This window comes from Capsicum annuum, chromosome 11 (assembly GCF_002878395.1).
Source record: "Capsicum annuum cultivar UCD-10X-F1 chromosome 11, UCD10Xv1.1, whole genome shotgun sequence".
NCBI classification, from domain to species: Eukaryota; Viridiplantae; Streptophyta; class Magnoliopsida; order Solanales; family Solanaceae; genus Capsicum; species Capsicum annuum.
Genome location: NC_061121.1, coordinates 232838570 through 232898905, shown reverse-complemented (window position 1 = coordinate 232898905; position 60336 = coordinate 232838570). Strand labels below are relative to the sequence as shown.

Below are 60336 nucleotides of genomic sequence, written 5' to 3'. Positions count from 1 at the left end.
TTGTAACAATTCAATTCACCTATGGGGGTGTCTTTTTGTCAGACCCTGATTTAAGGTATGCAAATGGAATTCGTATTCTTGATAAAATTAGAGTAGATGTTGATGAGCTTCATGTTATGTTGTTTCATAACTTAGCAGTAGATTTAGATGTGGAAAAAATTGAAACCTTTTGGTGTAAAGTAAACAAAATAAAGCTATTATTACAAGTTAGAAAATGATGTTGATGTTTTAAGCCTTATCAGTAGTTTAAAAAATGGAGATTTGGTTGATGTATATGTGGTTCACCAAATTAGTGAACCTATACTTGTTAATGATGATGTGGCAGCCACTCCACCATTATTAGTACTTAGTAATGGTGATGTGGCAGCCCCTTTTAAACCTGATAGGGCTGATGTGTCTTCATCTCATCCATTGAATATAAATGAAGATGAATATATAAATGAAAATCAGTCTCCTATAGCAGAAAAAGGAAAAGCTAAGGTTTCTTGTGAAGACTTAGATAAAAGTCAATTTAATGATTTCTCCACATACCATCTCCAAATATTTGATTCTGAATTAGATTTTGATTGGACTGTTTCTGATGGTGATTCACTTTATGATGTTGATGAAAACATTGAAGAGTTGAGTGATTTTGATGAAGAGTTGCTTCAAGTTAGGAAGGCTAACATTGAAAAACAAGCAAAAGAAAGAGTTGATGGGGTAAATCTAGATGAGATACCATCTGGACCAGTAGGTATATATGCTGGTTTTGAGGATATTTATAAGAACAATGGGGTTAGATATGAAGGTAAACTGGATAGGGATGACCCTTATTTTAATAGTTCAGATTCGGGTAGTGACATTAGTGATAAAGAAGAAGTTGATCATGTTGATGATGATGAAGTGGTAGATTCACTACCTAGAACTTCTTCTAGTAAGATCTACTTTGATAAAACTGCAAAGAAGGTATGTTTTCAGTTGTATATGATTTTTTTGAATGCTATTGAGTTTAGAGAGGCACTGCAGAGTTACTCTATTAAAAAAGGTGTGAACCTTAAGTTGAAACCTAATGAGAAGGAAAGTATAAGGGCTAAGTGTAAGCATAAGGGTTGTCCTTGGGTTATTCTTGGAAGTGTTGATAACACAGGATTTTTTACTATGAAAACTTACTTCCCTGTACACAAGTGTTGTAAAAGGACAAAAAATAAGATATGCAGCCCTTTGTGGATTAGTAAGCATTACAAGGATAGGATCATGAGAGATCCATCAATAAAATTGCATCAAATTCAAGCACTTTTAAGAAAGGACTATGGGTTGTATGTTAGTAAAACAGCCTTAAGGAAAAAATCAGAATTATGAATGAACATTTTGGTGATTTTGTTGAAGAGTTCTTTAGGTTGTATGATTATGCTGAACAGTTGAGGACCACCAATCCTGGTACGACTGTATCTATTAGGACATCCAAAAATGCAATTTCAGGAAAATAGGTGTTTATAGGCATTTACATTTATCTTGGGGTCTTAAAAAGTGGATGGAAATAGGGTTGCAGAAGAATAATTGGTTTAGATGGTGCCTTTCTTAAGGGTGTATGTAAAGGTATCTTGTTGTCTTGCATTTCCAAAGATAGAAATAATCAAATGTACCCTGTAGCATGGCCTGTGGTTGATAAAGAAACCAAGAACACATGGTCATGGTTTCTTAGGTGCATCAGCCATGATTTGGAACTTGAAGAAAATGGGGGTGAAGACTTGACAGTAATATCTGATATGCAGAAGGTATGACTCTTCATATGTTCATATTTTTCAGTTATTTATTAGTTTGCTGCAATGATGTCTTTAATGTTTAACTACTGTTTTACATGTTTTGATAGGGTCTTCATTTGACACTTACTAATATACTGCCAAATGCTGAGCATAGATGGTGTGCTAGACATATATGGGCCAACTGGAAGCAGGTTTGGAGTGGTGAGGAAAGGAGAAAAAAACTCTGACAGGTTGCAAGGGCCCCATTTGAACTGTACTTGCAAAAGAAACTTAATGAACTAAGTGAGTTGGGTGTTGGAATTGTGGAAGATTTGCTCAAGTACAATAAAGAGGCATAGTGTAGGGCCTTTTTTAAGGAACATAGCAGGTCTGATGTGGTTGAGAACAACATGTGTGAGACTTTCAATAGTTGGATTTTAGCTGCTACGTTCAAGACAATTATCACCATGTTGGAGGAAATAAGATGCAAAGTCATGGAAAAAATAAATCAAATGAGAGATTTTCCTGAAAAATGGATCACTGATGTATCACCAATGGCTATGGAAGTTCTTACAAAGAATGGTGAATATGCAGCCAACTGTGAGGTGAGGTTTAATGGTGATATGGGTTTTGAGATTGGTGATCCACCTTATACATATATTATTAATGTGAAGAGGAAGCAATGTAGTTGTAGGTCATGACAACTAAAGGAAATTTCTTGTGTACATGTAATTGCTGCAATACATTACAAAGGATGGAATGTGGAGTCATTTGTTCATTACGGGTATCAAAGGGAAACATACCTGAAGGCATATGATAAGTATATTCAACCAATAGCAAATATTAACATGTGGCCAAGAAGCACAGGACCACCAATTGAGCCACCTGAGATTACTCCCATGCCACAAAGGCCAGGTAAAAATAGAAAGAAAGATAAGGATGAAGCTGTTAAGAAGAAGTTTGGAAAGGCTACAAGAAAGGGAAGAAAGATGACATGTTCTGTGTGCAAGTGTATTGGACACAACAAGAAAGGATGTCCAACTTTGGTAAGCTAAATCTTTTCTTATTGATGAATTTTACTATTTTTGAATGTGTTTTGACCTTTTCATATTTTTTTTGTAGAAAAAAAATTTCAGTAATAGCTGTGGCAGTCAACCAAGTGTGCAAGCCAGCATTAGTACTGCAGCTGCTGAAGCTGTGAGAGATGCAAATGCTTCAACAGCTGCTGAAGAGATGCATGTAAATGCTAAATCAAGAAACAGAAGGCCTGCAGGAAGGCCTTCAAATGCTCACAGTGCACCAAGATGTTCAGGAAGGCCTGCAAATGCTCACAGTGCACCAATAACAGTGGGTGCTACTGCTACACATTCTACAACTCAGCAGTCTACTAGTGGTATTGGTACCCAAAAAAGGAAGACTAGTACAGCTTTGAGAGGTGGTGCAAATCTGACATATAAAAGACCAAGGCAAAAGAAGCAAGTTTTGGTGTGCTGTTTGGACCAAGTGACAGTGTGGTAGAGAGGGTAAGTTTCATATAATGTAGTTTACATTTAACTAATTTTAATTAGTGCATGAATAACTGATTTTTTTTTATTTTTACAATCAGGAAATACTGATAGAGTATTGCATAGTCCAACACTTTTTAGTTCAGTTCCAACCAATATTGACTTGGATTTCAAACCAAATGGACTAAGGTGAAAAAGTGGAGCTACAGTAACTCAAAGACAGCTACAATAACAGAGTAACAAAAGATCAAAGGCAAAATCATCTACAACCACTCAAGCCACATCAAGCACTCAAGCCAGCAAGAATCAGTCCACAACAAGCACTTAAGGAACACATTAGTGTAATTCTCTTTCTGTATTGATCCCAAGTGTTGTTAAGACAATTTTTTAAGACATGGTTCATTTCTCATTTAAGATGTTGTTAAGACAAGCATTTTTATGTCAACTCTTGTTAAGACATTATATATTGCACATTTCTATGTTGGCAATGGTGTTTGTTATTAAATTTTAATTTCATTGTACATACCAACTACATAGATCAAGCCATCTTAAATAATACAACAGATAGAAACCATATGACAATGATATCAATGCTAATGCTTGGTTTTTCAAGTCTTCCGTGCCTTCCATATCTTCCCAGTCCTTGTTGTCTTTGTTTCCTTCGATGTCTACCTTTATATTGTTCATTTTCATCGGCCCATCGAAAGAATCCACAACCAGTACCAACCTGATATTTTTGACAGTCCCAAAACATTCTTTCAGAATTGGTTGGTGTTCTTGACATCTTAAGTTTCGCGTAAAGTCCACAGTAACAAATTCGAATTGTCATGGTGTTGCAAAAAATTACATAAAAAATTAAATTTTCAATATTACAAGCATAGAAGGAAAAAAAAAAATTAAAGCACAATAACTTGGAGAGAGAAAAAATGTAGAAGATGGGATGAAAATAAAGTTGTTGGAAGAAATGAGGAAGGAGTATTTAGGTAGCATTTATAGTGCACTTTTTGACCGTTGGGGCCCTTTATTAATTGGCTGACGCGTGGCTGGAGTGTAAAACACACGCTTCTATGTAGTTCCAGCCACATAGGATGCCACATCAGAAATTATGTTTAAAAAATTACTTTTTAATGGGTTCAGGGGTTCATATGACAAACATGTAAGTAGAAGTGTTCAACTTACAAAATTGATATAATATAGGGGTCCAGAAGAGCATTTTGTCAATATTTTAGAAGCAAATTTGATTGTTTATTTTAGATAGTATTTAAAGATCCTCGGCTCAAGCAAAATAAAGTAGTAATTAAAAAAAGAGATTAACATTCGGTATCTTTCGAATTATGGCCAAATTTGCTATGACACACTCCAACTTTACAAACTATGGCTAAAGCTGTTACGACACACTTCAACTTCACAGGGTCCTATTACCCCTGAACGCAATTTTAGCATATTCCTATCACCCTTTTGTGCTGACATGACACCTTTATTATACAAAATGAAGTCCACGATAAAGGTGCCACATCAGCTAAAAATAATGACAAATATATGCTAAAATTTAGTTTGGAGGTAAAAGGATCTTCGTGAAGTTGAGGTATGTCGTAGCAAATTTGATCATAGTTTAGGAGTAACAGATGCTTTGCTCTTAAGAAAATAAATGGTACTATTGAAGAGGTAGTAGTAAGATCTTAGTACACTTTATCTTCATCAAACCCAATTTTGTGTGATTTCACAAAATATATTATTATTTATAATAAAATTTTAAAAAATAAAATTATACACAATAAAATTCACGCGAAATGAAAATCAAGATTGAAAAAATATCGCTACAGAGTTACCATAAACAACTGCAATGTTCGATCCACGAGCTTTTCATCGGGCAAAATACGAAGAAGTAAACGCAATAAGTCAAAAAGGTTCAAACATTTATTATATATACATAAAATCTTATTGGCTCTTCCCCCAACCCCACGCTCACTCCCAACCCCCACACCCACCCAACCCAATGTGTTACCAAAGGCTTGGATGCATATTCAATGGCTTTTTGCCTATTGATGGCTGTACTGAGAACTGTAACCAAACCAAAGTTGAGATAAAAGACTTGAACACAAACATAAAACAGACAAAAGTTGGAGGGCTTTAGATGAATCGCAGCACCACAACAAAAGTAGTTCAATTACTGCCTCTTTTCAACTGTCTAATTCAACCTTGTAGAGGTGCACTTTTTTGGTACTGTTATGTTTATATACCACTGCAAATTTTCACTTATTTGTTTCAAGAAAATTTTACTACTTTATTTTCCCTTTTAAGGGGTGTGCTTGGTAGAAATAAAAAATGCATTCTTGGAAAAAAATAAATAGAAAATATTATGGTGAAATAGTATGAAGATGAGCTGGATACAGGTTGGGGGTGGGGTGGGGGGCTATGAGGGGGTGGGGAGTCTGTGTTTGGTATGAATAAAAATGCTTTCTTGGAAGTTTTTTTTTGTGTTTGTTAGTCCCCCCCCCCTCCCCCCCCCCCCCCCCAACCATTTCTTCTTCTCTATAGTACTGCAATTTCACTTATATGTTCCTTTAGGGTGTGTTTGGTAGGAATAAAAATTGTTTCTTGGAAAAAAAGATGTTATTTTTGACTTATTTTCTGGTGAGTATGAAGATGAGCTGGATGCAGTTGTGGGGGTGGTGGGATGGGGGCTATGAGAGGATGGTGGAGAGACTGTGTTTGGTATGAATAAAAATACTTTCTTGAAAAAAAAAAGTTAACTTTTTACTTATTTTCTTGAAAATATATTGTACAATATAATCTAGTCAAATACTGTGATGATGAGCTGTAGAGGAGTGGGGTGGTGGGGATGGGGTCTATGAAAGGCCGGGCCGAAGCCAACGCTAAAAATTATACTTTTTATACATGGTTAATATTAATTTTTAAAGCCCCTTTAGCTTCTGTGTTTATACTTTTCATATTTTGAACCTTCGAGTACCGGGGTCTATCGGAAACAAGCTATCTAATTCATCTGAGGTAGTGGTATGGACTGCGTACACTTTATCCCCCAGACCCCACTTTGTGGGAATACATTGGGTATGTTGTTGTTGTATTTTGAATTGCCAAGTAAAAATTCTAGCTCCGCCACGGAAAGAGGATGCTGGGGGTGGAGTATGGTGAGAAAATTGGAGTTTTGTTTTCTTATAGAAAATGTTCTCCGAATATTTTGAGCAACCAAGCATGAGAAAATTGGAAAACACTTCCTCCCTACGATAGGGGTCGTTCGATACGTTGAATAAGGATAATAATAATTCCAAGATAAATTTTGGGATTAACTTTACCCCATGTTTGGTGTGTGGTATTAGCTAATCCCAAAACTATTTTATTCTAACATATGTACTAAAGTGGTGGGATTACTATCCCATCCCGTGTACCAAACGACCCCTTAGTCTTTCTTATAATTTCTGTTTCCAGTTTTGCTTAGACACTAGAAAGATTAAAACTTTTCGGTTTCTTGTTTTTGTTTTGTTGGCAGGTGTGAGAAAGATTGGATTTTTGAACTTGTGGGCAGGAAGGAGGAGGGATTTTAGTGCAGTTCGTGTGACGAAAATGGCTTGGAGTTTGGAGAACTCTGATGGGAATGTGGAGACCCAGAAGGCTACTGTGTCTCCTGCCGCAGAAGATTATGCTCAAGAGGCAATTGAAGCTATCAGGACAGGGAAAGTCATAGCTGTGCCCACCGACACACTATATGGCTTTGCTTGTGATGCTTGGTATGCCTCTACTATGCTCAAAACATGTCATGTCAGATACGTAGTTATGTAATTTTATGAGCGTGCGTGGTACAAATAAACTGTCCGTACTCGTGGGTTTTGGTCTATATTGTAGTAGATTGGAGATAGTGTTGTCAAAGGCGCACTTAAAGAGTGCGGAAGCCCTCAAAACATGTTGAGCGCTTTGCCTCACTTAGCGGACGCTTCAGCGTCATCATCAAGGCAGGCATACTTTTCCTTGCCAATGAGCCCAATCCGGAAGATGCGACTCCTAACAATTGACATTTCAGTTTATCATAAATATTTCAAAATTTCTTTGTCCATATACTTGTATTCATGCTTATAGTTATTAGTCTTTGACTACACATACATATTTGTAGTTTTTCCACTTGTGCCTTTCTTTATTAAAGTCCAAAAATAAGGTTTTCTACTTAAAGCTCCAAAAACCTTAGAGCTAGTTTGCGCTTGTTTGCCTTGGATAACACTGACGTCAAAAGGGTAGACTGGAATTAAACATTAGGCTTGGACAGTAAACATAGGAATTGTGTCGCAAAGTACTATAAAGTTGATATTGTTGCCTTAGATTCATGAAAAGATTAGCCGTTGATTTCCCTGCCTTCACTTTGATAAGCTAGTGAAAGAACCAGGTGGGAGAAGTAGGAGGTCAAGGCATGACATTTCTAACAATAGTAAACAATTGTTTACTTTTTCTAGCCGGTATGCTTAAATTATTATATTATATACAGCGGCTGGCTATTTTTAGTTTAAGTAATTGGGTACACGGCTATTTCGTTTGGTTCTTCAATAAAAAGAGGCCTCGGCTATATTTATTTAGAACAGCTGTCCAAATCCCAAGTTGAAGAGAGCTAGCATGAAGTAATGTTTTATGGAGCGTTGGAGCCGAAGTTTGATATTTACTTTTCTTATGAGAACAAAGAGACTATCGCAGAAATTGTGAGAAAATGATTTAGATTCCTCTTAGGATAGTTCTATGCAATAAAGACATGTAAACATGAAATATATGCTATAGTTATTTTATTTTCAATCTAGAGGTGATATTCATCTCAAATTGATTTGCTACACATAACGTATTATATATATATATATAACCTTTTGTTTCCTTACTGGTCGCAAGTTCTTGCACCTTTTGTGCTTATTACTTTTCTGTTATGTAGCAAATATTTTGGTTTTTCGCATATGCAAATCCAAGATATATGGCATTTCTCTTAGTGCTAGTGAGTTCATAAAATCGTCCGTATGACCAACAAAGAAAGGAAAAGGCTTTTCTTTTTGCGTGAAATTTGTAAATGGAGACCATCCATTTTCATTGTTTTTCAGCCAAAGAGACAATTACGTGACTTCATACACATTTAGAAAAGCCTATGCTTCATAGGCTATTGCATTAACTTCTTGAATGAACAGGGTGTCTGCAACATTATTGTTCTTTCATTGTTCGTTTGACCTAGAAATTCATCAAAAGGACAATTTACTTTGTTGTTTATTTCTCTAAGCCGTATTTATGGAAAGTCTGATTTAATTTTATATATGGTGAATTGCTGTAGTTCTGCAGAGGCAGTGAATCGTATTTATGAGATCAAAGGACGTAAGCATACAAGTCCTCTGGCTATTTGTGTAGGCGATGTTCATGACATACAACGTTATGCTGTGACAGATCATCTGCCTAATGGCTTGCTTGACTGCCTGCTTCCTGGACCCGTGACTTTGGTCTTAAGGCGAGGTTAGTAGTTGATGTCAACAAATGATGCCGGCACGAGTATCCTTCAAAAGTTACATATCTCAAGTTAATACTACTTTATCGTAACATACTAACTTTAAGTAACTTCTTAACACACTTGATTCAAGGAGCGAAAAGAGTCACTAGCCCATTTTAATTGTTCCAGACGAAGTTGCTCGGACTCTCCAAAAATGGTGCCGCACCCGTGTTGGATCCTTCAAAAATACACTATTTTTGGAGGATCCAACATGCACCCGTCGACATTTTGGAAGAGTCCGAGCAACATAGGTTTCAGAAGCTTTTATCTTTCTGTTATGAATCTTCCGTGATTGATACTGAATTCAGATATTCTGCAGGTGAGTCAAGTATCCTTGAGAAGTCGTTAAACCCTGGATTAGAGAGCATAGGGGTTCGAGTGCCAGACTGTAACTTCATCAGGGTGATTGCCCGTGGTTCTAGGAGTGCCCTAGCACTTACTAGCGCAAACCTCAGCGGACAACCTAGTAGCATAGACATCAAAGATTTTGAGAATCTTTGGGAGCACTGTGCATCTGTCTATGATGGTGGAATTCTCCCAGCTGGACGAGCTGGATCGACAGTGGTGGATCTTACTGAGCTGGGGAAGTACAAGATTCTAAGACCTGGGAGGTAAGCTTCCAAGCTAATGTCGAGATGAACTGATATCTTTCCGAGAATGCTTCAGAAGAGTTCACCTCTTAAATGAATGAGTTGAACCAGAAAACACTTGAGTTGATGCTTATTAATTTAGAAAAGTAGAAATTAGGTATAAAGAACCAGATTTTTAAGCATGCTTAAACTTTGCATTCATATAACGGTCAGTCTTAATTATGCATTGCGAAGGGCAAGGAAATCATATTTCAGCCTTTCTTTGATGCATGCCAGAAACTGCTCTTACTTCTTCAGTTGTTTTATCACTTTTCTGTTACCAATGGCAAATCGGCAATATACTTGGGCATGAAAGACTCATGTATTGTTGAAAAAAGAGGAAGGGGAAGGGGAGGAGAAGAAGAAGAGATTTATACAGAAATAGAAACTGATATCCCGAAGTACATAAACTGAAGTACTGTTTGGAAGACAAGTTTTTGAAAGGATTAATGGAGGAAGAAGCTCGATAATTGTTAAAGTTGATAACATGTCTCATAAGCATCAGACTGATGAGAATTAATTAACAAGTCACACACTCATCGAGTAAAACATCCAGAAGCAAAGAGATTATGATTCTAAGTCCCTGGAATCACTCCTGCAAGTTCAATAACTCATAAACATAGTAACAGTAAGAACATGGCAAAATGAAACCAGTTCGGTGAACTCCCAAGATATTGCAGAAACAATAGTTAACTTGCGCCAAAAAGAAAGCTTTGCTCATATTTACCGTGGGGTGATTAAGAAAGGGTGCAGAAACCACAAATCAAGAAAACTCTCTGCAGTATAATACAACTCAAATGTTGTGTATTTTATATGCTGTCCGATTATCAAGATTTGGAAATGCTTCAATCGGTGCCTAAAAGGCTTCTAACTTTATACGTCAGATTTTCCTTTGCTTTCTGACATTCCTTCAGACCAAAATGGACTTTATTTTTTCATCTTTTTGTTTATGTGATCTTGTTTGTACATTGTTGATTGTAGCCATGTCATCTGCCCTTTTTATGCTTTTGCAAATTACTTCTTGTTTGAGCCTTTCGAGGGACAAACGGATCTTCATGTAACTATATTTCTGTCTGGTATAATTCCTCTAGATAATGTCTGTCATGCATATGTCGTATACAACTATGAGTGTGTTGCTGAACAACTACTCTTCTTGTTTTACCGTTTGGACTAGAAAGTCGTTCTACAACTGTTATGCTTAAATTTGATGAATTACTGCCCTTATGACAGCGCTAAGGAGGAGACCGTTGCTATCCTTGAAAGACACTCGCTACTGGAAGATGGAACTGGAGATTAGCAAGCTGCCGCTCAAGTTGAAGCTGTTCAGCAAAATGAGCCTCGTGCACCTGAGTTTGTATGGTACGACTCATAGAACCATGGCTCGATGCAGTTGTACTTCCTTGGCTGTCTTTGGAAAGCTTTCGAGCTTCTATTTGGAGTCCAAATCACTTCGAGTAGAGGAGAGCCACACGCGCGTGTTCATGTTTTGTTTAGTTTGTTAATGGAAATCGGTAATCACTTAATACTAGGATTCAAAGTGTGTTTACTGTTTCACATTTGAGAACATTTATAATGTAATGAACATTGCTAATGTTTTACTTGGTACAATGTTACCAGGCTTTTCACACTCTTTTAACACCTTGGAAGTTTTTGTTCAGCCCAAATATCAACTTTTGCAAAAACATGTTTGGCTTGCGGGCCGAGGGTCTATCGGAAACGACCTCTCTACTTCTTCGGAGGTAGTGGTATGGACTGCGTACATTTTACCCTCCCCAGATCAGACCTCACTTTGTGGGAATATACTGGGTCTGTTGTTGTTGTTGTTGTTGTATGTTTGGCTTGCGGTTTGATTTTGTTCGGCCCATATATTTTATCGCAAGGTTAATCGTAAATATCTCACCTTATCTTTTGTACTAACCGACTACCTTCCATTACATATTTGGCTCACTTGACCCTATAGCTCAACTACCTTATTTTGAATAGTGCAATGCAACCATAAGGGTTGGTGTGGTGGTTCAGCACCTCATCCCTTAAGCAAGAGGTTAGGAGTTCAATCTCTACGTCTGGTGAATGGAAAAAACTCTGTGGCCAGTTCTCTATCGCTTAATGCGCTGGACTAGTCTCACGGCTGTCGGATCTGGGATACCTTGGGAAACCAAAGAAATAAAAATAGTGCAAGGCAAAAATAAGCTCATTTTTCTAGAGCAACCATTAGTAAGAAAAATATATTTCAGCTATTTGGGTAGTTGGCAATTTTGATAATCTAATAAGGGTATTGTTGAGTCAAAAATATAACGATAGGAGTATTTTTGGATTAAAAACATAACAAAAAATCAAATCGACCCATTTTAAATATTTCGTGATTATATTCAGTAGTATAAGGTGTATAATTCAAGGTGAGATAAAAATAACATTATAATCCCCCGATAACTAATCTCATGATGAATTATCCCATGCATTTTTTTCCAATCAACATGAAATAAGTTCGTCCTAAAATTAATTCCGAGATCGGTTATCCCTTATCCCTTATAACAAATGAGCCCTTAGAGATCGTTTGGTAGGAGGGATAAGGATAATTAATTCCGGTATTAATTTAGAAGATGAACTTATTTTATGTTTGGTTGGGACAAAATACCTGAGATAACTCATCCCAGAATTAGTTATCTCGGAATTATAGTGTTTTTTTAGCTCTCTATGAAGGTGGGATAACTAATTCCGGAATAACTTATTTTTTCAACCAAACGCCCCCTTAATACATACAAACAAACAAACAAAAACCAATAGCGAACTAGCCAAAAAGGATTGGGGTGGCACTTTTATTGGAACTAAAGGGGTTTATTTGAAATAATCGAAAGAACATGGGCTTTTATGGCATTGTAATTTTCTCTCCAAAACCTCACTGTGGCCTCCATAATAGAGAAGCTTTGAAGCTTGCTGTTGAACCCCAGAACACAATAAAGAAAATAGGAAGAAGGGCAAAATAGGCACATAAAAAGATATGAAGATAGAAGAAGTACAATCAACAACAAAGAATATAAGAATTGCTACTCATACTCACATTAAAGGCCTTGGTCTTGAGGTAATTTCTTGATTTATCTCAAACCCCTTTTTGTCTATGTTTACTATTTTTGAGATTTTAGGAATTATTTTGGGTTTAAATTGTTTTAATTTGGTGTTTGGGCTTGTGGGGTTTTGAGTTTTGATGTTAAATTTGCTTAAAGTTGCTATCTTGTACTGGTTTAAATCAACCAACTAATTGCCTATATTTACTATTTTTGAGCTATTAGGAAAAAGGATTGTGTTAAGTAGTTTTCATTTGGTGTTTGGCTGTGTGGGGTTTTGAGTTTTGATGTTAAATTTGCATAAAGGTGCTATCTTGTACTGGTTTAAATTAACCACCTATTTGCCTTTATTTACTATTTTTGAGCCATTAGGAAACAAAGATTGGGTTAAGTAGGCATCCAAGGGTGTGACCTAGTGGTTCAATGAAGTTGGGTTGAACACCATGAGGTATCAGGTTCAATGCCCAATAGAGACAAACATTAGGTGATTTCTTTCCATCCGTTCTAGCCTTGGTGGACAGTGTTACCTGGTACCTGTTGCTGGTGGGAGGTGGCGGGGTATCCCGTGAAATTAGTCGGGGTGCGCGCAAGCTGGCTTGGACACCACGGTTATCAAAAAAAAAGATTGGGTTAAGTAGTTTTTATTTGGTGTTTTTGAGATTTTGTGTTAAATTTGGATAAAGTTGTTATCTTGTGCTGGTTGAACTCAACCACCTATTTGCCTCTGTTTACTATTTTTGACCTTTTTGGAAAAAAGAGTTTGGGTTAAATTGTTTTTGTTTGGTTTTTGTGAATATGGGTTTTGAGTTTTTTAGTTTTGGTGTTAACCTTTGCATAAAGGTGATATCTTGTGCTGGTTCTACCCAAGCCCCACTTCTCCTCAGTGTACTATTGTGAGCTTTTAGGGGGGAATTGGGTTAAATTGTTTTTGTTTGGTATTTGGGTTTATGGGTTTTTGGGATTGTGTGTTAAAATAAGAAAAAAAAAAGGCTTAAAAAAGAGACATAAAGAGGAAAAAGGTATGAAGATAGTAGAGGTACTATCAACAACCAAGAATCAAAGAATTGCTACTCATATTCACATTAAAGGCCTTGGTCTCTTGAGGTAACTTTTTCCTTACCCCAAACCCCTTTTCGCCTTCGTTTACTATTTTTGATCTTTTAGGGGAAAATTGGATTAAATTGCTCTTAATGGGTTCTTGAGTTTTGGTGTTAAATTTTGCATAAAGCTGGTATCTTGTGCTGGTTGTACTCAAATCCTTTTCGCGTGTGCATAGTTTTTGACCTGTTAGGAATTTTCTTGGGTTGGTTTGCTCTTATTTGGTGGTTGTGTACCGATTTGCTAATAAGTGGGTGATTAAATGTGACTATGTTGTGTTATATGATAGCCCAATGGGAGACCAATACGATTGGCAGCTGGGTTTGTGGGTCAGGCAGCAGCCAGAGAAGCTTCAGGACTTATAGTTGATATGATACGCCAAAAGAAGTTGGCTGGTAAGGCTGTTCTGCTAGCTGGTCCGCCTGGTACAGGGAAGACAGCTCTTGCACTTGCTATATCACAAGAACTTGGAAGCAAGGTGAATTCTTTACACTCTTTTGGTTCTGGATTTAATGCTTCTATTTTGTCATACTTATAATGATTGAACTTTATTTTACCAGTATTGGAATGAATGAGCTCGAATACAGTGGAATTCATATAAAGGATTCAGTGATTCAAATAGCCAAGCCCAACTTGTTTAATGTTTGAGCTGATTGGGCATCGTAAATGTTCATTATTTATTGATAGGAAGCTTCTTATAGCTAATTTATCCAAGATTTTAGGAATCCAAAAGTGTTTATTTAAGAAGTTGACGTGTTTGGCCAGAGTTTTAGAAAAAAAAAGTGCTTTTGAGTATTAGCAGAAACTAAAAATAATTGGTTTCCCTAGAAGCAATTTTTGAACCTGAACGAAGCGTAAATGGTTGCTCTAATGTATTTTTCAAAATAATTATCCAAACACAAACTGCTACTCAGAAGTGTTTTTTCCGAAAAGCAATTCTGGCAAACATCACTTATCAAAATAAGCAGAGTTTGGATGCAAGGCGAAACAGGCCGTTATTGTTTTTTATTGGGTCAGCAGTTCAAGATATAGTCTGTATAATAACTGGTGGCATTGACTTCAATCTTGCAGGTTCCATTTTGCCCAATGGTTGGATCCGAAGTGTATTCATCAGAAGTGAAAAAAACTGAGGTCTTAATGGAAAATTTCCGCCGAGCTATTGGTCTCCGTATCAAGGAAAATAAGGAAGTTTATGAAGGAGAGGCAAGTCCACAGTCTATCCCATTTCTCAATTATTTATGTCTGTTCTTTGACACTAACTCTGGCGGTGATTAGTTTTGATGTGCTGCGAAGTTGATCTTATTTTTTAAAAACTCTTAATGTAGGTGACTGAACTATCTCCAGAAGAGGGTGAGAGCGTGACTGGTGGATATGGTAAAAGCATTAGCTTTGTTATAATTGGGTTGAAAACTGTCAAAGGTACCAAACAGTTGAAGCTCGACCCCACGATATATGATGCCTTAATTAAAGAGAAGGTAAGTTCTGCAACATATATGTTAAAGAAGTATCAATTTATTTTGTATGTTTGATAAATAGGATAATGAGAATGTATAGTATTTCCCTCTTTCTTAACATCCAACATTTGAAATCTGGATCGAAGCATTTTTTTCTCTTGAGTGATAAAACATTCAGTGACCTTCATGTCGTTCTTTTTAATCATGAGTCGCTGGAGAAACTGCATTTAGTCTTTAATTTACTTCAGTCGCATATATGCTTATTCTGCTAGGGCCTAATTCTCTTCTGTTGATATCTGCCGCTTCCATTATATATGTGCAGGTAGCTGTTGGTGATGTCATTTACATTGAATCAAACAGTGGAGCAGTTAAAAGGGTGGGGAGGAGTGATGCTTTCGCCACGGAATTTGATCTTGAGGCAGAGGAGTATGTTCCACTTCCTAAAGGAGAGGTTCACAAGAAGAAGGAAATAGTCCAGGTTCGTCTCAATTTTCTTGTTTTGCTGTGAGACAAATAAAGATTACCCTGGCATGTATACATGTAGCTGTTTTGCGCTCAAATGATCAATTTGTTCTATGGCTTAGCCATGAAATAATTTAATTTGGGGTGCTTTAAAGATCATAGTTCGTCTTCACGAGCTCCTTTGAACATTAGAAAGGTGTGAAATTCTGTATATTATTTGGAGTGATGAGGAGACAGATTCCTTAGCTAGATTCTGTGACGACCGGGAATTCAGGCTCCTAGATTCTGTGACGACCAGGAATTCAGGCTCCTCGATTTTAAGGATGTGACTGAAAGAAGTATCATAGTCCATGGAATTAACAAGTTAACATAGTGGTATGTTTATAAGCAGCCAAGTTCCCGCTTTTGGCACAAAAATCTTTTTATGAGGAAATCAACCATCTCCTAATTGCAGCAATATTTATTTAGGTAGTTTTTGTACATCAAATCTTCGATGGATCCATATCTGCCGTGCTTGCTTGCTTGTGAGATTTTGATCAAACTAATATGCAATTCCAAGTATCTGCATTTTTTGTAACAAATGATATCGCTAATTTAATGGCTTTTTTTGAGGGAAATCAATTGCAAGAACATGAAAACAAAGATTTCTGGATTAACTGCATGTGGTGTGGTATTGTTTTCGGTCAGGATGTTACATTGCATGACCTTGATGCTGCAAATGCACGGCCACAAGGAGGACAAGATATATTGTCACTTATGGGTCAAATGATGAAACCTAGGAAAACCGAGATTACTGACAAGTTGCGGCAAGAGATAAACAAGGTAATTCTAATGAATACAAATTCATGCATGTTGATTACTGTCCAATTGGCTGCTCGGATATCTTAATGAAGTGTCTTATGAGACTTTGAATTTAGTATTTAGCGTAGTGGGTCATTGTGGTCTTATTTTGCTGCAGGTTGTCAATCGTTACGTTGACGAAGGTGTTGCAGAACTTGTTCCCGGTGTCTTATTTATTGATGAGGTTCGTTTTTCATTCAGACAACACCGTGTTTGATAATTCATTTAACCCCATCCTCTCCCCTTCCATCCGGTAACTAATTGGAGAAAATATCTTTGGCCAGGTTCATATGCTTGATATGGAATGCTTTTCCTACTTGAATCGTGCCTTGGAGAGTTCAGTGTCTCCAATCGTGATTTTTGCCACTAACAGAGGCATTTGTACTGTCAGGTATGAGTGTCCATGCAAAACCAAGCTTCAAAAATTCATCGAGTTGGAAAGTTTCGATTATATTTATTTCTTTATCCTGGGGCTTTTTAATCTTTGCTTTCTGGCTGCATTCTATCATGCATTAAACCATTGCATGTTGTATGAAGTGCTTAGAAATACCGGTCGAGTTGTCACTTTTCTGTATAAAAATGTGCTTACACGGGCCATGTAATTGTCGATTTTAAACTGCAAGAACATGAGAAGTATGAAAATCTGAACATACTTGCTCCCTCCGTTTCAATTTGTTTGGTTGGTTTTGACTTGACATGGAGTTTAAGAAGTGAAGAAGACTTTAATCTTGTGGTCTTAAAGTAAAGATTTGTTGAATGTACCAAAATGCCTTTTAATCTCGTGGTCTTAAACATGTTATGTGGAAAGTTAGAATTAAAGAGTTGCCTGGCGTTCTTTTTTAAGTGGACTAAAAAGGAAAGTAAGACAGCAAATTGAAATGGACGGACTACTAATTATATTCAGTTACTTAAGTACATGCATTTGGTTTTGTCGACACCTTAGATATATGTACTGATACATGTAATGTCTGAGATAAATCAGTTGTCGTTAACAAAATGTATCTCTTTGCAGAGGAACAGATATGACTAGTCCACATGGCATTCCAGTTGACTTGTTAGATCGATTGGTGATTGTCAGAACTGAAACTTATGGTCCAGCGGAAATGATACAGGTTCGGGCTAGTTTGTTCAACATTTATCTGTATGACTTATTGATCTCAACCTGAGAATGCGCAACGTCATTGCATTTTCTTAACGGATGTTTTCTTGAGTATCTGGCCAGATATTAGCCATACGTGCTCAGGTCGAGGGACTAGAAATAGATGAAGAGAGCCTTGCTTACTTGGGAGAGATTGGACAACGAGCTTCCTTAAGGTATATAGCCTCAGATGTCAATTCATTTTAACTTAGAAGTAGCCGATTCTCAACACTTCCCGTTGTCAGGCATGCTGTTCAACTGCTATCGCCAGCTAGTGTGGTCGCCAAAATGAATGGTCGTGACAAAATCTGCAAGGTACTTGTCCCGTCAAATTCCTTATCATTTTGCCTTTGTGAAACTCTACAACAACAACATACCCAGTGTAATCCCACCTCGTGGGGTCTGGGGAGGGTATAATGTACGCAATCCATACCACTACCTCCAAAGAAGTAGAGAGGCTGTTTCCGATAGACCCCCCCGGCTCATGACAAAAAGACAGTAAATAAAGTCGTAACTTTGTGAAACTCTGAAAGATATATTTACCTAGCCATTCATTTTTCAGGTGGATCTCGACGAAGTGAACTCGTTGTACCTGGATGCAAAGTCTTCCGCGAGACTTCTTCAGGAGCAGCAGGATCGATACATCTCTTGATGAATTCTGGAGTAGTAATATATCCAACAGAGTATGAACCTGCTATAAATGCACATATGCTGCAGCATTCTTGCACTAATGGTTACATCGAAAGGACAACTTAGTGCACAAAGCATCCTGCGTTCCCGCTGGGTTCATCGGAACGGCACATTCCAAGGGTGTGTAATTGTAGACAGTCTAATCTAATGCAAGCATTTCATTTTTGTTATTAATATTACCATCACTATTATGGCAGGTAAAATTTGTTATCAAGTGCAACATTTGTTCTTTTCTACAACAGTCTAAATGCATACAGCTATTGTTCGTCTTTATTTTTTTTCGATTTGCCACCCAGTGTTTGGTACCCGCATTGGAGTCTCGACTAATTTGGATTGCGCATTGCAGGGCTCATTCCGGGGATGACGCTCCCAGAATCGTGAATGGGAGCCTTGAATATTTGTTAAATTAGTAGTAGTATGAATAGAAAAAGAAGTCACATATAAAGTGGGCCATATTTTTTGTTTGATGTCTCATCATTAATCAGTACTAACATTGGGTTTCGACTAATTTGAATTTGTGTCACGTTAAGATTTATTGGAGTGAGAAGAGCGCGTATAATAGTATTTCCTTCATATCTAAGACTCGAATTTTGAAACTCTACTTAAGAACCCATGGTGTTAAGTATGAAGTGGTGCAAATTGTTTCAAAACGGATAATATCAGATCATATTAAAGAGCGTCTGTAGACTAATATGAAGAATGAGAACCGACGATTAACAAAATAAATCTTTTTCTTAATCACGTTTGTTGTTACTTTTTTTTTCAAATGTTATGTAATGTTTTCGTTTCATTCATCCCCTTATATACTATTCTTTATCTTGAGTCGGGGGTCTATCGGAAGCAGTCTTTCTACTTCTTCGGAGGTAGCGGTATGGACTGCATACATTTTACCCTTCCTAGATTCTGCTTTGTGAAAATGTACTGAGTTTGTTGTTGTTGTATGTAATGTTTTCGTTATTATTTGTTGTGTTGATTTTGCATCTGTGTGAGCTACTTGAGGTCGAGGATCTTTCAAAACAATTTCTCTACGTCCGCGAATAATTTAGAAAGTCTTGTGATATGGGAATATGACAAAAGTTATTATACTCCATATGTAAAAGGTGTTTAATTTTTTCACATGTTACACGCTACAACCAATGAGAAGATGACATGTGGCACTGTCCTGTGTCCTTCTCTTTTGCCACAGTGTGTGGACATTTTGAGTTTTGTCCAAACTTTAGGTAGTATAGTTATTTGCATCTCAATCCTTGTACTTTTGAAAAAACTAAATTTCAATCCACAACTTTTCTTTAATTTTGCAAATTCTATTGAGTGGCAGTCCGCCCGGCCGTGCTGTATGGAGCGGAGTGTTGTTCAGTTAAAAACATTCACATAAAAAAAGTTGCAGGTAGTGGAGATAAGGATATTGCGTTGAATGTGTGGACTTACTAGAAGGAGTTAGGGTTAGGAGTGGCTTCGGTGAAAGATAAAATGCGAAAAGTGAGGTTGAGATGGTTTGGCCATGTGGTAGGGAGGGGCACAGATGCTCCGGTTCGTAAGTGTGAGAGGTTGGCTATGGATGATTTCAGACGAGGTAGAGGTAGGTCGAAGAAATACTGAAGGGAGGTGATCAGACATGACATAAAACAGTTACAACTTATCGAGGACATGACCCTAGATAGAAATGTATGAAAGACGCGAATTAGGTTAAAGGGGATAGTTCGGGGAAGTGAGTTATAGCTAGTAGATAGGATTGCTTTGGTGTAGTCGTGCTAGTAGTCATATGGCTATGCTCGTAGGTTGGAGTTTCTTGTTCGGAGAGTTCGGGTAAGGTGTGTGCTTCGAGTAAATAGTGTGTAGTACTACTCTATAGGTGTCTTATTTATGCTATTTCATCTTGTTTTATGTTTCATTACGACTTTGTTTACTATCCTGAGTCGGGGGTCTATTCTAAACAGCCTCTCTACTTCTTCGGAGACAGTGGTATGAACTGCGTATTCTTTACCTTCCCCAGACCCTACTATGTAGGAATACACTGGGTATGTTGTTGTTGTAACTTCCCGTTAATAGTAAAACGCATTGATTTTCTTTTATTATTTGTTTTTACCCCTATATTTTCTCCATTTTCATTAACAAATTCCGCTGCAACAACAACAACAAAATCATTAAGAAAAGATGTTTATAGGTATCAGAGAGACTCGGTCAAAGAAATTTAGAACGCCTACATATTGGTAAACGAAAACCATCTCTACCGAATCAGAGTAAATGATAACGTCGAATTAGGCTGTCCCCTGCCTTGAAAGAATTCACACGCGACCACCAACTTTCCCAATATAATATCTAAATGTTGTTCAAAAAGTGAAATGCATAATTGTTTTCTTATTTTACATTTTTAAAGAGGTTGATGTTGATAAAAAATTTAGATAGTATTTTCTTAAAATAATTATTTTGCACATCCTTTCCATTCAATTTCATTTTATACATTTAATATTTTTAATTCTTCTTTTTCCATATCTAGTTTGATTTGTAAAGAGGGAGTATTTCATTTTATTTTATTTTATTTTATTTTTGATATGGTATAATTACTATTTCAATGATAGAAAATGACATCTTGATGTTGATTATTGATTAATTTTAGACCTTAATTATTTTAGTTTTTCCCATTTCATTTCCATTCTATATTAATAGGTATTTGGTGAATATATATATATATATATATATATATATATAATTTTATTTTTTTAAATATGGTCAAAGTAGACTAAACATGCTATGTGTGTTACATGTGTTTCAACATTAGACTTCAATTAATATCTCTCTATCAATTGTCAATTTTTATCAAATAATACATTGATAACATCCTTTAAGTTGGTTGTTCCCATTTTTTTTCCTTCTATAAAACTTAGTGGAAAATATACGATAACAACGATAATATATTCAATGTAATTCAAAAAAGTAATGTATAAAGAAAATAACGTGTTCACAACGCTATACCACTAACTTGAACTCTACTTTCCTTCGCTCTTTTGCCTGTGATATTATGATTTTATCTCATAATAATAATAAATTCTCTCACATTTAATTTATTAATTATCCCATAAATCATAAACACAAATATATGAAAGTATAAATTAGTAAAATTAACTATCCTATTTATGATTTCGTAAGTATCGCGTAAAATGAAAAGCGACCAACTAAAACGGAGCGGAGGGAGTATATTCCAGGAGTGCAAATTCACCATTTTGGTGGACCAAAACAACAATAACACAAACATAAGGGGTATAAATGTAAAACATTTCATCATTTTTTTTTCCATTTACAAGTTTTTTATAATTAAATATGACCACTAAATTTTCACTTAAATGTGCTAAAGTGTATGGCCACAATTAATATACCAGTATAGTACAAAAAACATGCTGTACAAGTCTTTCTTTGTCTTTTTTTGTAGTTGCCTAATCTGTTAAAGAGGAGTATTGTATTACAAATACGAGTGAATTTTCAGTTCACTAACGCATAATTCTTTGAGGTTTTCTCTCAATTCTTGTTCTATTTTTGTCGAGTATAATTATCAAGATTAGTCTTGGTTTTTTGGTTCTTGATTTGGTGAGTAGTGTTATCTTTTGCTTTAACTTCTCTTTTGTTGAACGCCCTTTTGGAATTTGAGCAAATTCTTCAAGAAAGTTTCAGTCTTTTTAGTTAAATTGATTTACTTGATGAGATATCAACAGGGTGGGTGGGGTGGTGGGGTGTTGGTTTGGGGGGGTCAACTGAATGTTGGTGGATATTGAGAATTGATAGCCAGTCTCAACTAGTTGTAGTTATGAGTTTTTGTTTGGGTTTGGAGTGTGGATGGTGAGTGGGGTGGGGTGTGTGTGTTGGGGGGGGGGGGGGGTCTGGGGCTAACTGAATTTTGGTGGATATTGAGAGTTGATAGCCAGTCTCAGCTAGTTGTAGTTATGAGTTTTTGTTCGGGTTTGGAGTGGGGGTTCTTCAGCTGTCTATAACTGAATTTTGCTTGTACTCTTGTCTTTTTGGTTTTTTGATTCTTGATTTGGTGAGTAGTGTTATCTTTTGCTCTAACTTTTCTTTTGTTGAATACCCTTTGGAATTTGAGGTAAGTCTTCAAGAAAATTTCAATTTTTTCATTTTGTTGAATTGATTTATATGATCATTTTTAAAGTTAGCTGTTATAGTTTTGTGTTTTCAGCTTCCGTTTGATATTGCCTGTTCAAATCTTGGTGTGTTTCTTTTTTCCGTTACAGTAATAGTTCAAATACTTCAGTTTTATTCCAATAGTAAAAGATATCAACTGGTGGGGGAGTTCAAAAGGATTTGAAAAAGATACCCTTTTTTTTGGACTTGGGGGTGGGTGGGGGAGGGGGTGGGAGTGGCTGGCTAACTGAGTTTTGGTGACTATTGAGAATTTATAAATTCTTGGTTGTTCTACTCTTTTGTTGGGTATAATAATCAAGACTAGTGTCCTGAGCCGGGGGTTTATCGAAAACAACCTCTCTACTTCATCTGAGATAGTGGTATGGTCTGCGTACACTTTATCCTCCCTAGACCCCACTATGTGGGAATACGCCGGGTATGTTGTTGTTGTTAATAATCAAGACTAGTCTTGGTTTTTGATTCTTGATTTGGTGAGTAGTGTTATCGTTTGCTCTAATTTTTCTGTTGTTGAAGACCCTTTTGGAATTTGAGGAAAGTATTGAAGAAAGTTTCAATCTTTTTTGTTAAATTGATTGATTTTTTTGTGATCATTTTCTTAGTATGTTGTTGTGGTTTTGTGTTTTCAGCTGAATTTTTTTAGTTTGATATCAACTAGGTAGAAAAGGGATTCATAGTTGTTTGGTGAACAAAAATATGCTGTACAAGTCTCTCTTTGTCTGTATTCATAGTTGCCTAATCTGTTAAGAGGAGTAATACAAATACAAGTAAAATCTCAATTCTCTTACTCTTTTTGTGGGGTATAATAATCAAGATTAGACTTGGGATTTTGATTCTTGATTTGGTGAGTAGTGTTATCTTTTACTTTTGTTGAAGACCCTTTTGGAATTTTGAGGCACTTGTGAGACTATACTGGGTATGTTGTTGTTGTTTGTTAAATTGATTTATGTGATCATGTTGATAGTGAGTTGTTGTAGTTTTGTGTGTTCAGCTAAGGTTTTTTGTTTGTTTGATATCAACTAGGTACAAAAGGGATTGGAAAAAGTTCCTTTTTTTTTTGGCTTGGGGTGGGTGACGTGGAGGTGGGGGATGAGGTTGTGGGGGAGTGTCTGGGTAACTGAATTTTGGTGAATATTGAGAATTTATAGCCAGCCTCAAGTCCCAACTAGCTAGTGGTTGAGCTATAGTAGTTGTAGTTATGAATTTTTTGGGGTTTGGGGGTGAGGGGGCAGCTGGCTAACTGAATTTTGGTGAATATTGAGAAATTTATGAATTCTTGATTCTTGTACTCTTTCGTTGGGTATAATCAAAACTAGTCTTGGTCTGTTTTGATTCTTGATTTGGTGAGTAGTGCAATCTTTTGCTCGAACTTTCCTTCTTTTTTTGAAGACCCTTTTGGATTAGAGGAAATTCTTTAAGAAAGTTTCACTTTTTTTGTGTTAACTTGTCCACATGTTGGGTATAATCAAAATTAGTATGTTGTTTTGGTTTGTGAAATTGATTTATTTGATCATATTCATAGTAAGTTGTTGTAGTTTTATGTTTTCAGCTGAGTTTCTTGTTTGATATCAACTGGGCACTTAAGGGATTTGAAAAAGATCTTTTTTTTAGGCTTGGGATCGAGTTGTAGTTATGGATTTTTTGTTTTGTGATATTTAATGTATATTTTGCTTGTCTTATGTATCAGGAGTTTGAATATAGGGAGTTAGGTGACTGATAAAAATGGCGGCAGGGGCTGTTCCAGCTTCATTTACAGGCTTGAAGAGCAACGAAAACGGTTTGGGATTTGCAAAAAGTACGAGTTTTGTAAGAGTTTCTGACTTACAGAGGGTTAAGTTTAGGCGAACAAAGGTTTCTGTGATAAGAAATGCAATTCCTGATCAAGAGACCATGGAACTTCAGCCTGCGTCTGAAGGGAGTCCACTACTAGGTAGGCATTACGGCGCTTCTAGTACTTTAAACAGTGTGGAATATGGTCTATACTAAGTTTTAGCTTTCAATGATTTTCATCTGTTATATGAAGCTGCAAAGCTAGTGGAAGAAAACAGCGGATACAAAAACGAGAGGTTATTTACGTTGTAGGGATCTTTTAGTGAACTTGCCATAAAAGCTTATTCGGAACAAGTTTGCATCAACTTCTCTTAGACGTTCATGGATGAACTTATAGGAATTTTAAAATTGGCATTTTGACGTCATCTTCTCTTTATGTAGTTATCCTGCGAAAAATCTTCATTTTATATTTTGGAAGTGAAGCAACACATTTGTTGTATTCACTCTCTGATGACTGATGAACTTTTCTTGATACAGTTCCCAGGCAAAAATATTGTGAATCCATACATAAAACTGTCAGAAGAAAGACCTGCACTGTGATGGTTGGGAACGTGGCTCTTGGCAGCGAACATCCAATCAGAATTCAAACAATGACCACAACAGATACCAAAGATGTTGCAGCGACAGTAGAACAGGTTCTCCTTCTACTTCACAATTTTAGTGAGAGGTGTCTGTCTGCTCTAACTTTGTTTTCAATGAAATTAATATTAGTGCTGTATTCAAGCTGTTTACTTCTTTAGGTGTCCTAAGTTAATACCGATTATGCTGAATTTGTAACTTTACATGCCGATCCTTGGGATAGGGGAGGGTAAACGAGAAGGGATGGGTGGAGCTCTACCTGTAAGCTTACCATTTTATCGTTTGTTAACCTTATCCTTTTTCTATTTCCTGAGGATGTTCACAACTACGAATCTCCAGAGCGTGCTAATGTCCTAAATTTGTCTCATCTTTGACCGTGTTTTGTTCTCATCTCAGTAGTAAGTTAATGGTCTTGTTTTCATGTGAAGCAGTCATTGTATAGTGTTTACTCTCCTTCTAATTTTGGGCAACCATTCCAAGTCTACTATATATAGAACCTCATTCGGAATTTACTGCAACTTATCACTACAAATGCTACTTTCTTTGATTGTGTGAAATTTGCTTTCATCTGTGTTCGAGATATTTCTGCAAGCTTTATACTTAATCATATAAATCATTTCCCAACCGACGAGGCAAAAGTTTTGTTTTCGAATTTCCACTGATTTGCATGATGTATCTGAATATGCCTCTTGAATGAGCTTGAAAACCTGGAAGACAACCCCATCTTAGCCATGATGCTAATTCCTGTTTGTTCAGGTAATGAAAATCGCTGATGCAGGAGCTGACATAGTCCGAATTACAGTTCAAGGGAAGAAAGAAGCTGATGCATGTTTTGAAATTAAAAATTCTCTGGTGCAAAAGAAGTAGGTCTCATTTTTCATCAGTATATATCGAAATTTTATGGATTTGATTATACAAGCATATTTCATTTCATCAATGTTCTGCACACGCAGTTACAACATCCCTCTGGTGGCTGACATTCATTTTGCTCCTTCTGTTGCACTTCGAGTGGCTGAGTGCTTTGACAAAATACGCGTCAATCCTGGAAACTTTGGTATTTCATCCTCCGTCTACGTGTTGGTCTTTGGAAGGGCCGGTGGAATAGCTATGATCTAATCAGTTAATTTCTTTCAGCTGACAGGCGAGCCCAGTTTGAGCAATTAGAGTACACAGATGATGACTATCAGAAAGAACTCGAGCATATTGAGGAGGTCAGACTATCCTGCACTTGTATCACTCTAGCATTTTTTTTTCAACGGACAATACATGTAAAAATAATTATTAGCCTTGCTTTAGATGATACTTAAGAAGTCATTAACATGGTGTAAGATGCTGGTCCTGCAAGTTGGAATGTCTTTTATTCATTAGTTACTTTCTGTTCATTTTCATCTTCGTTTTCTCCTGTAAGATATGGATCATAAGATCCTCTTTGTTTACTGCTGTGCAAAAGATGAGATGCGGCAAAAGTTACAGTCAGTATGCTAGCGCGCACATTACTAAACAAGAATAGGTTGTCAAGCTGACTCTTGGTCTTGGATATTCTAGCTTCGTATTATATGGAGCATATTCCTGGACACTTACTTGGTCCTGCATTATGGCGTCTAGCAATCTACCACTTTGCAGAGTCTAACTCATTTTCGCTTGGAAATGCTTCAGGTTTTTACACCATTGGTGGAAAAATGTAAGAAGTATGGACGTGCAATGCGCATTGGAACAAACCATGGGAGTCTTTCAGATCGCATTATGAGCTATTATGGGGACTCACCTCGGGGAATGGTGAGCAGTATCTGAATTACTTATCAAGAATATTCTGTTCTAGTCATTGTTGTTGTTGTTATTGTATTCTTTAATTTGTATCATCTGAATTTGGAACAGGTTGAATCAGCATTTGAGTTTGCCAGAATTTGTAGAAAGTTGGACTTTCACAATTTTGTCTTCTCAATGAAAGCTAGCAATCCAGTTGTTATGGTTCAGGCGTATCGCCTTCTTGTAGCTGAGATGTATGTTCAGGGATGGGATTATCCTTTACACTTGGGAGTTACTGAAGCTGGTGAAGGTGAGGATGGACGAATGAAGTCTGCCATCGGTATTGGCACACTTCTTCAGGTATACTATTTTTATCCTGCATGTATAACAGTAAACGCTGAGCATCTTTTGAAAAGTAACATCTTATCGGTATTGACACACTTCTTCAGGTATAAGTTTATTGCTCTACTTTCTATCGAAGAAAACTTTCTATCATGCAGGATGGTCTGGGTGATACAATAAGGGTCTCCCTAACTGAAGCTCCAGAAGAGGAGATAGATCCCTGTCGACGATTGGCAAACCTTGGAAAAAGAGCAGCTGCTCTTCAACAAGGAGTGGTAGTCTTTTTATCGCACATGATTGCTTATGAATGCGCTTTAGGACCTTTGATGAAGTAGTAAGATTTCCACTTCCTTTATCAGGCTCCATTCGAAGAAAAGCACAGACGTTATTTTGACTTTCAACGTAGGTCAGGCGACTTGCCAGCTCAAAAGGAGGTGGGCTCTATAACCTGAGCAGATTTGATATATGAGGCCTCATTTTGTGAAGTTTAACAAATGTTTGTGATCTTTTTAATAGGGTGATGAAGTAGACTACAGAGGTGTGTTGCATCGAGATGGTTCGGTTCTCATGTCTGTCTCTTTGGATCAATTAAAGGTCTTATCCTGCACTTCTCTGAGACTAATTTGTAATATATGACTCTACTAATTGATTTCTATACATGCTACTTTTATCTTCCCTGAAGAATCACATTATCTTATGGTTCTGCAGACCCCTGAACTACTGTACAGATCATTAGCGGCAAAGCTTGTTGTTGGCATGCCATTTAAGGTCTATTCTACGGCTTTCTTTGCACTGTGTACTAAACCGATTCTTCTCCTATTGTTGTGCACCGTCTTTGTGTTAACTTATACTCGGTGTCAATTCAGGATCTTGCAACCGTGGACTCAATCCTGTTGAGGGAACTTCCACCACTAGATGATAAAGATTCTGTAAGGACTCTTTTCTTTCTGACTAGTGTGTGTTAAAAGTTTAGCATTTCTAGTGCACATCATTTTGCTAGATTCCTTTTGTGTACCAAAAGCTGTGAGAATGACTTGATTGTCAATGTGTTTCTTGTGCCATGAACAGCGTCTAGCTCTCAAGAGGTTGATCGACATAAGCATGGGAGTCATTGCTCCTCTATCAGAGCAATTGACAAAGCCATTACCCAACGCCGTCGTCTTGGTTACTTTGAAGGAGTTGTCTGGTGGTGCTCACAAGCTCCTGCCAGAAGGTGTGATAACTGTGTTTTCTTCCTCAAGTTCTTTGAATTGATTATCTTCCAAAGGTTTTGGTAATCAAGCTAGACCTGGAAACCTCCTTGTAGGTTCGCGATTGGCTGTGTCTGTGCGTGGCGATGAATCACAAGACGAGTTGGAAATCCTGAAGAGCTCTGATGTTACTATGGTTCTTCATAATCTTCCATATACAGAGGAAAAAGTTGGCAGGGTTCAAGCTGCCAGGAGGTATGTTGCATCTCTATTAACAAATATTCAAGCTGTCTGACAGTAATTCCATTACACATTACAACAGAAAACTACGTAGCTGCTGCTTTTTCCTAGTCTCTCTACTTCTTTTTACCCTGATAGCTCGAACGTATCTGTTGTTGCAGGCTTTTTGAGTATCTTTCTGAGAATTCCTTGAACTTTCCGGTGATTCATCACATACGATATCCTACAGACACCCACAGGTATGGCGAAAACATGAATGACCTACAATCAAACATGTAAGTAGCTTATGACAATTTCAACATGTCAGGGATGACTTAGTGATTGGTGCCGGGGCAAATGCCGGAGCCCTCCTGGTAGATGGACTTGGAGATGGTGTTCTCTTGGAAGCTCCTGACCATGATTTTGAATTCCTCAGAAATACATCTTTCAATCTGCTTCAAGGTTGCAGAATGCGCAACACAAAAACGGTAATGCAAAGTGAATGGACACAACAAGAATCTGAACCAATATATAGTACAGTACTCATTTTTCGTATCTGTGTATCCCTTCCAGGAGTATGTTTCATGCCCATCCTGTGGCAGAACTTTATTCGATCTTCAAGAGATAAGCGCTCAAATAAGGGAGAAGACGTCACATTTACCTGGCGTTTCAGTAATAACGCAACCCTGATGCTTACTGTTAGTATATTCTGATGAAAAATAAAACGGCTCGTGTTAATTATGTTTCATTTTCCTTCTCAGATTGCCATCATGGGTTGCATTGTGAATGGGCCTGGGGAGATGGCTGATGCCGACTTTGGATATGTTGGTGGTGCTCCTGGGAAGATTGACCTTTACGTCGGCAAGGTACCTAGCTTTTTCTCCCTCATCTCAGTACTGCTCTATTATTCAGTTCAAAGTTTTCTAGAGAAAAATGTCCTTGAAAGTAAAAACATCGGAGTCGATCATCCTCTTTGGCCATCATACGAACCTGAAAGAGATCAAACATCTCTAGATGCACGTATGCTATATCTCTCCCTGCGGTGATGGTTGTTAGTATCTCTCTACTACTAAAAAATGCCATAGTATCACAGCTAGTAATCCTTCAAGCAGCAGCATAGCTAAAGAAAATGAAATTATTTGATGTGATCTTTTGAAGGTATACCAATTAGTTGTACTCAGAACCTATGTTGCTCGGACTCTTCAAAAATGTCGTTGCGTGCTTGTCGGATCCGTCAAAAATAGTTCATTTTTGGAGGATCCGAGACGGGTGCGGCGGCAACATTTTTGAAGAGTCCGAGCAACTTAGCTCAGAACTAGCTTGTGATTGAGGAATAGTTGTTGCTGTTGATAGCTTTCTGTGACTAACATGCAACAAGTCGGGGTTGGTTATATGAATTCTCACTTACTCACTGATGAAATAAACTTCTACCAGACGGTGGTAAAACGCGGTATTCAAATGGAACATGCAACTGATGCATTGATCCAGCTAATCAAAGATCACGGCCGCTGGGTTGATCCACCTACCGAGGAGTGAGTTCAACAGACGGAAATGACGCAGACTCAATCAACTGGACAATAAAACTACTACCACAGCAAGTCCCGCGAGCTGCGATTTCCAACTAGCAGAGATGTAGCTTTTATATGTTGTAGAATTTTTATGTATCATGCAAAATGCAGAACAAGGTTAATTCATGTATCAATTAATACATGATACTCAAAACTCCAGAATGGTACTTTATTGTTCTTCAGTGAACAAAGAATCAATACAAATAAAATGAAATTCTCAGAATGCTACAGATATATTCATAAAGATACATATAGATTTAACATACAATTCACAGAAAATCTCTTCTAGCAGCGTACCCGAACTGTGCTCGTCGGATATTCTGCCTGCGTTTCTTGTAAACCAACGCTCCAAGTCCTACGACACACATCGCCGCTATCACACCAAACGCTACTCCTGCCTTCTTTCCTCCGTCCATTCCACCATCGTCCTCGTCCACCTCTGCTGTAGTAGTAGTCTTCTCGTGGCTTATATCGCTCGCTGCTACATCACTTGGTGCGGGAACCGGAGCCGGAGCTGGAGAAGGAGGCGGAGTAGCATCAGCTGTTGGATCAGAAATAATCAGTTGCAAAACTTAAGGGTGATAAATCAGACGACAAAAAACTATAAAAAGGACTAAGATGATATGATATGTGTTTGGTCAATTGAGTTGCATACATGATAATACAACCACATCATACCCAGTATTTTCCTACATAGTCGAGTCTGGAGAGGTTAGAATGTACGCAGTTCATATCACTACCTCAAAGTTGAGGCAGCGAGGCCGTTTCCGATAGACCCCCGGCCCCCGGCTCAAGACCAAACAACATAGGAAAAGACATAATACAAGAACAAGAAACACAAGGTAGTAACAAAACAACAGACAACAGCAGAAGCCAAAAACTCCAAAAATGAGATGCTATCCGTGAAATCCTACTAACCTTCTAACCTATACGTGTCCTCCACATATGACAATACTAACATTAAACCAAAAAAAGACATTCTAAAGCTATCGAGAGAATAAATCTCCTCTTAAACAAAACTTTCTAAGCGACTACACCCTTTTTAGTGAAAAAGGACAACTAAGACAGTAGGAAATTCAGGACAAACTCGAACATTACCTCCTTCAGCAGGTGAACTTGCTGGAGCAGCATTAGGAGAGTGATCTACCGGTGTAGGCGCCGGAGGAGAATTCACATTGTCCACCAAAGGTGACGGTGATGGTGATGGTGCTGATGACGGAGTTTTAGAACCTAGATCACCACCGGCTACCGGTGCTGGACTAGGCGAATTTTCCAGCAAAACTACACAAACACATTGCTGTTGTACACACAAAATCGCGAAGAAAATTGAGAAACAAAGCGCGCGAAGAATCATCGACACCATTGTCAATCAAACAGTATGTAATTCAAAAGATCTGCAGATTCAAAAAAAAATAAAGTAGATTAATTAACAAGATAATGATGCATTAACAAATAATACGTGTGGAAATAAATAGAGAGTACTAAGACTGCTACTTTGGTAGAGTAAAATGAAGTTAAAGGTACAGTTGACAAAAGCATGTCACTTACTTCTAACTTCCTCCTCGTCTGCCTCGATTTATGTGTCACTTTTCACGTTTTGGTTTCGTCACCATTTTTTCATGTGTTGTTACGGTAAATACAATATTTATTTTGATTGTTTATATAAAATTTATAGCTAGGTAATAAGGAAAGATGTCATTTTGTGTAACAATTAATTTAGTGCGATGACGTGTTACCTTTTTTTTAAAAAAAAATTATTTATTCTATCTTTTTATAATAGATCTAACACCAAAAAATGATATAATATACAAACATAGAGTTTAGGAAGAATAAAATGTACACAGCCACGTACCACTATATTAGATGTAGAGAAACGATTTTCAATAGATCCTCAACTCAAAAATAAACCGTCCAAAACAATATTGTATAGAGAACAAAATAATCAAAATAAAAAAAGTCACCTTAAACATTAGTCAAAACCGAAATGTAAAAAGAAATACAGATAATAATCAACCTCAAAGGACAAGCAAGTACAACCGTAATGCTAAGACTAATAATATGACTACTAGTATAAAAAAAATAAACAACACAACACTCAACTATCTAACGAACCTCCAACCATAATTCGTGGCCGTCATACCTTCCTAACCATCGGGCAATATACTTTTTACGAAGGACACGCAACTGCAACCGTAATGCTAAGACTAATAGTACGACTACTAGTATAAAAGAATAAGCAAAAGAACACTCAACTATCATAAGAACCTCCGACCATAATTCGTATCCCTCATACCTTCCTAACCAACGTGCTATATACTTTTTACAAAGGACAAGCAACTACAACCGTAATGCTAAGACTAATACTATGACTACTAGTATAAAAAAATAAACAATACAACACTCAACTATCAAACAAACCTCCGACCATAGTTCGTGGCCCTCATACCTTCCTAATCAACGTGCTATATACATTTTACAAAGGACAAGCAATTACAACCGTAATGCTAAAAGACTAATAATACGACTGCTAGCATAAAAAAATAAACAATACAACACTCAACTATCTAACGAAACCCGACATACTAAATACGTTTTACGTAGTTTTCAAATAAATAAATTTAATACTACCACTTCAATTAGAGAGAGAAAAAGTAAGAGAGAGAGTGTATGTACCTAGAGAAACTTGGAAAGAAAGTGAATGAGATTGACACAGACCAAAGAATAAACTAGAATATTATAGGGGGAAAAAAGAAGGTTGTGGACTTTGTTGGTAAGTTGCGTGAACAATAGAGAAAGTGGAAGGGAGACCTTCAGTGCTTTTGTTTCTTTCTTCATAAAGTGGTTTTGTCAAGTACTTGACATTTTTGAAAAATAAAAAAATGTGAAATTTAATATTTTATTGTTAATTATTAAAAGTCATTTACTTATTCAGTAATACATTTTTTTGGGTATTTTATAATTACGTAACTACCTAGTATTAGCAAGTAAGAATAACCTGACGATACAAAAATTTCTTACACTGACGACGTATGTAACTTATCATTCTCAGAGGGACATAAAACTTCTATTACTGTTACAACAAGCTAGGAGAATAACAAAGAGAAAAAGGTAAGAGAGCTATGTAATTTTCATAGTTCATCTTTTCCATTGCTAGACTCAACGTTGGCGGCGCCTTCTTTGGGTTCGGAACTCTCTGATGTGGCGTTGGCGCCTTCTTTGGGTTCGGAACTCTCTGATCTAGTTGATGAAGCTGGTTTTGGGAGCTTAAATGGAATAGAAGCGTGTTTCTTGATGAACTTGTACAATGACACAACAGTTCGATCAGCATCGACTGGGATCTGTAGGATCGAATAGAGGTCTTAACGCTTGCTATTTCGCGAATTTTACATGAAGCTGTAAAACAAACAGAATAACTATTCACTTACTGGATCCGCGGTCTTGTTTCCTGCTGGGAAGAAGAGGAGTGTGGGGAATCCTTCAGCCTGCAAAAGGAGCAGATATGACGTTCCATTCAACGATTGCATCTAAATTTACTAAAGTGATAAGAAACTAACGTTGGTTCTAACTCAATCTCAAAAGCTAGTTCATGAGGTGAGGATTGTTCAAAACCATATAAGGAGATCCACAACTGTTGTGGGACTCAACACCCCCTCATAAGACCAGATCTGCCAACGGGCATGTGAACAGTATAATATCGGGTGCCAACATCGGATAAACCAAGAATTGGGATGGGTCTGCACTAATACCGTGATAAGAAATGGATTTTGGGTCTAACTCAACCTCAAAACTAGCTCGTGATATTGTCCACCATCTCATCTCCGATGTGGGACTCAACATTTATTCAAATGAACAATGCAAATGAATAAATTATAGCAGCACAAGCAGTTAAGAGAAGCACTAAACTATGACCGAACTGGGACACTATTGTTCTGATTAAAGACAGAAAGCTATCAAGCTACCTTGCCCTGAGGGTGCTCATTCGTGGTACCATCCATTTTGGCTATAACAAGAGATTGAATGCCACGTAAGTGCTTTGCGAGCTTGTTATACGTTGGTTCTAGAGATTGGCAATGCCCACACCATGGTGCGTACAACTAAAAGAAAAATGTACCAGTTGTTAAAAAATGAACCCTGATTAGTGAAAAGAAAATCAATAAAGAGATTTCATTGTGAAGCCTTTAATACTAGCTTGGGTATACCTCCAAAAGCACATCTTTGGACTCGTCTAGAACAATGTCATCAAAATTGTTCCCCACTACTATCTTCACGTCCCCTTCATTCTGTAATAATCAACACATGAAACAGAGCTGAATCAGCACAAATACATGGAAAACGATAGGCCAGGAAGGGAAATCACAACTTACATTTACAGGAATAGGGTCTGATTTATAGAAAGCTCTGAGCTTGTCTCCCAGAAAATCCTCTCCAAATGCCTGACGGATTAAAAAAAGATAAGAAAAATGTAATTAGAGCTTCCTGACTAGACCACTTAATAAGAAAGTATCCAACAAACACAAGGAGGCATTCCACCTTAAGCTTCTCAACGGTGATCTCCCCATCAAATATGTATTTCCTGGGATTCTCATTTCCTGTGTATCCGATAACCTATAGGAAATAAACAAACAAGACAAATTAAATATTCAGTAACCTTGGTCCCAAAAGGTCCAATATCAAGCCATTATGATCTGTTGATAGTTACCTTTGGAGAATCTCCGGTGGCTCCGAAATAATCTGCTACAGGTTTTCCAACATCTTCATCATCAATGTTGACAAAAACAAAAATAAGCTGCATTTATCCAGGAAAAGAATACACGGTTCTTGTCATTTAAGAGTATCTTCACTATCCATTTAAAAAAAAAAAAAAAAACAGATATGCTGCATTATCTAGGGATATAACACAAGCTTTTAATTATAGCATGATCTTTTCCTTTTAGCCAAAATTATTTTCCTGCTCTTTCATTTTAATTCCTCATAATTCGAGAAGCTGTGTGGAAAAGGAAACAAGTCATCCACGGTAAGCCAATCTAGAGTACTCCAATTTACATTCAATTTAAATGTGGAAGTACAAGCATTCCATTTACAATTTTCTTCTAGTATGTGCATTATAACCACCATGGCTACCCCACTCACCTCATCTCACTCCTCCAACCAACATAAAGGCTATCAACTTCAGACCCACAATTTGCATTAACCCCAACAAAATAACTTGAATCATACAAAAGGGTAAATATGTATGTAGCTGATGCATGTCACTGAAGTTGGTGGTATTGATGTCTAAGCCAATTATAAGGAATCGCGACTGAAATTCAGATGGAAATTGATCACAAAGAGAGCACATTCTTTTTAGTGAAGATGTTCTAAAATCTAAATCTTACATAATGTTTTACTCTAAAGGTAAAAAGAAGCTCCTATGTATATCTCTCATGGACGTAAGAGTTTGGTGTATATCAATTGCACTACTATTGATCTGCTTAATTTCTATTCTAAGAGCGAACGCGGCATTATTTATGGGTAAGAAGCATTCTTTTTTCAGACATGAAGTTACTACAAGTGATGATTCCACAGAATACAGCGGTCAGTATTTAACCAAAGACCACATTAATATTCTCAAAGACTAAAACAAAGCTCAATTACCTTTCCCTTGAAAATTTTTGCAGCTTCTTGAAATGTTGGGAACACTTTATCAGTATCATTTGTTGTGGCAAAGAGCAACACCTGAGTAGAAAGCATTTACCACAAAAACTTACATTTCAAAAGTCACATTTATTATGCAATATCATATCTGTGTTACCTGCTTCTTTATTGGACTCGAGAAAATTGAAGGTCCACTTTCTCTGGTAAAAGTTGTCACTAGAGGAAGCTTGTTGGCAGAAATAAACTTAGTAATTGCAGCCTTGGTGAATTGACCATCTGGAGGCAAAATCAAAGGAAAAGATAATGAGGCATGCCCTCTTTGTCTTTCTTTTAGTTCTTTACTTGAACTTCAAAAGATTACAAAGTAATTTAGCAGTTAGCCTGGGGTACTAGAATTACCAATTAAACACCCTCCGTGACCCTGAGTAGTAACCATAAAATTCATGTCTGGCTCATTTAAGAGCAAAATGCTCTTTGGTTGCTAAAACTTAAAAGTATACACAAGCAGCCAAGATGACAAATCTTATGTTAGAGCCCTAAAACTCCAGTAGTTATAAACATAACTATTGGTTTTGGAAAAGCACAGAGGTCCATTTGATTTGTTGATTTGAGGAAAAACATGTGTTCATAAAATGCGATATGCACATAAATTATGTAGCAATCCAATCTCAATATAATGTAAGAAATTTAATAACCTTCAACAAATTTTAAACTTCCAATTTGTATCATGTGAAATATATGCAATTACACTAATTGAAAACTAGACGTATTTAGAGCGCTTGCTACAATCAATTTGCTGATATGCCCCTAAATAAATAAACACACAGAAAAAGATTGCCTATGAACATGAGAGCAGAATCAATAAAGTGGGAGTTCTCTTTTTTGTCAGATAAAGTTATCCAAAAGAAAATATACAATTCAGAACTAAACAAAGAAAATAAGAGGAACAGCTAACCATAATGCACCACTTTCTCCTCTTCCTTTTTAAGCAAGACTAAAGCCGGGCGTTTAGAAATGTCTTCAATATGGAATAACTTTGCCACATTAGGATTTGTTGTCTGGTAAAAGTTGACATCATCCTCGAGTTTTGAAGCAGAGGCAAGCTGCTCAGTTTCAGGACCCTATAATTGTTTGGACATCCACAATATGAGGAATCAAATGATAAGAGGCTGATGACAAGGAAGGCATCTATTTGCAGTCAGTCAGAGGCATACCGTCAAGAAAATAGTAGAATCTTTATGAAAATACAATGTATGAGTCGTAAGGCAACTAATTCCCACACTTGAACATTAAAGCAGAGAACATATATAACAGTAGAAAGAGATAAAAGTGAGGTTCCAAGAAGTTGAGCTGCAAAAAACCATTCAAAAGAAAAAAAGGAGACAGTGATGTTCCAATGAAAGAGGCTCTAATTCAATTGCCACAACGATGTACAAGAACAAAAACAATTGCCACGACATGTCCACAACAAAATTTATAAAATCAAAAAAAAACAAAAAGTTGAGAGTAGTAGAAAGTTCACGTTATATCATTCACCGGCCAAAAAAGAAAAAATCAAAAGAGAAAGCTATGGCAATGGATAACACCCAATACAAGTAACCAATAAGAACAGACAGTTATTAGCGTGCTAGAGTGCTGTACATACCACCAAGGACTCAAGGAACCCTAAAACGACTTTGTTCTCAGAGGTTAATACACGCTCTGCATCCTCTGTTGTTGTTATATTGTAAATGCCAGGTCCAATCTTCTTCTTGATCCAAGTCACAATAGCATCTCTAGAATTACAAGATTTATCAAATTCAGACCAACAGGCAAGTGCATTTGATAATCCACAAGCAAAAAAGAAAGAAACGGGAAGCGGGAAGGGGAATCATGTTCCAAACAGCCATTTACGATCATAGGAAAAACCATTAAAGGGAGCATGACAAATAGACAAAGTTCCCAGTTTTGGCCCTTCTGCAGTTCTTTAAATTGAATAGAGTAAGTTATGAGAAGAGTAGCGAGCAGGAAAGTTTCCATCATTATGATTTGACATTTTATCCATTTCGCATAATTAAACTAAAGATCCCATTTTTGCGAGCTGGTTACTGCTTCTTTTCACCCTACGAAAACAAATGTTACCTTGAGTTGCAACATTTATTGATTGAGTTGCAACATTTTATTGATTTGACTTAAAGAAACTAAAGATCCCATTTTTTTGAGCTGACTACTGCTTCTTTTTACCCTGACAAAAACAAAACTTAACATGATTTGCAACATTTTATTCATTTAACATAACTAAACCAAAGATCCCATTTTTGCAAGCTAGCTACTCTTGTCACATTATACGAAAACAAATGCGCGAATCTAAATTAGTCGAGCTCAAATGAGTATACCGAATAACTTCAGACAAACAATACTAACAAAAATCAAAGAAAAGAGCCCTACAAATGCGCGAATACAAATTAGTCAAGCTCAAATAAATATATAAAACACGAATCTAAATCAGTCGAGCTCAAATGAATATACCGAATAACTACAGCCAAACAATACTAACAGAGTCGAAGAAATGAGCCCTACAAATGCGTGAATCCAAATTAATCAAGCTCAAATAAGTATATAAGACATGAATCTAAATTAGTCGAGCTCAAATGAGTATACCGAATAACTACAGCCAAACAATACTAACAAAAATCAAAGAAATGAGCCCTACAAATGCGCGCATCCAAATTAATTGAGCTCAAATGAGTATACAAAACACTAAGTAAGAAGAAAAACTCACTTAGTTCTTTGTCCACTGTAAGTCACATGCTCACCATCAACAAAAAAATAAATAGTAGGAAATCCTTGAACCTCATAATTCTCCGCTAGTTCATTCTCCAACGTAGCATCAATTTTAACCAAATGCACATTCTCCGCCTTCAGCTCCGTCGCTGCTGCGGCAAACTCCGGTGCTAATTCCTTACAATGTCCACACCACGGCGCGTAAAATTCAACCATTACATACTTATTATCCTCCACAAATTCACTGAAATTCTTATTCGTTAAAGTAACAACGTCTTTCTCGTCGAATTTCGGTGCTTCGTTTTCCTCTTCGTTATCAAATGCTGACGGAACTTCGAAATCGTCGTAATTCTCGAAATCATCCTCTTCGTTATCGGAGAAATCGTCGTTGTCGGAGAAAGTGTGTGTCGGTGCGGCGGAGTTTAAGTCGTCGTCGGATTCGAGGAAGCTGAGATCTTCGTCGTCATCGTCGGCAGCGGCGGGTGCTCCGGCGACGGCGGCGGAGATGAGTAAGAGGGAGAAGAGAAGGAGGAGAGTGAGTTGACGCGGCATTTTTGGTGAGTTGAGTAAAGCAAATTGACTCAGTTCAATGAGACTTCAGTATTACTACTACTGAGATCCGAAAGAGGAGGAGGTGAAATTCAGTGTGTTCAAATGATTTTTGGAATTTTGTAATTTGGTCCCTATAGTTTGCCTTTCGATACATTACCTTCCCTTAAGTCTTGATTGATGTCCGTTTTGGTGTCCCGACTCTGATTTATACCGGTGCTTTAATAGGTCAAGTCCAGCAAGTCTGTCGGCGAGCCTGTGGAGTAATTGGTTTCCAAGTTCGCGTTGAGAAGACTTACGAAAAGGGAAAGCGAATATTTGTGAGCAAGGAACTGAAAGAGTTAATTTTTAGAGAAAAATATTAAAAGAGACAATGAATGTTGGAAAAAAATCAAACAAAACGACCTTAGCCCAGCAATTTAAAAGTTGCTGGTGGGCCAGTGACTTGTAAGTCGTGCCCATGAACAACTTCCTTTAATTTTTTTATTTATTCTCAGCATTTCTCTATTTAAGTTTCTTCTCCGTGTTTTGTATGAGTTGACGTGTACTCTTTCAACTCCTTTTATTGAATGTGTTATAGAAGTTATCTTTTCGCTGTATGAAAGATGAATGAAGATTCAGTAAGAGTAAAATTATATTGGGGTGGTCATATTTTATATGAAGTCGATTTTGTAAGATATAGTCGATCGTCTAGAGTTGTACAAGTGTATCCATTATCACTTAAATATGAGCAATTGCAAGGTCTACTAAAAAATAAAATGGGTATAGGTAATTCGAAAGTCGTGATGGCTATCACCCGACGATATTCAACGTCCATTTCAGTTAATAAAGTTACAACATATGGTGAGACTTGTATTTAAGTGATGATTCTTTTTCCTTATTTCTTCGTACTGTTGAAATTTTTAATAATCGTGTTAATTTAACGAGTCTTAATATGTATGTGTCAATTGAACATTGTTCTATTGTTCAGGTTTCCACCAACGATGAGTTTGATCTCTATGATACTACATATTTACCAAATTTAAATGTTGTTTATTCAAGGTCTATAGTCCAACAACAAACAACTACAATGATGAAAAAATAACAAAAACATGCACATTAACTTATTATATTTAGATAAATTCTCACTCTTATAGCAATTACAAAAATTTTAGCTAATTGTGTATCTTTATTGGATATATCGGGAGCTAATTATGTATCTCGACGGGGCCCAAAATCGAAAAAAAGTATTGGATGCTAATTATGTATTTGTACAAAGGAAAAAATGTATCTCTGTTGGATGTATCCGAAACCTAATTATGTATTTCAATAGACCCAAAATTTGAATTGTCTGTGATTATGCAAAATACCAAGATTTTCTATAATTAAATTTCAAATTATTGGGATTTATATTATTATGCTTAGCACGTACGCAGTTCATATCACTAACTAAGTGAGGTAGAGGTTCAGGCCCATTAAGCCCATTTATACATATTTGACCTCAGGCCTATTAAGCCCATATTTCTGTTACGGGTCGGTTCTTCCAACGAGGGAATAATATTCTTCTCGAAAGAAAAATCCTATCGAACTTTCTCGAAATTCAACAATTTGCTCTGTGCGAAAATCCAATTACAAGGATGATCAGCATCCTTACTCAGGTAAATTATCAATTTTTCTTCCTTTGTAGATCTTGATTGAAAAATTGTGTTGGATTCGAAATGAATTTTGTGAAATTTTGATTTATTATGCAAAACATGCAGGAGCGTCTTCTTGGCGCTGCGTTAGGTACTGTGTTGACAAGCGTTGTGGTATTTGAACAACGGCAAAGTATATGTAAGAGTATCTCTGAGAATCAAGCTAGATTTTCTCCTCATTCTCAGGTAGGTTATTTACGCGACGAATTGTGTTGCTTTTATCTGTGATTGTTTCATAATGTATGGTATTGTGTTGTGTGCCCTAGTGGTTCAATGAATTTTAGTTGAGCATCATGAGGTCTCAGGTTCAAGGTTCAATTCCCAATAGGGACAAACATTAGGTGATTTGTTTCCATTTGTTCTAGTCTTAGTGGACAGAGTTACCTATTACGTGTTGCTGGGAGGTGGTAGGTATCCCGTCGAATTAGTCGACGTGCGCAAAATCTGGCCAGGACACCACGGATATCAAAAAAAAGAAAAAAAAACATTTGGATAAATTGTTTGTTTTCACACATTAAGCAATTGGAAAGACAAACCTATAAGAAAAGGTAAGTTTGCTGTAGTTTGAGTAAGACAAACCTGTCAATTTGGATATCCTTGGTGGACAAAGTAATCTGATACCTGTTGCTTGGGGTGGTAGGTATTCCGTGGAATTAGTCGAGGTGTGCGCAAGCTGACCCGGACACCACGGTTCAAAAAAAAATAAAAAAAATACAACATTTGGATAAATTGTATCATTTTCACACATTGAGCAATTGGAAAGACAAACCTATAAGAAAGGGAAGTTTGCTTTAGTTTGAATAAGATAAACCTATCAATTTGGATAAATGACAGAACTTTGCTTTAGTTTTCCCAAGGTGAACCTCCCAAGTTTTTGCTAATAAACATTTTCATTTATAAGGTAAATCCTACTTTCTAAATTTCTTGGTCAGGGGTCAATAGTGGCTCTTTCCTAGCCATCTCTTACTTTACTCCCTTGGTGAATCGGACTACAACCCTCCTGTTAAGGAAACTTTTATTTCTCATTCGCAAATCCGTCTTTGTTAACGCTAGTAACTCTCAGTTTGGTCCTACTTTGGTTTATTTTGTTACTAAAAGGGAAGTGGAGTACTCTTGCCACTGGAGCAACCTCACTTGTCTGGTACTGCTAGTGAAAATTATTGGCTTAACATTTCATAGTCTTGATGATATTCAGTGACTATTCCATGACTATAATAGAAGCCTTCACGGTTTCACCAATGGTTTGCTTTCCTTTTTGTGAAGAAGGAGAATAATGTTTGTGAAGATGGTTGTTTTGCGTGTTTCAATAATGTTATTAAAAATGTTCAGGCATAAAAAAAAGGCGCGTCTCCGAGAAGTATAGAAAAAAGTAGAAAACCTACAAAAAGATACGGTTTTTTTTCAATGACACCCAGTCTTCTGCTGTTATCAGAAGATATGGATGTTTTTGCATGTTACTATAACCTTCCGCCGTTATTGATCATTTTTCACTAGTTGCCTTAAAATCCTGAGGACTTTTTACCCAGACAAAGTGATGAGTCATGAGTACACCCGCTCACTGGTTCTAGGTGGGGGTGTGGGGCTAAGGGAAGTATGACTCACTGCAGATATGCACAAAAATCTCGTGGAATGATGTGTAATTGTGTCATAGAATCTAGAGAAGGATCATTGCTTTATGACCAGTATTTACATCCAGATGAGTATAAAGTTGCTAGTGGAGTATGTTCTGATAATTGCATAGTGTAGTTTTGTTAAAGAGCCACATAAGTGGAACAAAACAACCTTCTAAGTGAAGTAATACAGCAACTTTTAAGTTGGTTCACCTAGATATGCATACCAATTGAAAGAATGAAAAATTCTGTGAAGCAATGTGCGCTTATTTAATCAATTATTGCTGTGAAGTTCTGTATAGTTCAACCAATTTGCTAAAGACATTTGTTCTTCTCGTCTGGATTGATGCACATAGGTGCTTTCTCTTTGTGATGTTACTAATCAACGTATAGGTTCAACCTAAGTTGCTCGGACTCTTCAAAAATGTCTACAGGTGCGTGTCGGATCCTCCAAAAATAGTGTATTTTTGAAGGATCCGACACGGGTGTGGCAACATTTTTGAGCAACTTAGGCTTCAACAAGTATCTCCAACCAGCCACCCAAATAAGATTAAAACCTGAAAGCTACTAGTTTATTATTCTCATCTCATTGAAATCCATAGCTGTATGTTTGATGGTATATTGACTTTCATTATGACAGTAATTCTTAGTAATATTTTTCGGTGAACTTGTTTTTCCCCTTAGTTCTGAAGCCGGTGATGCACAAGATATATTGTTAGCAACACATGTTTTACTTGATAAGAATGTTTTAATTAGAGCATATTTCTATATAGCCCTTTTTACTGATTTATCATGACTTCAATTGCGATGCACATGTTACCCCGTCTATGGACATTTGAAGTTTCAATGAAAGACTATTTGTTTATGATAAATCAAATCAAATCAACGCTGTGTCTTTGCTAACCGAATTTTGAATCCATTTAAAAAAATTCAGACAACAGTGTACGTTCCAAAAGAGGAGTCTGGCATAGAGTTTGCACACCTATGGAACAAAGCTGTGGACCAGGCGTTTGGGCCTCTCATCAAGTCCCTTGGATCACGTGGATGGTGAAAGTGTTGTGTGATTTCAGAGCTGATCTAGTGTTCGTCTCTTTTGTTGTGTAAGATTCTTACTGAGCACATATGCAAGTTCATTCTCAATTCTAGAAGTTGCAGTTCTTGCAGATACTATATTATCTATCTTGTTGCTTATGCTATTGATGTTTCTTTCCCAATGTTACTCTGTGAGGATCACTTGTCAGATTTTTTATGTGTTGTAAACACCTTAGGTGCTCCATAGTCCCATGTTTCATCCCTGCTATTAACTTGATCCCTATTCTTTGGACTGTATGGATCAAAGGGTCACTCGACGAAAAATGTACATTGGTAAAGTAATTTTGTACTGTGATGTTGGACAATAAGTATAAGCATTACGTTATCACTCCTTCCCACTTCCCCCCTTGACAATTTCTTCTTTCGTAATTTTAACGTACGTGTTTGAAGTAAGTTTTGACTTAAGGGCAGGATATACCTAGTTTAAGTCAAGTAGTTGAACTTTTCCCTTCATTTCTTTCATATTTCACCAAATCAGTATGTGCATTGGCAGGGTCAATTGACTGCTGCTTATGGAGAGCCATTTTGTGGTTCAACTTTTTTCCCACCCATAGTATGTGGAGCAAATAATAGTGTGTGTATAATTCCATTTTAAAGGTTTGTGCAAAGATTATACAACAAACTAGTATGTTGCTTGTATAGAAATGTACCAAATATATTGGAGGAAAATATAAGACCAAAGTTGTATGTAAAATATACAACTATATTTGACACATTGGACAGTGTCATCTTAATCTATTCAAAGACCGGCCATAGGTGCTTCTATATAGCTCTTACACTTATACAACTTATACTATATACTATTTTAGTACAAAAGGGAAAAAGACGAACTGTTATGAGCTATACGCTTGATAAACGAAATGTTGAGCGTAGCCGTAAGCCTTTTCTCTTTGAATTTTGTTATGATACCAATAGCTTTGGCCTGTTTGCTGCACATATGATAAGTAGAAAGGCTTGTTTGGATGAGAGTAATAACTAAATAATTGTACCATTATATCACTAACTACTGGTAGAAACAATAGTTACATCTCACATTCCCAAATCATATAACTACAGGAAAGCTAAGAAACAAACAAACAAAGAAAAAGTAAAAATGAGATGAAGCAGCAGGGGATGGGTAAGAGTAAATGCCTGTTCTAATCTATGTTACTTAGGACTCTTAAAAGATGTAGGCAGGTTTGTGTTGGATTCTCCATAGGTAGTACTTTTTTGGATGATCCGACACAGGTGCAACAACATTTTCGGAGTGTTAGACATTGAGCTGGATAGGAACACCTTTGCTTGCGTTGTGTTTTCGCGCAGTCACAACATAGTAAACACCAAATGCCAACACAATAGCAAACGCGAACCCGAGAGCAATCCCAACCATCACACCAGCTCCCATTCGCCCATCGCCTTCCTCATCGTTTGGGGATAAACTTTCATGTGCTACATTAGACTGCACACTTGAAGCCATAGGAAATCTTGAACAACCTGATGTATTACTATCATTATCACATAAACTTTCACTAGTAGTAGTGTTATGTTTTTGAGTCTCAGGATGGAAAAATGAGTATGCTTCTGGTGAAATTGCAACAGGGCTTTCATAAGCAAGGCCATGAGGAGACCTTTCTTGAGCTTTAACAATAAAGGGTAGGCAAAAAACAACAAAAAAGAATAGACAAGAAGCCATTGGTAATGTATAAATAGTTTGAAGTGATGACGATAAGGCAACGGAGCAATGTGACACTGTTATGTGTCGTTAAGGTGGAGAACTGAGCCAAAAATCGAGATGTTATATGGTAATGAACTAGTGTTGGAGTCAATAGAATACGATTGATTGTAATTTCTGTTGTTAAGGTGGAGAACTGAACTAAGAATAGAATGGGATTTTGAAAGGTAGTGGAGCAACGTCTGACGCAATAGAATCTGATCAATCCTATTTTCTGGAGAACTGAACGAAGAATTTTGGTTTGAATGAGGGAATGTTTGGACATACAAGGGGAAGGGGATTTTATAAGAAGAAATGAATGATGCAAGTGGAGGTTGCTTAGAATTGAATGTATTGTGGAAAAGAGGGAACCAAATGATAGAAGTACTATCAATGGCTCTAACTCCATTAAAGTAGTTGTCATCACCCACTCCCATGGGATCTTTTAGTAGTAAATAAATGAATGTCATGCATGTTTCTTCTTATAGAGAAAGAAGATAATAAATATTTTTTATAACCGTTTTGTCTGGGTCAACTTTCGTATGCCCTGACTAAATCGATCTCCGACAAGCAACAAATATTAGGTATGAGATAGCTCTGTCCACTAAGGCTAGAACAGATGAGAAAAATCACCTAGTTTTTTTTTTTTTTTTCCTCAACGTGCTATTGACCACTAGGTCACACCGTTGGGTGCGAAAAAAGATAATAAGGATTTAATAAATAAATTATATTATATGATAAGTTGTAGAAAGCCACTCCAAAAAAGTAGAGGCTTTTTGCTTAAGCAATTGGTTACACAAACTTCTAGTAATGAGTTCTCCATAAAAGTGAATCTCTTTAGTATTCTATTCCATTTCTATCGCTAAACAATAAAAATTTATCAGCTAATCCTATTTAACGATGAACAAGTGACATCTTTTGTAGCTAAACAGTAAAAATTAATATGGTTAATCTTATTTAACGAGGGGTTAACATTAGATTATTAAAAAGAATGTTAGCTACGAGCTTTTCAGCGATAAATAACTATTTTTTTTTAGTGATTAATAAGTGTTGTAATCCCTTCATTATGATTTGATACTTTGAAAGATTAATAAATCATATGGTAAAGAAAAAATAAGATACATTATGGAAAACCATAATTATCATGTAATTAAATCTTCATGTTTTAGTAAAGAAAAATGGTATGATGGAAAAAGCTCATAAGTATTAGTTGTTGATTGACATTTGGATTAACTGAGTAGCAACATATGAATAATGAATAATGAAATATTATGGACAATGATTTTAAAGCTTATTGGATACTAAAAATAACATTATATATACTACTAATTGTTTTTTCATGATGTTAGTGGACTCAATTTTTTTTTGTGTATGAAAATAGCAGTTAAAGCTAAGTTATAGGTTTGCTTAGCTTAATGGATTAGCAAAGGCCATTAATTAGGCATTATAAATTGATACTTGATGTAAGTAATGATGTGGTTAGTATTTTGCACACTCATGCATATATACAACTTTAATTTATTGCAAAAGGTGACAAGAATGGGCATGCTAAAGTAGAAATCAATTCATTCTTAACCCCCCCCCCCCCCCAACCCCAACCCCCCACCTGTATAAGTAAATATTTATTCGTACTCGATATTTACAACAAATAGATCGATATATTCTTAGCTATTAAAAATAAAGTGAGAAAGTATATCATGTAGGTATGATTAAGTGATAAACGTACGTATGAAGTGCATGTTTGCATTTATTGATTTGATATAAATATCAGGTGCGAACAAATTTTACCGACCCCTTCTACTCCCCTCCTCCTTCCCCCACCAGGGACGAAGCTATCCTTGGTCCAGGGATTCATCCGTACCTCTTTCAGTGGAAAAATATGCTATAGATACATGGTTAAAATTATTTTTTATGTATGTATAGTAGATGTTGAATCCCCTTCGGTTAGTTTATATGTTCACTTATGAACCCTCTTAGTGAAAAAACCGACTCCGCTACTGCCTCCACCCCCACCCACCCACCCCAGCTAAATATAAAACTGGTATTATTACAATCATGCCTCTCACTATGTTGTCTGCAGAGTGACACATTAATTTGCCTCATCTTCTTTCAATTTTGTGCCCACTTTTATTTTATTTCTTCTTCAATGAACAACATAAATTAACCCTCCCCCCGCCAAAAAAAACAACAACATAAATACGTAGATTAAAAAAATAGAGGTGACCCCTTTATGTAGGGCTAAAGATACTACATGCATGATGTGTGTAAACATTAATTTAACTCAAGTTAAGGGCACGCATCTTTCGATCTACGATATTCTTATTGGAGTCTGATTAAATCTGAATTCATATATTACAAAGGCGTCACTTTCAATAGAACTATTTCTATTTTCAGAAACCCGAATTCAAAACTTCTAACTAAGAAAAAAAAGATAAAAAAGGATAGTTTGGTGCACTAAATCTTTTGCTATGCACAAGCTTCGGACCACAAGGGTATATTGTACGCAGTCTTACGTTGCATTTCTATTAGAGACCATTTTCAAGGCTTGAACTCGTAACCTTCTGATCACATGACAACAACTTTATGAATAATGCATTCATTATTTCACAAGTTTCACTTATGCACCTCTTTTTTGTCACAAGAATTGTCCCCTCTATACATATAAATAGTTATTGAAATTAGGAGCTTCTAGTTTTCAATGTGTCAGTAGAAATGGTCCATGGACAAAAGGAGGTACTTGTATCATTTACCTATGAGCTATTCCATTCTAGTTCAATATAAATGAATTGTTTTTATGAATCACTCAGGGCAAGTAACTTTTTTTTCGCGGGGCATAAGCTTATATTTTTTTTTATAAAACTTTTCATAAGTTATGTCGCATGAATTCAAAGAGCTTATATATACACCGCTAGATGCAAGTTCAGTATCTAAGCACAAAAATTAAAAATCAGCTCATTTAAAGGACAAATTGTGCCATGAAATAAATTTTGAAAAAATAACATAAACATACACCTTAATTTATTATATTTACACAAATTCGCACCCTACAAAGTAATTACAAAAATTTCAACTAATTACGTATCTTCGTTGGATGTATCGGAAGTTAATCATGTATCTCGATAGATCCAAAATCGAAGAAAATGTATCGAGAGCTAATTATGTATCTTTAGAAAGGAAAAAAATATATTTTTGTTGGATATATTATGTATCTCGACAAATCTAAAATCGAAAAAAAAATGTATCAGGAGATAGTAACGTATCTTTACAAAGGAAAAAAAATTATTTTTGTTGGATGTATTAGAAACTAATTATGTATCTCGACAGATTTAAAATCGATATTTTTAATAATTATGTAAATATCGAAATTTTCTGTGAGGATCAATGTTGTTTGCTCATAATTTCTCTAATTGGGCTCTGAGTTGGGCCATTAATCTGAATGGGTCACATTGGACTGGACTAGGACAAACTGGTTGGCCCATATCCTATATTAATATTATGGCCATTTGTCCATTCCCCAATAGTGACTAGTTTCTTAAAACTTTGGACCTCCGTATTTCCTTTTCTTAATTAAATTGATATTTCATATCATATTGGTCACGATTCAAACCTCATGACACGTATTGTTCATTTTGGCCCAACGTATCTCACATATTTGTTCTCTCGGTACGTTATCATCGAGCTCGATACACACATACCATTTAAACTTGTGCAATGCCTTATAATATTTTTTACGTCTTCTTTATTTTCAAATCACGTTAGCGAAAAATAATTTTTAATTTTATTTTTAGAATGTCTTTTACTTATACGAGTCTATATTACAGACGCGAATTCAGTATTTATAGTTATTGAATTTCTAAAATGAACTTAAGTTCATAGTTAAATATCAATATATTTAATAAAATTTTCTTGAGTGATTATCCAAGCTTCTGATTCAGAATTTAAGTTAATGTTAGGTTAACCTGGTTAAATGTTAGGTTAACCTGGTTAAACAATGATATAAATATATTTTAACATATTTTAGCTACCAAGTCATCTTTTTATTTTTTATTTTTAGATTACTAATGTTATTATTGAGACTTTTATTTGTAATTAAATTTTAGCTTGTAGTCATAGTGTTATGCATGTGTCTTGTAGTTTATGGTATTAATTTGTAGGTGTCTTGTTTCTTGTATCATTCTGTTGTGCTTTTTTTTTTTTTTTTTTTTTTTTTTTTTTTTTTTTTTTTTTTTTTTTATGTTTTGTGTTTGTTATACTTGTGTTTGTCCTGAGTCGGGGTTTATCGAAAACGACCTTTCTATTTCATATGAAGTAGTGGTATGAACCACATATATTTTACTCTCTTCAGACTACACTTTATGAAAATACACTGAATATATTATTATTATTATATTTTTAATGAATTTTTGTTTTTGAGAACCCACTAATTTTGTTACATTAGAAAGAAAAAACAAATTAAATATGAGCAATGGATAAAGGTGACAGATAGGAATCCACCTTAGAATTGACCATTTGATAAGAGGAACATTATCTCTTCATAACCATTTGATAAGAGGAACATTATCTCTTCACAAAATGAAATTTAGAAACAAGGGAGTAAGTCGGAAATAGCCTCTCTATCTCGTAAAAATAAAAATAATGTGTTTGTGTACGTCTTACTTTCTTTAGATTTTACTTATGGAATTACTTTTGATATATAACAACTTAACAGTAACAACAACAACAACAACATACTTAATGTATTCATAAGTAGGTACAGTGGCGGACCTAGGATATAGGGCCATGGATGTCCAAGAGGTCTGAACACACATATTGATGATTAAAGTTTTAAAGTTTCTTTTGGGAACTAAAATACCCATTTATCCTCTTGGTTTACAGGGTGATTTTTTATGTATACCAATTTTAATACATTTTTTATATAATTATACCTAATCACCGTTGAATTTGACGGATACCGCCGCACCCCAAAATTGCACTTGATATGTTGTTAAAAAGGATAGTACAATGCACCAAGTTCTCATTATACACGAGATATAAAAAAGAGTTATACCACAAAATTTTATTGTATATAATTTTATTGAAATTATTTTCACGATTCAAGTAGATAACATATTTATCGATAACAATAACTTTATTAGTTATGCCGAGGCTGCGTAGCTCACCTAACACGTTCCATGTGATTAAATAAAGGATTGGTAGATGAATAGATGCACTGATCAATTCTAGCACTTTCAAGAAGCATCACCCCCAAAACTAACTTTTTTGATATAATATAATTAATTATATGGTTAAAAGAGCTTTATGAATATTATATATGATGATTATATTATATTAAATATAGGTTTAAGGATAAGGATGCTTAAAACAAGCCATAGGTTTAGCAACACAACAACATCATCTAATTTTTAAAGTGGGGGTTTAGAAAGAAAGTAAAAAAAAGGCAGTCCGGTGCACCTAAGCTATCTCTATGCACGGTATTGAGGAAGGGCCCCATCACAAGGGTGTATTGTACGCAAATTTACCTTGCATTTTTGTCAAAGGCTGTTTCCAAGGCTTTAACTCGTGACCTCCTGATCATATGACAACAACTTTACCAGTTAGCTGCTCGTTGTGCAATAACTCGTAAATTACACATAAATCGCATGAAGCGAGTCCAATGCGACGAACTCATGAATGAGTAGCAGATGGAGGCTGAATCTGATCCCAAGTCTCCTACATGGAAGACCCACCTCCCAACTACCCAACCATGCCACAACCTTTGTCCTTTGATTGGGCATTTTGTGCTAATCTGCTCACTGTGTAATATAGCTCGCAAACCACACAAGAGATGCAAATCGTACCAGGCAAGCCTCATGCAACGAGCTCATGGATCAGTAGCAGACGGGCTGGATTCGAGCCCAAATCTCCCACATAGGAGACCCACCTTCCAATTACTCAACCATGTCCTTGCACGTGGGTACACAAATTTTATAGAGTTATTTCGGTGGAAAGAAATTATTTTCGATAGACTTTCGACTTAATAAAAATAATGTTACAGATTCAAATCATCTCAACATCACTTTCCCGCAATCTTATCCCATATATACATTCGTACAACTATCATATTATTTTATGAAAGAGAAAAGATCCATAATTTTCACACAATACTATTTTTATGATAATCCTTGTATAACTTATACATTAACAAAATGATCCATAGCTTTATCGTCAAATGACAACCGTAGTTAAATGAACTCTACCAATATTTGAATAACTTTAAAGATTCCTTGTGTAGGTAGCATGTTGTTTTCAAGTTTAATTTATTTTGATAAATTAAGCAAAACCCAAAAAAAAATTATTAAAGCCATATTTTCTATTTACTTACCAAATACCAAAAAAATTATGTAAATAAAAACTCCATTTATTTTCCTCCGTACAAACACTCCCTTTAATTTCACTTTGTTTAATGGCTATTTATTTCCAAAGGGTATTCTTCCAACTGATATTTATGTTGACATCAACAGTATGAAAAAATAAAACGCACGCAAATTTTCTTTCAACCTTATAAACAGTGAAACTATTTTTAATAAACGCTCGATTCTGGGGTAGCATTCCCAACAGAGTTTTCTCTATGCCTAAGATTAAATTCTCGACCTCTGGTTAACGGTGGAACAGCCTCATCCGCTGCACCATATGGTAACCCCAAAACTAGCTTTATGGATATAATAAATAATACTATATGGTTAGAAAATAGAACTTTATATATATATATATATATATATATATATATATATATATATATATATATATATATATATATATATATTGGTTTAAGGATAAGGATGCTTAAAACAAGCTATAGGTTTAGGAACACAACATATAATCTATTTTTTTAGTGGGGTTTTAATTTTTTTTTTTAAACTCACGATTTCTATCACCACCTTTGTCTTTTGGATAAACACTTAGTGATAATCTGATTATTGTGCAATAACTTGCAAATTACTTCGAAGATGTAAACCATACTAAGCAAGTCTCATGCACCGAGCTCATGAATGAGTAGCAGACAGAGGCTGGATTCGATCCGAGTTTCCTACATGGGAGACTCACCTCTCAACCAGTCAACCACTCAACAATTCCCTTCCACGTAGGTACACAAATTTTATAGCGTTATTTTGATGAAAGATAAAAAAATTTATTTCTGATAGACTTTCGACTCAATAAAAATAATGTTACAGATCCAAATCATCTCAATATCACTTTCCCGCAATCTTATCCCATATGTACCTTCATACAACTATCATATTATTTTATAAAAGAGAAGATCCATAATTTTTACACAATACTATTTTTATGATAATCCGTATATAACTTATACATTAACAAAATGATCTATAGCTTTTATTATCTTGACGAAAATGATAATCGTAGTTAAATGAACTTTACCAATATTTGCACAACTTTACCAACATGCTCCTTGTGTAGGTAGCATGTTGCTTTCAAATTTAATTTATTTGATGAATTAAGCAAAACCAAAAAATAAAATAAAAATTAGAGCGATATTTTTTGTTTACTTATCAAACATAAAAAAAAATTAAATATGAACTCCATTTATTTTCCTACGTACAAACACACTCCCTTTAATTTCACTTTGTTTAGTGGCTATTTATTTCCAAAGTATTCTTCCAACTGATAATAAAGCAGTCCTACAAAATGAGGTCTTACAATAATAAAACATACGCAAATTTTATTCCAACCTTATAGACAGTGAAACTATTTTTAATAAACCTTCAACTCAAATAATATTTATGCTGACGAGATCGATAATTTGCAAGAAAAACCAAAAAATAAAAAGAAGGGACACAACATATACACTATAATATAATATACATGAAATCAACAAGATAAATAGAAAATGAAAGAAACTAAAATTAAAGATAAACCAAACATACAAACATATTTAATTTAAATACATCCACAGCAAAAGGAAAAAAAAACAAAACAAAAAAACAAATCAAAAGGATAGAAAAGTCACACCCCTCTTTCCCATGCAAACATTTTTAAGTGAGCGAATCAACAGCTCGATACATAAAGCATCTCTTGAACGGTGTGACATAACAAACATTTTATCTACAATTCTTTCGGCTCTGATCCACCAAACTTTCCACATTTTATTTAAGCATTGCTTCTGAATGAACCTAGAGCTTTGATAGCACCAGCTCGAAGAATGTACTGGTGATAGACCGCGGCAATAAAAGCTCCGATGAATGGCCCGACCCAGAAAATCCAGTGTTCGTCCCACGCCTTATCGCCATTGTAGATAACCGCTGCCCCAAAACTACGAGCCGGGTTAATACCGGTTCCGGTGATCGGAATAGTGGCTAAGTGAACCATGAACACAGCAAATCCAATAGGAAGTGGTGCCAAGACCTATATATATAATTACAAAATCAAAATATTAAAAGTCAAAAAAAAAAAAAAGTAATCGAGAGAGATTATATGTTACTATGTTAGTAAGATATAAAAGAGTAAAATGATGAAAAAGAAATATACGACAGATAATTTTTTAAAGTAATATATAATCTTAAATTATATATTTTGATTTTTTTTTAATTTTATTTTAGAACTTCGTATCGAATCAAACATCTTATATAAATGGATAGAAAAGAATCTTATTTTAGTGATATGATAGTGTGCAACATTTCATCATTAGTTACACAAGCTAATCAATTATTCACTTTATTATTTTGTGGTTCTAAGGTGTTTAGTTAGGTCACCTCCCTCTATATTATAATATAAAGTGTAGAAATTATGATAGTGGGTAGGGCACTTAATTATCACAAAAAAAAAATATAAAAAAAATGCTGCACAAGTCAAACATAAGATTTGTCTTTAGCCCACATAATTGATTTCTAGTGGGTAAAATAATCCTGAAGTAGTATAATATCCCAACCCTAAGCAAGCTAAACTAAACTAGAGTGACTAGATAAGAAAAACAAAGAGTAAAACATCCGGTATCCTTGAATTATGATCAAATTTGCTATAATATATAGTAATTTCACAAGAATTTTATTACCTCAAAATTAAATTTTAGCATATTTTGGTTGACCTTTTTTGCTTATCATCTTTTTAGTTGACATGACACCTTTGACATGAATCTAATTTATATCACGTCAGTTAATATTGAGTTCAGGAAGGTAATAGAATCCTTATAATATTGGAGTGTGTCGTATCAACTTTGACCATAGTTATGCTTATCTCAAAAACAAACAAACTTAACAAAATTGGTACTAATAAAAGGGAAAGTGAAATCTAGGGGCAATAATTCATGAATAGAGTTTGCTATTTGCTACTATTACTTTATATCATGCAACATCAGCAATATCATATTCAAAATTTAAAATTTATGTGTTCGTACATATATATATATATATATATACACATATGTGCGTTCATATATATATACACATACGAATGCATAAATACAAGATAAACTTTGAATTCTGGATTCGCCTTTACTTACCGGGACATGAGAGTCTCTGGCACTTCTCTTAGGATCTGTGGCAGAGAAGACAACATAGACCAAAACAAAAGTACCAATAATCTCAGCAGCCAAACCAACACCTTTGGTGTGTGCTGCTGCCATAACATTAACACCACCACCATACCTATTGTAGTATGCACTTTGGAAAGCTTTAACAAAACCAACACCACAAATTGCACCCAAACATTGTGCTACCATGTACAATACTGCCCTTATTAATGATACTTTCCTTGCCAAAAATAGCCCAAATGTCACAGCAGGATTGATGTGTCCACCTACAAATCATCCAAGAAAATTATGTCATTAGGTATGGTCTGCGTACACGTTATCCCCTCTCCAGACCCCAATACATGGGAATATACTGGGTATGTTCAGGGCGGAGCCACCTTTGATGTATTACCCTTCCCAGACTTAACTCTGTGGATTATACTGGGCATGTTCAGGCCGGAGCCACCTTATCCTCCCCAGACCTGGGTATGCTTAACTCTGTGGATTATACTGGGCATGTTCAGGCCGGAGCCACCTTATCCTCCCCAGACCTGGGTATGTTTAGCGGCGGAGCCACCTTTGATGTAGGGGTCATCCGGATTCTCTTCGGTAAAAAATAATACTACTTGGATATGATTAAAATAATATTTTATGTATATATAGTAGAGGTTTGAACTCCTTCGGCTCGTTCATATATTCACTTTTTCAATTTTTGAAACCCCTTAATATTAATCCTGGCCCCGCCAGAGGGTATGTTGTTGTTGTAGTGTATTTTAACATGTTATAATAATCTAAAGAATTTCAACAAAGGAGAAACAAGGTTGAAATTTTGTAAAACTCTGTGCAACTATACTGGATATGTTGTTGTTAGTGTTGTGTTGTTTGTCAATGGTTTAAATTTTCCTTGTTAATTGTTGTTGTTAGCAGAGGCGGATCTGGGTTTTTAGCTATTGCAAATTTAGTTGATTTTTACACTTAAGTTTATGTTCAATCTCCAAAGTACTGAATTCAGATGAACTTGTTAGCTCATAATAGCAAAATCGAGCCACTTTGCTAGAGACAAAAGGAACTTAGTAGCTTTCACTCGAATCTCTTTTTTTATAATGAATAAATTCATATAATATGTATATAAGTTAGGAAAAAACTCACCAGAAATACCAGCAGTACAGTAAACAAGTACGAAAATCATGCCACCAAAAGCCCAAGCAATACCAAGAATACCAACACCACCACAAACATTACCACCATCTTGAACATCCGCTTGATGTTTGTATCCGATTACGGTAAGCACACTAATATAAAGAAATAACAGAGTAGCAATAAACTCTGCTATTGCTGCTCTGTATAAAGACCACTTTGTTAGCTCCTCTAAGTCGATCAGAGGAGCAGGCGGCGGCTCAGTGTAGTCCTTTGCGGAGTACTCCGCCGCCTGCTCGTGAGCGGTTTCGACTTCTTTCGTCATGATAAAAAAAACAGGGGAGAACAGAGAAAACAGAGTGCTCTGTTTTTGTTTTGATTTTTTTGTTGTTGTGGTGGTGGTTTGTGGAAGAGTGAGGGGGAGTAGATAGGTATTTATGATTGATTAAGAGTGGAAATATAAAGTATATTTTAAATTTTTTTAGACTAAAGTTTGAAGATTTAATAATTAAGGTGGTCCCAAATGGAAATTATTGTGGGGAATTTATGAGCTTGCAATTGGTCCCATTAGCCAACCATTAGTTACATTACATCTTTGTCACGCAACGGCTCTATTCATTTTATTTTATATTATATTATATTTTGAGTTCGAGCCTTAGATTTATCGAAAATGAATTCTCTACCTCATTTATAAAGCAGTGGTATGGAATTGTGGATATTCCGTCCTTTCTAAATTTCACTATGTGAAATATACGCAACGGCTCTATTTTATTTTATTTTATTTTATTTGAGATTTCGAGCTAAAGTCTATCGGAAATAAATTCTCTACCTTAGAAGTAGCGGTATAAACTGTGTATAGTGAAATATATGCAACGGCTCTATTCATTCTTTTTTAAATTTTGGGTTCAAGCCGGGATTTTGTCGGAAACAACCTCTCTACCTTATTTTTGAGGTAGTGGTATGGACAGTGTATATTCTTCTGAGACTCCACTACGTGGGAATATAGTGGTATGTTGTTGTATTTTGGGTTTCTGGGTATTTGCATTGTCCAGACAAGAGAAAGTTGCTCAGATGGTAAGTATTCTTCCAATTTTCCAGTTGCGAGTTCGAATTAGTAAGAGGGCAAAAACAGTGGAAGCTCGCTATTAAAATTGAACGAGGTGTTGCAAAATTTAAATTGAAAAATTGTGCTCTACACTTATATTATTATTGGGTTAAAACAGTCCAAAATATATTTATATGACGTGCTATTATTCATTTTGAGTTAACTCTACGCGATTTTACACAAAAGATTCCTGATGACGAATAAGCGTATCTAACACTTTCTATTTTCACGTCAAACTTTGTTCACGCATACCAATAATTTCCTTCTCAGATGAAGTTCGGCACTTATGCCGATGAAAAAATAGTATATTCGATAAAATAGTCGAGATACGTGTAAGCGGAAATAAATTTAATTTGAAAGCTAAATGAAAAGCTCACAAATGGAACTTGAACCCCAAAAAGGGTGGAAAAAAGGGACATATCATGTAGTGCAACGGTATAGTGCAAGCTGGATTGCAAAACAAATTAAACTTTGTATTATAAAAATAAATAAAAAAAGGTGATGGACAATACTTTTGTTTTATGTACAAAAACTTATTAAATATTTTAGCCTAAAAAATATTATTACAAAATTGGATGCTTTTTAGTTTTACAATAAAGAAATAAATATATGAATTCGTGTTGCGTAAGATCTAGAAAAAAAAAAGAGATACTCGATATCAATACCTTTTTATTTTTAGTTAAGAAATAAATGAATTGAGTTAATAAATTGGATAAATCATTTATATCGTAATGGGCTTCAAACACTATATGTCACGTCATTAAATTGAATATTAAAATAAAATTTTACAATTAGTCAAATGAATAGAAGATTTATGAAAAGAATTAAATGGTAAGTTATGTCATCCAGAGTATTCTAGTCCAAACATTTTTTGTTTGATTTTTAAAAAAAAATATAAAAAAGGTAATCAATCGTCACAATCGTTTTAAGCCACAAATTATACCAATATTTAATAATCAAGAATAGTAGAGGAAATTAACCTAGGAAATTTTTTTAACTAACAATTTCGGAATTTCTCCCGGTCATAAGCTGGCGTAATATTTTTTATCAATTTTTTTAGCGATGTGGCATCTTTGACGTGTGCATCATTTTATGTAATAAATATGTTATATCAGTACAAAAGGGTGATAAAAATACGCTAAAATTGAGTGCGAGGGTAATAGGACCCCTGTTAAGTTGGAGAGTGATGTAGCAATTTTAATCATAGTTCGAGGGGATACTGGATGCTTATCTCTCTCGTTTTTATGTAGTTGTATCTGATTTTACTTTCTTATTAGTAGTATTTATACTTTTTTTAATCTCTCCGTTGGAACTCCCACTCCATTTGCTCTTATGATGATTCAAATTTACAATCTTCGTGTTGGAAGTGATCGTTGCTTATCATTCGAGCAACTTCCTCTTGTATCTCAGCACTATTTTCTTACATTAGTTTTTTTTTTTTATAATCGTGATATTTGAATCAACTTACAACTTATCGTTCATGCTATTTCTTTTAATTTCTCATTCTTCTATTTCTGGTATTACTTTATGATTCTTGTACTTCAATTATCATATTATTATTATTATTGTTGTTGTTATTGTTTTCATTTTTGGTATGCTAGGTATTTTTTTCTTCATTAGTTTTCATGTCTCCATTTTCATATTTTCTTTCATCAATAATTTTATTTCGAGCTGAAAGTTCATTAAAGTTAATTTATTTACCTTTATTAGACAAAAATAAGATTTGTGTACAGTCTATGTTTTATAAATTGGATCTGTAAATTACGTAAAATATGTTATTATTGTTACTATCGTTAGGTCATTAAATCAAATTATGCAATCAATTCTGACGTATTTTCTAATTTCATGATAACGACAAGTTTTTGTGTTTTTCTTTCCTAATAAATAAAAAATATTACATATGATGTTTCTTTTTTATATTTTTAAATTAATTAATAGCTATCCTTCTTTAATTTTAGGAATTGTATATTCCTTTAATATGCGAATCCTTGTAGGTAAAGTGATAGAGATTAGAACACCAAAAAATTATGATGAAATTTTAATTACTTTTTCATTTTCAATTACATATTTTATATTCGAATCCTGAATATGAAGTTATATTTTTCAAATTGAGACGTTTCAGTGACATTGAATCCTAAGATAAATTCATTTTTAATAGAAAGTGGTTGATCGAACAAAGAAATACTTCTAAACACGAATTCAAAGATTAATTGAGCTCTCATCGAACATCGTATTGAAAAAAAAATGTTGATGAGATTAGGAATTTATTAATTGATTGGTGAATTGTTAATCTTATCACAAACTATTTTTCAACACTTATCCAACGATAAATTAAATAGGTGGGCCAGAAATGATGCCAAAATTATTAGAAAAACAACTTAAAGACAATTTTTTTTTTGTATGTGTATTTTAATACTTACGATGGGGCAGAATATTATCATATTGTTTGCTGGCTTATGGTTCTTCTTTGTCTGCCAGATAAATTTATCTGGAAAAGACACACCTAAAAGCACAAAAAATAAAATAAAATGTAATAAGTCCACAAGCTAATTATTTTGTTACATGTGGTAGTTAGCTTTAATCTTCCCGAAGGATCTTTTGGAAATAATATCTCTATCTATACTAGGTGAAAGTAAGGTCTAAGTACGTTGTACTATCCTAAACTATACGTGTGAAATTACATCGAATATGTTGTCGTCGTGATAAGATTTTTGATATGCTATCTATTTTAGCAAAGTTTGTTGTAATACACCTCAATTTTGTTGGAGTCCTATGACCCTTCCTTGACTATTTATTATCGTATTTCTGTGGCATATATTTATCCAGCTGAACCACTGTGTGAATACATATACATTGAGCGTGTAATGATTTGAAGTGGTCCAGATGGATAAATATATACCACATAAATACAGTAATAAATAGTTGAGGGGGGTCCTAGCAAAGTTGAGGCATATTACAATAAATTTTTATGGTTCGATCTTTTTTCAAACACTATGCATAGCGAAAACTTTGGTGTATCGTACTGAGTTTTTGATAGTTGATGATTAAAATGAACCGTCCAAGTAGCTAATCAAGATTAGTTTAGTAATATAAATAATTAACCGCCCAATATTTGTTTAAATGACCATCTGTCATGACACATTTATTCCTTTAATCCACTAAAGTCCAAATATATATTATGTATCAATTGCATCATTCATCCTCCACTCCTAATTTAATACTATCAAAAAAACATCCTATTCTTCTTTTAATTAATTTAATTCTGGATAGTGATATATTTCCCCGTCTTAAAATAAGTGTCGCTTTAGCGTTATTAAATTTTCTCAAAATAAGTGTCATTTTAGAAAATAAAAATAATAATCGTTTCAATTATATTCTTATACCATAGAAGAACTACTTCTTCTTGATAGTGCTCGATTCTCAAAAAACATTTAATGAATCGAGGTAATTTAATAAACTATATCTTATATTAATTGTTTTTCTTAATGAATATGAAACAAGCTAAAACAACAGTCATCTGGAATTACTAAAAATTTCTGATTTAGTCCACGGAGATGCATCACATACTTTCGGATACATTCTTAATTTTTTTACGGATACATCATGTTCTTTCGAATATATTACTTAATTTTACATGAATACATCATGTTCCACATGTATACATCACATTCTTTTCGAAACATCATTTAATTTTACACGAATACATCACATTCTTCACTGATATATTCGAGCTTTTAAGTAAAATCAGAGATTTTACACGGATATATCGTGTTCCATACGAATACATCACATTCATCCAGATACATCTCTTAATTTTATAAGAATACACCACATTCTT

The 60336-nt window shown here is 35.5% G+C and overlaps 8 protein-coding genes across 15 annotated transcripts; 4 read left to right on the top strand and 4 right to left on the bottom strand.

Moving 5' to 3' along the window:
* The first annotated feature begins 5096 nt into the window (after positions 1-5096).
* LOC107848264 (yrdC domain-containing protein, mitochondrial) lies at positions 5097-11037 on the top strand. 3 transcript variants are annotated; one of them, XM_016692978.2, is made up of 5 exons: positions 5097-5433; positions 6735-6972; positions 8535-8710; positions 9064-9355; positions 10604-11037. In XM_016692978.2, the coding sequence occupies exons 1-5, from the start codon at positions 5361-5363 to the stop codon at positions 10668-10670; spliced, it is 846 nt and encodes a 281-aa protein (XP_016548464.1). In that variant the 5' UTR covers positions 5097-5360; the 3' UTR covers positions 10671-11037. The 3 variants fall into 3 exon arrangements, with proteins under 3 accessions (XP_016548464.1, XP_016548466.1, XP_016548465.1); XM_016692980.2 differs by having other exon boundaries at positions 5172-5446; XM_016692979.2 differs by lacking the exon at positions 5097-5433 and adding an exon at positions 5958-6375.
* Positions 11038-12224: 1187 nt separating this feature from the next.
* Positions 12225-18390, top strand: LOC107848018 (ruvB-like protein 1). Its single transcript, XM_016692669.2, has 12 exons — positions 12225-12452; positions 13823-14011; positions 14605-14736; positions 14859-15008; positions 15310-15465; positions 16137-16271; positions 16408-16473; positions 16574-16680; positions 17302-17401; positions 17512-17603; positions 17673-17742; positions 17990-18390. Exons 1-12 carry the CDS (start codon positions 12372-12374, stop codon positions 18077-18079), a joined length of 1368 nt encoding a protein of 455 aa, XP_016548155.1. The 5' UTR covers positions 12225-12371; the 3' UTR covers positions 18080-18390.
* A 3071-nt stretch (positions 18391-21461) lies between these two features.
* On the top strand, positions 21462-29963 carry LOC107847536 (4-hydroxy-3-methylbut-2-en-1-yl diphosphate synthase (ferredoxin), chloroplastic). Of its 3 annotated transcripts, none has more exons than XM_016691840.2 (20): positions 21462-21622; positions 23954-24196; positions 24574-24731; positions 25432-25538; positions 25629-25729; positions 25810-25886; positions 26332-26451; positions 26551-26781; positions 26922-27038; positions 27123-27197; positions 27280-27357; positions 27472-27531; positions 27630-27692; positions 27832-27976; positions 28070-28208; positions 28355-28432; positions 28501-28660; positions 28746-28844; positions 28934-29038; positions 29607-29963. In XM_016691840.2, the coding sequence occupies exons 2-20, from the start codon at positions 23989-23991 to the stop codon at positions 29706-29708; spliced, it is 2223 nt and encodes a 740-aa protein (XP_016547326.1). In that variant the 5' UTR covers positions 21462-21622; positions 23954-23988; the 3' UTR covers positions 29709-29963. The 3 variants fall into 3 exon arrangements, with proteins under 3 accessions (XP_016547326.1, XP_016547325.1, XP_016547327.1); XM_016691839.2 differs by having other exon boundaries at positions 21466-21699; XM_016691841.2 differs by lacking the exon at positions 21462-21622 and adding an exon at positions 23471-23609.
* LOC107847537 (mucin-1) lies at positions 29896-32525 on the bottom strand. 3 transcript variants are annotated; one of them, XM_016691843.2, is made up of 3 exons: positions 32414-32525; positions 30839-31134; positions 29896-30281 (listed from the first exon to the last, which is right to left on the bottom strand). In XM_016691843.2, exons 2-3 carry the CDS (start codon positions 31101-31103, stop codon positions 30010-30012), a joined length of 537 nt encoding a protein of 178 aa, XP_016547329.1. In that variant the 5' UTR covers positions 31104-31134; positions 32414-32525; the 3' UTR covers positions 29896-30009. The 3 variants fall into 3 exon arrangements, with proteins under 3 accessions (XP_016547329.1, XP_016547330.1, XP_016547331.1); XM_016691844.2 differs by lacking the exon at positions 32414-32525 and adding an exon at positions 31289-31553; XM_016691845.2 differs by lacking the exon at positions 32414-32525 and having other exon boundaries at positions 29896-30254; positions 30839-31221.
* Positions 32526-32600: 75 nt separating this feature from the next.
* On the bottom strand, positions 32601-39075 carry LOC107847930 (protein disulfide isomerase-like 1-4). Its single transcript, XM_016692534.2, has 12 exons — positions 38136-39075; positions 37020-37149; positions 36330-36495; positions 35532-35650; positions 35375-35455; positions 34440-34526; positions 34271-34345; positions 34105-34173; positions 33940-34020; positions 33700-33834; positions 33166-33222; positions 32601-33078 (listed from the first exon to the last, which is right to left on the bottom strand). Exons 1-12 carry the CDS (start codon positions 38687-38689, stop codon positions 32869-32871), a joined length of 1764 nt encoding a protein of 587 aa, XP_016548020.1. The 5' UTR covers positions 38690-39075; the 3' UTR covers positions 32601-32868.
* A 943-nt stretch (positions 39076-40018) lies between these two features.
* Positions 40019-43386, top strand: LOC107848189. The gene is made up of 3 exons (XM_016692892.2): positions 40019-40323; positions 40426-40545; positions 42904-43386. Exons 1-3 carry the CDS (start codon positions 40303-40305, stop codon positions 43018-43020), a joined length of 258 nt encoding a protein of 85 aa, XP_016548378.1. The 5' UTR covers positions 40019-40302; the 3' UTR covers positions 43021-43386.
* A 632-nt stretch (positions 43387-44018) lies between these two features.
* Positions 44019-45199, bottom strand: LOC107848187. The gene has a single exon (XM_016692891.2). It carries the CDS (start codon positions 44731-44733, stop codon positions 44311-44313), a length of 423 nt encoding a protein of 140 aa, XP_016548377.1. The 5' UTR covers positions 44734-45199; the 3' UTR covers positions 44019-44310.
* A 7434-nt stretch (positions 45200-52633) lies between these two features.
* LOC107847464 (probable aquaporin PIP2-1) lies at positions 52634-55909 on the bottom strand. 2 transcript variants are annotated; one of them, XM_047399948.1, is made up of 4 exons: positions 55700-55845; positions 55406-55645; positions 54248-54543; positions 52634-53154 (listed from the first exon to the last, which is right to left on the bottom strand). In XM_047399948.1, the coding sequence occupies exons 1-4, from the start codon at positions 55716-55718 to the stop codon at positions 52900-52902; spliced, it is 810 nt and encodes a 269-aa protein (XP_047255904.1). In that variant the 5' UTR covers positions 55719-55845; the 3' UTR covers positions 52634-52899. The 2 variants fall into 2 exon arrangements, with proteins under 2 accessions (XP_047255904.1, XP_016547221.1); XM_016691735.2 differs by having other exon boundaries at positions 55406-55909.
* Between the last annotated feature and the right edge of the window lie 4427 nt (positions 55910-60336).

Coding starts and splice junctions, on each gene's coding strand:
- LOC107848264 (XM_016692978.2), top strand. CDS start 5,361: ATGAATCGCAGCACCACAACAAAAGTAGTTCAATTACTGCCTCTTTTC. Junction 6,973..8,534: donor GGCTTTGCTTGTGATGCTTG/GTATGCCTCTAC, acceptor GAATTGCTGTAG/TTCTGCAGAGGCAGTGAATC. Junction 8,711..9,063: donor GACTTTGGTCTTAAGGCGAG/GTTAGTAGTTGA, acceptor GATATTCTGCAG/GTGAGTCAAGTATCCTTGAG.
- LOC107848189 (XM_016692892.2), top strand. CDS start 40,303: ATGATCAGCATCCTTACTCAG. Junction 40,324..40,425: donor TGATCAGCATCCTTACTCAG/GTAAATTATCAA, acceptor CAAAACATGCAG/GAGCGTCTTCTTGGCGCTGC. Junction 40,546..42,903: donor GATTTTCTCCTCATTCTCAG/GTAGGTTATTTA, acceptor AAAAAAATTCAG/ACAACAGTGTACGTTCCAAA.
- LOC107847537 (XM_016691843.2), bottom strand. CDS start 31,103: ATGGTGTCGATGATTCTTCGCGCGCTTTGTTTCTCAATTTTCTTCGCG. Junction 30,282..30,838: donor AAGTTCACCTGCTGAAGGAG/GTAATGTTCGAG, acceptor CTGATCCAACAG/CTGATGCTACTCCGCCTCCT.
- LOC107848018 (XM_016692669.2), top strand. CDS start 12,372: ATGAAGATAGAAGAAGTACAATCAACAACAAAGAATATAAGAATTGCT. Junction 15,009..15,309: donor ATGCCTTAATTAAAGAGAAG/GTAAGTTCTGCA, acceptor ATATATGTGCAG/GTAGCTGTTGGTGATGTCAT. Junction 16,272..16,407: donor TGCGGCAAGAGATAAACAAG/GTAATTCTAATG, acceptor ATTTTGCTGCAG/GTTGTCAATCGTTACGTTGA.
- LOC107847536 (XM_016691840.2), top strand. CDS start 23,989: ATGGCGGCAGGGGCTGTTCCAGCTTCATTTACAGGCTTGAAGAGCAAC. Junction 24,197..24,573: donor TGAAGGGAGTCCACTACTAG/GTAGGCATTACG, acceptor TTCTTGATACAG/TTCCCAGGCAAAAATATTGT. Junction 27,198..27,279: donor ACTTGCCAGCTCAAAAGGAG/GTGGGCTCTATA, acceptor TCTTTTTAATAG/GGTGATGAAGTAGACTACAG.
- LOC107848187 (XM_016692891.2), bottom strand. CDS start 44,733: ATGGCTTCTTGTCTATTCTTTTTTGTTGTTTTTTGCCTACCCTTTATT.
- LOC107847930 (XM_016692534.2), bottom strand. CDS start 38,689: ATGCCGCGTCAACTCACTCTCCTCCTTCTCTTCTCCCTCTTACTCATC. Junction 34,527..35,374: donor CAAAAATTTTCAAGGGAAAG/GTAATTGAGCTT, acceptor GGATAAATGCAG/CTTATTTTTGTTTTTGTCAA. Junction 34,021..34,104: donor CAGACCCTATTCCTGTAAAT/GTAAGTTGTGAT, acceptor TGATTATTACAG/AATGAAGGGGACGTGAAGAT.
- LOC107847464 (XM_016691735.2), bottom strand. CDS start 55,718: ATGACGAAAGAAGTCGAAACCGCTCACGAGCAGGCGGCGGAGTACTCC. Junction 54,544..55,405: donor CTGTACTGCTGGTATTTCTG/GTGAGTTTTTTC, acceptor GATGATTTGTAG/GTGGACACATCAATCCTGCT. Junction 53,155..54,247: donor CCAGAGACTCTCATGTCCCG/GTAAGTAAAGGC, acceptor TTATATATATAG/GTCTTGGCACCACTTCCTAT.